The following is a 60948-nucleotide window of genomic DNA, read 5'->3' as shown; positions in this document are numbered from 1 at the left end:
ACAAGGATCTCTTTTTATTTTCTTCTAATGAAGGAGTGCGTAAGCTGATAAATAAATAATCATGTACAGTAAGCAGAGTTTCATCAGAGCCATATACAAACCGCAGCCAGTTTAGCAGTAATGATTACTTTTTATCAGTGCGGGAATACTGTCGCCGCGCTACTCGATCATAACGTCTAGCTAAAGCCATTCATTCTATTTCTTTCATGAACACCTAAAACGTCATATTGAAAGCATACATGCAGTCAATGCTATAATAAAGCACCTTCTAAATAAGAGCATTTCTTTCCAATCTCTTGAGAATTGTATCGAGGTGGTTCCTCACCTGAAGGGGGACGGCATCCGCACGTATACGAACTACGAGCGGCGACATCCGATCGAAGTGCTCGGCCAGAAAATGTTTTGAAGGTCCATTTTGCTGCTTCCTAGTCGCATTGGCCTGGTCTAACGGCCTCAGTCCACTGCCTCCTTCGCTCTGGATCTTTCGGAAACCTGTTTGAAAACAATACTATTCACTGCACTCGGACAAAGAGCCACGAATAAGTCCGGGGCGGTACGAATACCACGTTCACGCCGTGTCGCGCGTTATGTTCTGCGAGCATGCATTTTACTCATTACGCAGTCGATTAAATACGAAAACACAATGCAGTATACTTACGAGTGGAAAGTGACGCCCGGTTCTTGTCCTGGCGTGCGCGACCGACACCCAGGAACGCAGCAGCTGGGCATCGCAGCGTCTTTGTTGTCAATCGGAGCAGAAGCCTCACTTTCCGCCGTGTGTGACAGCTGCCGACAGCCAGGCGCGGCGCGAAATCGTCTGCTCGCGCTGCTCGCGTTGATCTTCGCGGCGCTAGCATGCCATTGGCTGAGACAGTGGCCAAGTGTCATGGCGGAGCCCTCGCTTCCGGCTTCAAAAAATGTGACGTAGCAGCCTCTCCTCTTTTCCTTCTTTCCTCCATGAAATAAATATTGTTTGTTTCAGGTTGTCGCCGTTTGACGGCGGCTTCGTAGCCGGCCGGAGTCACCGGGGAGGAGCGTGCGGTTGGTTGGTGCGGCTGTTGTGGTGGGCTGAGCGTAGGCTTCGTTTGATGTGCTGGCGAGTTGGTCGGCCGTGTGTCCGGCGGGTCGGCGGTACGCGGGCGGACGGATAGCGCCCCGAGGATCGACGGCGCCAGCAGCCCCGGTGCCACTCCTTGTTTACGCCCTCGTGGCGAGCGCCGTGAGTCACCCCCTCTTGCCAATTCAACCCCGGGGCTTTGTCAACGACTGCCGCTCGCAGGATGCGGTGGAGCACGTGCAGAGAGCAAAAATGCTCTTTGTGTGCACGCCCGATCGAGTGTATTTTTAGCGCGTCAGTCGAGCCACGCACTCCGTCGTGTGGTCATGAGTTCGGTGTCGCGTGTTGTGAACTGTCGCCGTTGACCCAGCCCACTGTTCGTGACTGAGGAGCGTCGCCTTTTCGAACGCTCCGTTTATCCGCGGCCGGTGTCTCTTCGGGAGTTTGCCGCCTCGACATTTGGTTCGGAAAAGCGAAACGGGCTGGCTATGAAGGCGAAATTCTAGAGGCCCGTGTGCTGTTAGATGTCAGTGCACGTTAAAAAAACCCAGGTGGTCGAAAGTTCCGGAGCCCTTCACTACGGCGTCCCTTATAGCCTGAGTTACTTTGGGACGTTAAACCCCAATAAACCGAAACGGGCTGGGGAAAGAATGGGCACCAGAGTGAAGCATACTTGACAGAAACCTCACTAACCAGGACGAAGTGTGCATTTGCGAACGTAACGAGCTTGCGTGAAATGAAGCCCTTGAAGGGCATGTTGCTAAACTACTTTTAGAGCAAAAATGCAGCAGGAGACTTTCGGCTGTAGTTCACTGGAAAAAAGGAACAATTCCACTGCCTTCCTGTCATGACCAACAATGTGCATAAGCACTTATGAAAAACAAACCAGAAAAATTAACAAGCCCAACCGAGAAATTCCGTCTCCTTGTCGAATAAATCAATTGCAGCCACACTAAAGAAGCGTAGCTTGTTGGGCCAGTTGGTGCATGGTACGTAGAAAACCAGCGAAAAGGACGCAATTACAAGGAGGAGAAGTACACAGGACAATGCTGGACAGCGTTGTCCTGTGTACTTCTCCTCCTTGTGAACGCGTCCTTTTTGCTGGTTTTCTACGAGCCACACTAAAGCACTTGTGAGGGCTGTATTTTGGTATCTGAAGGTTTGCAGTGTACTCCTGCTAAATGCTTCTCATCATCTGATTCCTTTGAGTGCTCAGAGATGCCAATTCATCTCTTTTGGCGTACGTAAATCGCTCCACAGCTGAGCAGAACCTATTTTTACACTGCCCATAGCTCCAGCGTTATTTACACATGGAGCTTGGGTCATACATCAGCATGTTCTCTCTAGTCAGTGCCATCCGATGAAAATGTACGGTGCCATTGTGAGGGAGCTATGTGACAAAAATGAATTTGAAGATGTACAGCTACTAGCCAGCGTTCAAATTCTTGTCCTGTTTTGTGGAGACTGTGGAGACATTCCGAACCGCATGAAGGATTTTCAAGCAGCACATCGCAGCGAAGTGTTGCCATGAATCCGCCGCAATGCAAGCTCGCGGCAGCTAAGCAAAATGCACATGTGTTCTTTTACTGAACACGACTGAGGTGCGCGCGCGACTTGCATGTTGAGTGTTGTTGCATACAACGTGCATCATGCTGTATGCACGTGTTTACTTTTTAGCTAGCATAACCGGCTTCGAGTGCTTTTTATTAGTCCAAAGGAGAAACGTCGGTGATGGGTCTGTCGAGAGCACTGTGCTCGAGAGATGCAAGGTCGCCGTCCCCACCTGCGTCGTCGCCTTCTCGGATGGCCAATCTCGTTCGATCAGTCTGGCCCGTGTGGCGCACTATTCTCTTCGACCAGTGGAATGATGTATATGTCCGCCATTTATCGCAAAGCGTAAGCCATCGATGCGCAAGCCGTCGTCTGCTTCCGTGGCGGCTGCACCGTTTCAGCACCGACCACTGAGGAAGTGCACAGTTTTCCTGAGCTTTCCTAACAAGACCTGCACAACGTCTGCACCTTTTTTAAACGAACGGCATCGTGCAATCAGCGCCATCTCGCACTGCTCTAATGAATGGTGAAGTGCAGCACCGCGAGAACCAGTTCACGTAATGCAGGCAAATTGAATGGACCTTCAGAAAATTTTGTTGCATAAAATTTTTCTATCTCAGGGCCCCTGATGAGGTAGCGTTAGTAGGATTTGGCCACCCTGGTGTAGTACTTGGCCGCAACCTTCTATGAACAAACTAATACCCTTGTTACATGGGCAGAGTTAACCACGGTTACCAAACTTTACTGTGGTTATCTCAAACCGCAGTTCGCCGTTGTTACACGGCTCGCTACCGTTCTCGGTTTCGGCATCCACCGGCCGGGTGCAACGAACGAAGTGACGCGATGATCGGCAGAGCGAAGCAGCATTTGCAAATACCTTACAACGCAGTGTCTAGAGTGCCGTCCGACGGCGCTGTCCGGTGGCAGCACTGCCGTAGTGCATACATCGGCGCACCTCCTGCAAGCCGTACGCGCCAAGGCAACGCCTTTGCGACAGAGCCCTGGTGCCTGCGTCTGAAAACCATGCTAAGCTTTCATGCTGTCGTAAATAATAACCCCTGAGATAAGGGAATGTCAAAAATGATTCCTCTTTGAGGATTGCTGATCTGTACCGAGTTGACGCTAGGAGTAATAACTGTGATACAAGCTAGGGCGTAGCAGCTGCTGCTGGTGCACCGCTGCTCACCTGATCTCTTGCATGCTAGCTCCGCTGCTAAGCCGTCGCTGAAATTGATCACATATTTTCTTTTAGCATGAGACAATGGGTAGTCAGTAAGGCAGTGCAATGAGTAGACCGTTTACTGTAGCGCTGGTCAATTGAAAAGCGCTGCCCACTGTGGCTTCGATGCGAAACAAGTTAGGCCTAGCGACGACTAGGGAGTAGCACACTGTCAGAGCGCCGTCGTCCGCCGCGCTCGCAGGCGGCACTACCGCAGTCAGCTTGCGAAATCCAGTACGAGCGTTGCGAACTTGTCGCCTACTTTAAAGATGCGACGCAGGGAGCGGTCCTTCTTCAATATTACAGCGCTAGAATGTGCAGCTCGAGCATCATGGGACGGTGTGCAGTACGCTGGTTCTGCGCCGTCGGACGGCACTCTGAGGCTGCACCAAAGCGCCGTCGGACGGCACTCTACGCACTGCCTATTTTAATGTGTTGCTCTTGAAATGTGATTTTGCACGAAAAAAGTATGTTGCTGAAGTTCATCAGCTCATACGCTTTTTGAAACTCGGGCGCCTACGGGCACTACAGACGCCGCCATATTCTCGGTTAACAACGCAAACCGAGGTCGCCAAGCTCGGTTCGCGATAACCGCAGTTAGTCGCGTAACTGCGGTTTGGTCCGCCGTGTAATATATGATAACCACGGTTACGCTTGACCGTGGTTACACTAACCACAGTTAACTCTGCCCGTGTAACAAGGTTATAACTAACCCTCAGTCCCCAGCGGTTGCGTAGCAACTGATCAAGGCAGTGGTCGGACCTGTGACGCAGTGCAGGGTGCTTAGAATCTCTGGCTCCGGACAGGCCGCCATTGGAAACTGAACCCGGCAAGGTTTAAAGAAGTTTGCAGGGATAATACGGTGGCTGCAGCTGGCAAAAGCTGGGGTTAATTGGAGAGACAAGGGAGAGGCCTTTGCCCTGCAGTGGGCGTAGTCAGGCTGATGAAGATGTGCTTGTTTTTAACGAATGAGTCTAAATTGTGGTTTGTTGTGTGAATTCATGACAGTGGGCACTTTGCACCACTTTTGTATCTGTTCATGAAGCTATCCTGGAGCATAGTCTCCGAGAGATTTCAAAGTTTTTACTGAATGTGTGCCACAGGCTAGAAACAGAATATGGTCACAGCTGCTGCCACAAGCTGGGGGAAGGAGGGTCTTCGTGAATAAGTGCCCCCTTATTTGGGAAATGCCTTTTTGAAGGCAACACCACATGCCTGTTTAGCCTTTGGGCATCACAATGTTTCCTCAGGGCTGATTAATCTAGTTAAATGGATTCCTTATGTGTTCCAGGGATAAGAAGAATTGAAATCTGAGCATGAGAAAATCCGAAATGAAACAATCGGACGATAACTTGTTTCACTCAACCAGTGCTGAGATTGGGCACTACCAATGAGAACCATGCCTTGCACAGCAGAAGCGTATCTGCACACTTGCAGTTGCCTGGGGAGCCCCTCTTCCTACACATTGTAGACAGGGGTGACTAACTCATCAACAGATTTCGCTCCTGTCTGGCTTTTCTCTTCACATTTTTAAGAGGCGTGTGTGTCGACCGGATATTGAAGCGAAAAGCTTCACCACCCGCTCCACAGCCGCGCTTCGTGTGGGCCGTCAGAGGCAAGATTTGCCACAGCTGTGCATGCGCGGTTTCGAGTGATGTCACAGGCAGCACAAATCAAAAAATAAAGACAAACAGTGCACCAGGAAACTCTCATATCTTAGTGGACATAAATTTATTTATTTATTTATTGGTTTTAAGGAAAGGAGATGCCTGTCTCTTTCATCTCTCAGCAAAAATAAAACAATAAATAAAACATTAAAAAATAAATAAAAGGCAAACAGTGGAACCCTGCCATAAGGGAAGGAAAATGAAAAGAAAATTGGTTTGAAGGAAAGGATGCCTGTCTCTCATATCTTGGTGTGCACCTGAAAGGAATGCACGCCACAGTACATGGCTCTAAAGCTACCTTCTGAGACAGCACCCTGTTCCCCCTCCTCCTCTGCCTCCATACAGGCAGTGTGTGTCATCCTACACAGCCCTTATCCTGGTGCTCCCAGTGCATTGTGGGCGAACTGCGACAGCCATGCCATCAAACGAAGCACAACTGCAGCTTTTCTCTTGTATACTCAGGCTTAACCAGAGATGAGCCACTGCCTAATTTTTTTTCTTCTTGCTTTCTTCCGGGTATGTTTTGAGCAACAGCATTCGCCTCCGCCACGAAAGTTTGAAGCGAAATGGAATGTGTTGCCTCTTAGGGTTTGTACCCCTGTTAGGCACACTTACCGGAAGTGACACTTTGGGCTACGTGGTGCTGAGCAGGAAGGCAGAGTGCACGCGTGGTAAACAAAATAGTGGTGGCAGAAAATGAGCGAAATTTCTGAAGTGGCCGATGGAGGAAAAGGTCTCCGTATAATTGATTGCTTAATGTGATAGCGCAAATAAAACGATGTTTGACACAATGAAAAAAATGGAAATAAACGAAAAGCCAAGACTATCCAGAATTTCGGCAACAAACAAGATGGCGGCGGGCAGCAATGCTGCATCTGAAGTTGCTCCTGGCAAGGCTACGCACTCAGCCGTCAAAGTGTGTTCAGTGAATGCACTGCGACATGCCCCTGCGCACTGTGGCGAGTGCACTGCACCGTTCAGCTGTGCTCGGGTGATAGTCGCGTACAACTTAAGCCTGCAGTGAAGCTCCGCCCACATTCAGCCTCCGCGCACAGAATTCCTCCACGGCTCAAAAGTAGCCAGCTGCTTAAACGCTTCTTTTTGTCTAAACAAGAAGCTTATCACAAGGAAAAAGAACTATGGGCTCTAGAATTTTGGTACGTGTATTGTTTGATATAGTCGAACATTAAAAAAGCTGATTTCGTTTGCAGTTGCGACTGGCCAGTGGAGTGATACAGGAAGGACGCCACGGCCCAGTGTTGGCAGCTGCTGTTTCTTTTTTTAAGTTGTATGCTACTATAGCAAGTTGCACTCTTCGTAAGTGCAGTTTTATTTTGTGCGCTTTGCAGGGGTATTACTCGTATTACTTTTCGTTAGCTTTCGCTGCTCTTTTCAGTTTTTGGGGCATGCGGAAAGCATACAGCATTCAGAAGCATCATTTTTTTTATCCATTTCCCGAGTTTGAAGTATCTGTGTTCAAAAACTGTACGCGCAACCAATCAGAGAGACCAATCTGGCTGCTGCTACCTCATGTCCATTGCCGAAAATCGCCGCTGCGTTTCTCTACCGTCGGCTCAAAACGGTCATTTCTGGAGAGAATCAAAATATTAAATATTGAGAATAAAAACCTCCTGCTTGGTGGATGTCGCTGGGCCTCTGAAGGGGTGACCACACTCTCGCAGGCTGTTGGCGGCCGTGTGTGGCAGCCATATTGGCTGGCCAGTGCATGTCTGACCTGCACAATGCCAGAGAAGGGCGTGTGGATGAACAGCCCCGGAAATGTGGCATTGCGAAATAACAGGGGAGAAAGCGGCTGCACTACAGCAGAGGTTGCTAAAAATGCTCTAAGAAAAACTGTTCCTGGACTTTCTTTCTTTTATTGATGTCCATTTTTACAAAATGGAGGAGGCCGAGGTAAAAGCTGTGACAGTGCAGCTTGAGAGGCCCTCGACCCCCTGCACATGTGGCAGCGCGGAGAAGCGCAACATACAAAAAACAATCACTCAGATATACATAGAAGATAAGTGGAAGAATTTTTACAACACACTACATAATCGGTCAAAAGCACATGAACTCAAGAAAGGCTTAAAATTTGAGGGACTCATATTTTCAATACTGATACCATTTTCATTAAGGAAATTTAATAGGCGCGGTAAATTGTTCTCAAGCATTTGTTTACTAAAAGTTGTCCTGTGTGTTTTAACCTCCCACTTTTCAGAGTGACGTGTACTGTAAGCGGGCATGTTTAAACTTAGATTACCAATGTCAAGTAATATAGAATTATTTTTCTTTACACCAAAATAGAATTCACGCAGGAGTCGATATGTGTAAATACCTCGAATTTTTTTACGTTACATCTCTCGAAGAGAGGGTCACTATGTTCAGTGTAGGATGCATTGGCAATATTGCATAAAGCGCTTTTCTGCATGGTGAAAATATTCTTTTATTTGTGAATGCAGGCTTTTTCCAGTTGGTCTTTCACGCAACCCGTAGTAGTTGCACAAAATGGGCCAAATTCATGGACTCACCTGCCTGATTTCCCAAATTTTAGCAGTGCTAACAAATTTTTGAACTTGGCTTGTCAATTTGGCCAAGTTAGCTGACAAAATGTAGCATTTTGGATTTTATTTTTTGTTCCTTTGTAATTTGGCCTTAAAGGGTTGGAATACTCGTGGTTGCAATGTTGGGATTATCTTCCGCTTGCCACAGTGCCCTCAGTGTGTGAAATAGTGCTTCTATTTTTCTGCTGACACAGAGGAAGGCAACTTCTACCGTTCTAGGTGGTGTGCCCCACATGTGCGTATTCCTCAGTGCCTATCCAGGCACTCCTTGACTGCGGGCAGTTGGAGTTCATTATGTGCTTCCCCCACTGTCTGGCTGGGTGTTCCACCTCCTGCAATTTTTAAAAACAGGCGTCTTGCGTTACAAGAGTACTCTTTTCGGCATAGCAATATCAGTGGCGTCGCGCATCAAAATGCTATACAGCTAAGATATGCTAACTAGTAACTATAACTGTTGGTGTCCTTGTTTATTGAGAGGTGTGTAGCCCATCATAAGTAATATCCATATCAGTTTCAAAAATGCAGTTACCCCTGGCGCTGTGACCTAATAAATTTTGTCTATATCACGCCAAATTACATGCGCTTTTGAAAAACTTGCAGGCAAAGAAACTCTTCCAGTGCACATAACATGGCACTTAGCAGCAAAGGAACCATTTGTGTAACTTATAAGGTTGTGGGGTTTTAAAATGGGGAGAAATAAACACGTTCTCCCCGCTTAACCACGGCTGACACAGTTCAAAACCTCCGGACCCCACCCCGTGGTCGCGTACGCTACCGAGCGCACACCGACCACGGCAGGCCTTGCTCTGAGGGAACAAAGGAACGACACACTGGCTGACACAAACAAGGCATTTATTGCTACAACAGCAATAACGCCACCTAGCAACAAAATGCGCTAAGGAATCAAGGACGTCCGACTCACCAGCATGGTTACAAGCGAACGTTCGCCCACGCTTGGGCAAGGTAGGAGCTCCGAGGCCAGACGGGATGAGCTGGCGGGATGGCCCACCATGTGGCCTTGCACCGCTGGCGGAGAGTGGCAATGTGTTTAGATTGCCTGAATGTCGGCCCGCGCTGAAATCCTGAGCCGGGGAGAGTGTGCTCTCCCGTGGGTGCGCAGCAGTCATGTCGCTGCGATGCAGGCGCCCTCTCTTGTTCGTTAAGGTAACTAGGGAGGTTCACGAGGCGCACCCTTCCTTGAGACCGGCCATGGGAGGGTGCATTGCGGGAAAGCAGACCAAAGGGGAAGATGCAGAGCAAAGTGCCCACATGTCAAGACACACTTACATGCCTGTTTTTAAAACTCGCAAGTTTTTTCATGAGTTTTAAAAAAGAAACTGCGCTAAAGGTGACATTAGAGAGAACAACTGGAGTCATAATTTTTTGAAATTCTCTGCAGCTTTTGCACAGCAAATTTTGTGCCAATATTAAAGGTACAAAGTTTAGCTGATTTTAGTTTATTTGTTATAAAATAAGGGAATTTCGACGCATTTAAAGAAATTTGCAGAGCTAGCCAAAACGGCTGTTTACAACTCTGCACCACTTTAATATTCATAGAGCGCATTTTAATTTTTTTAAGCCTTGGCATTATCATTTGCTGCTACAGAACACCAGGAATGTGTTCCAAATTGAATTTCTGGCTGCCATAAAGCGTGCTCCAAACCGCTCGTGGCCATTCCCATCACCGGGACTCGGTAAGATTAATCAGTGCAGTCTAGCACACTCAAGAGTTGACAAAATGGGAAGAGGAAAAAGAAACCGCTGGAGGAGAATTTCTCCGGTCAAGAGCAGGTGTATTATAAACAGCCTCCCAAACAACCATCTCCACCATACCACACATAACTGCCTAGAATGAAATAATGGCGATAGCAACTGGTAAGTGACAAGTGATTGGGTTCTAGTGATAGTGGCTTGGTGAAGCTACAAGTAGTGGTTTATGGTCAGGTACAAATCAAGAACGAAGTGGATTTTCAAAGGAGCCCCGGGCCCCTTTCAGCCAGTGGCCAATTCTCGTGACCCTGCTAGCATGACAATGGAGGGAGTGGCAAATGAACGGGGATGCAGACTTCCTGCATTGTTGCCCCGCTCCCTGCACTATTACACTAGCCATGAGAATTGGCTGATGCCATTGGCTGGAAGGGTCCTTTGACAGAGAAAAGCTGCTTTGTTCTTCTGACCATGGTAATAACCATGGTGGTGCAGTTCATGCTCCAAGCTGCATAATGATGCACAGAGGAACAGAAAGTAGAGAATATTGTTCTCACTTTTCCTCCAAATCGATCCATTAGGTCACCCCTCAATTGTTTTTACTGCAGCTGCTCCGTAGACGATTGTTTTGTGTGGTACGCTGGTTTTACTTGTCTACCAACTGTACTCGTCGTGGGAGTACCTCCAGTGATGCATCGCACTTGTCTGGCCCTATGTTGCGCTGCTGCTGCCACCACCAAAGATGCAATTGTGGTCGGCAGTTGCGTTGGTTGGAATTTTGAACACCACAGGGTGTCCCTTAGGTGCGTATTGTGCCCTTAGCATGGGTTTTAAGCCGTCCAAGTCATTTTCTCCAGAAGTTGCTACACAGTTGGGCCATTTTGGTATGTTTTTGGGAATTAGTTTGGCGGTCAGAGGGTTGAAGCCTACATCTGAGGCTCAGCGCTATCGGGGACGAAGCTTCGTCCCCGATAGCGCTGTTTTTAGCCTCACATCATGCACCAACCAGCCCAAATTTCCACCCTTTTGAAGCCTACATGTTTCTAGTAGAGTTCAGCACTGCCATGTGTGCTTGCTTTTTCTCTTGCCCATGTGTCCCGTGTTTTGTTTCTTCCTCCAGCGCAGAGAGGCAAAATATTTTTGTACAATAAATTCCGGTATGATCTTGGGGCTCTGTAGACTATCTACAGGTGCAGACTCTGCAGTGTGAAGTAATGCTGACCATTGGGCTAGTTGGTACTCCATTTTATTGAAGGTGCACTGAAGAGGAATCTGAACTCGTCTTTTTGCCGCGGGAACTCGATCTACACGTTCTGAGCATTCTTAGAAACCTTGATTTATTGCCCTGTGTGGCTGATTTTCCTAATTAAATCAAATTAACGTCCGGCTCCCGCCTTTTTTTTTTTTTAATTCTCCCTCGTACGGTGGGCGGAGTCGACCAACGCGTGGAGTGCCTTGCAGCCAGCTCCGTGGAGGTTTTGCTTTCGCTTTATTTTGTTTTTTAGGTTTCCGTGAATAAATAGTTTCATTCGCAGATAATATTGCTACGTGGCGGCCAGCCGAAGAATGAGGCGTGGTGAACCATGAACAAGAGATGATTTAATGGCCGCTGGCCTAGCGCGAGCGCTCCGTCCCGCGCCACGGCCAGTTTCGTCTTCGTCACACTACCCGGGGCCTCCGAGCGATCGTCCCGATCGGTGACGAACAGACGGCGAAATGGCGATGGTCTTGTGTGGGGGGTCGAACAGTATGTAGAAGATGGTGCAGTGCTGGCCGCCACGATGAGAAAGATGAGAGAATGAGTCCCGGTCCACGAAGCATCCGGGCCGCAGGTCGCCAAGAGCCGACCGCCATGGCCCTAAGACGTGCCGAACGGCTGGGGCAGGGGAACGGTGTCTTCATGTGTATGCAGCGTCTTGGGTCAGTGGGGTCGGTAGGTCGCGTCGGTCAAGGGTCGCTTCCAGTTCGTCGTGTTGGGTGGTCAGGGCGGAGGACGGGGCGGGGGAGCAACAGCGAGGTCTGTTCAGGTCGGAGAGGCTGGGGCAAGCCGGTCGACGCTGGCCAAGGACTCACGGCTGACACAGGACACCGAAGCTCCCGGACCAGGATGTTGATGATTACCCCAGCACCTCACACCAAATGTTACGTGGCGGCCAGCCGAAGAATGAGACGTGGTGAACCATGAACAAGATATGATTTAATGGCCGCTGGCCTAGCGCGAGCGCTCCGTCTCGCGCCACTGCCAGCTTCGTCTTCGTCACAATATAGCCGTAAAATAAGCCCGCAGAAATAAAAATACGCGTGGACTATTTGCTTCTACGGACTACTAAGTATTACTCCGCCGATCGCAGAGCGGCAAGCCGCCGCGGGACTGGCTGAAAGGCACTCCATGCGTTGGTAGACTCCGCCTACCGTATGAGGGAGAATTAAAAAAAAGGCGGGAGCCGGACGTTAATTTGATTTAATTAGGAAAATCAGCCACACAGGGCAATAAATCGAAGTTTCTAAGAATGTTCGGAACGTGTAGATTGAGTTCCCGCGGCAAAAAGACGAGTTCAGATTCCTCTTCAGTGCACCTTTAAGGGGACGGTGTCTTGCACCTGAGCATTTAATTGCCCAACATAGAAATTGTACTCTCTCCAGAAACAACAGAATGGGATCAATCTGTCACCCAGATATGGCACTCCTCTTTCATGCAGGACAACTGGTGGGTTACACGTGTGCTTGTTCTCGAAGGCTGTGCAGAACGTTCTTTCTCAATAGTGCCTAATATAGCATATAGCCCAATGTGATTCTCTGAGTGAAAAAAAAACGTAGTGCCTTCTTAACCATGATGTTAAAAAAGAAAATTTCATAGAATTTAGAAGTATGGCTGGTCCCAAATATTTCAGAGGACCCCCCACCCCGCCCCAAGTATGCCCACCCCACAGAATGGATTAAGGTGGATTAGGAGGTGCAATAAGGTGGATAGTAGGGATTAGTTGGTAGGTTAATATGGATTGTTGGGGGATTAAGGTGGAAGAGTGGCTATGGTTAGTATAATGCCTTATGATAATTCAATGAAAGGTACTGAAACATCCTAGTCCTCAGATTTTCAAATTTGGCGGTGCTGATGGCGTTGTGACCCTCATGGTCAATCAGGGAATGTCGTTTCTGCGAAACCTATGGTTTTTGCAAGGCGACAAACTAAACGCTATTGCTTGAAAATTCTTTTCAGCCAGAATTTAGCCCCGCGGAGTGTGTATCAGGAATTATGGTAGAAAAAAGTCTGTCTGTGTGCTTACCACATCGGTGGTGATGTAATCGTGCAGGGCCTGTTGGGGAGCAGCCATGCAGAAGGTGGGTGGAGGGGGCAGCGTGTCGTCTGGGCGTCCCATCAAGTGCGTGGTGGTGGGTGACGGCACAGTGGGCAAGACCTGCATGCTCATCTCGTACACGACCGACTCGTTCCCGGGCGAGTACGTGCCCACCGTGTTCGACAACTACTCGGCGGCCATGATGTGCGATGGGGTGCCCGTCAGCCTGGGCCTCTGGGACACGGCCGGCCAGGAGGACTACGACCGGCTGCGGCCGCTCTCCTATCCACAGACGGACGTGTTCCTCATCTGCTTCAGTGTGGTGAGCCCCTCCTCTTTCGAGAACGTCACCTCCAAGTGGTTTCCCGAGATCAAGCACCACTGCCCCGACGCCCCCATCATACTCGTGGGTAAGAGCCCGCTGGTCTTCCTCCAAGGGACCGCTGGTTTTTTTGTTGACGCGTGAGCATTAGAAAGAGCTGTGAAAGCGGAAATGGTGACCGCCGTCACGCATGGTGCACGTGTAGTAGCAAACTTAGTAAACTACCTCGGATGTAACGAACCTGGTTAAGGTGGCCACAATTGGCACAGGACAGGGTTAATTGGAAAGAGAGTTTATGCGGGTTTTAACTCTTTCGTTACCACGGGAAAACGACCATTTTTTATATGTCTCAGACAAAAATTTTTTTTAGAAAAAGTGTGATAGATAAAAGTATATAAAATGCATAACAATTATTGAGATAGAATGCGCTTTATAATGAAATTTATTTGAACACATATTCTGCTCGAAATGCTGTGAAAAAAAATCAGTAAACACAACTAAAAATAAAAAAGAACAAAAGTTTTCTGTTTATATGACAATAACTTTTTATTTACAAAATACTGCAGCCCGAGGGCCAAGCAGAGTGGGCAATATAACAACAGCCAAAGATCACACCAAACTTCAAAAAAAAAAAAGAAACAAAACAGACAAACACTACAAAACACCTGTATGATCAACATAAAGGCAGTCAGAGGTAAAAGGTTGCTGTATGAACAACATTGTCAGAAAGAAAAAAAAAACAGGAAGAAATGTTATAAAACACCAGACGTAGGATTCCAAACAGAACTCAGATGAGAGGGGACAAGCGTTCTTCAAAATCATGAACATTACGGGCGGAAAAGACTAGAGCTGGCAAGCTGTTCCACTGAGCGATAGTGCGAACAAAAAGAGTTTTTAAAGAGGTTTGTACGGGCAAAGTACGGCGTAAGGCTGTGGTCTTGAACGTTCCTAGTATGCCGGGTTAAGCGTGGGCGCAGGTAGTCCTTGGAAGAGAAATTAAACTGTTGGTGATAAAGTGAAAAAAGAAATTTTAACCTAGCGAGTGCTCTTCTTTTTTCCAAGGATGGAATATTATTTACAGACATGATGGCGGACGGTGAAGCATTCCTATGATAACTGTTGAAAATGAACCGGATTGCTTTTCTTTGTATCATCTCTAGTGAATGTATATCTTTTTTGAGAAATGGATCCCATGACACACTAGCATATTCAAGTTTAGGTCGAATGTACGTGTTGTATGCTAATAGCTTCACAGACTGTGGGGAAGACTTTAATTTGTGGCGGAGAAAGCCAAGTTTCCTTGCAGCAGCAGCGCAAATTTTGTCGACGTGACTAGTCCAACTAAGGTGCTTATTTAATGTTACGCCGAGGTACTTGTAGTTATCAACTTGCAGTAGGTTTTCGTGGTTCAGTGTGTATGTAAATTGGAAGGGATTCTTCTTTTTCGTGACCCGTAGGAGAACAGTTTTATCAGTATTTACTTCCATTAACCATTCCGCGCACCAATCTGCAACTGCATTAAGGTTTATCTGTAAGCGTGCTTGATCCTGGTTACTATTAATAGACTTAAAGAGAATGCAGTCATCTGCGAATAACCTAATACTTATAGCTGCAGTGTCAATGGCCGAAACGATGTCATTGATGTAGATGAGAAAGAGAACCGGGCCAAGGACGCTACCCTGGGGCACTCCAGAGGACACCGGTAGAATGTGAGAGGAGCAGCCCTTTACCTGAACAAACTGCTGTCGGTTGGAAAGATAAGAACGAATCCAATTAACAAGGTTATCGGGAAGGCCAATGTTTCGAAGCTTAAATATCAGTTTACTATGACAAACGCGGTCGAACGCTTTACTAAAGTCCATGAAAATTGCGTCAATCTGTTCGCCCTTATCTAGTGATGAAGCAAATTCGTGAAGAGTGGTCACGAGCTGCGTGGTAGTTGATAAGCCTCTTCTGAAACCGTGTTGAAAGGGTGAAATAATTTTGTTTTCCTCAAGGTACGAGACGACGTAGTTTGATATATGTTCAATAAGTTTACATGTACTGGAAGTAAGTGAGATAGGTCTGTAGTTACCAATATTTAAACGGTCACCTTTTTTAAAGACCGGAACCACTCGAGCCACACGCCAGTCATTTGGAAGAATGCCTTCGGTGAATGACAAATGGAAAAGGTGGGTTAAAATGTGAGCGAGTGGTTCAGCATAGCGGTGCAAGAACACATTAGGTATGTTGTCCGGGCCGACTGAGGATTTAGTTTTGAGTTTGAGTATCATGTTGAAAACACCTTCATAAGTTATGAAATTGGCTTCAATGTCAGAGGACGAGTTTACATGCATTACATCTGCAACCGGGAGAGAGAAGACAGATTGAAAGTAACGGTTGAAGTGCTCGGCCACGTCAGATACGTCGTCTACAACGGACCCGTTTATTGTTATTTTGTCTACCTCATCACTTGAGTCACTAAGGTAGTGCCAAAATTTATTAGGGTTTCTTTTTAGGAACTGTGGAAGGGAATAACTAAAATACCTTGCCTTAGCTTCAGACAATTTAGATGCAAGCTCACATCTTAAGTGGGCTAGGTTTGAAGGATGTTTACCACTTTTTCTAGCACGTTTAAGTCTTCGACGAATATGTATGATTTCCCTAGTCACCCATCGGTTGTTTTTGTTCACTCTAACGCGCTTATTAGGAACAAGTGAACTAATTTAAAAGCGTACGTTGTTGGGCTAGTCGGTCAATCATGGTGAATATAAGGGGGGTACTGCGCACAAAAAGACAAGGACAAGAAGATAACACAACAAGCGCAGACTCGCGACTAACTTTATTTGAAAACACGACACTCCTTTTATAGTTTCAAAACTGTCACATCACACACATGATGAAACCAAAAACCTGTCTTCATTGTGATACAGTTTGATAGAAGGGTCACTTACGCAATCTTTATCCTTCTGTTTGATGCAAAACGCTTCCGCCAACTCAGGCGCCACCTGGTCACGGCTCCTCCTCAAAACTTTTGTATCTGTCAGCAAAGGCAGGCAAGGGTTATTGCGCGTAGCATCCGGGCATGCGCCACAATGCAGGGGTAAATTCGACCCTGTCCCTGATTTCATGGAAAGCTGGTGTTCTCTTAAGCGCTCATTCAGACATCGGCCTGTCTGACCGATGTATACCCTGCCACAGGTGAGGGGAATCTGGTAAACGACACCCGTCTGGCACCTGACAAAACGAGTGGCATGACGCTTCTCGCAGTCCGCTCTCCTCTTCCCTCCGGACATGACCTGAGGGCACAATGAGGCCAACTTGCATGGGGCGGTAGAAACTACCGGCACGCCGTACCGTTTCGCCACGTTCTTCAAGTTGTGGGAAATTCTGTGAATATACGGTGCAGAACCGCTGGCCTGATTTCCTCAGAACGGCCACTATCCCGGCACGTCCTATTTTTCAGTTTGCGCAGAAGCTTCTCTGCCACTGCAACAATGATTGAAGCAGGAAAACCAGCCTTCGTCATCCTAATTACCTGATTATTGAGGCTCTCGTGCACCAGGTGAGCGCAAGACTTAGACAAGGCGCCCTGCAGGCAATAGGTGCGTCGCGCCAGGTCGATCTTGTGATTGTGGAAGAATTCCACACTGTGATTGTGGAAGAATTTTTATCGATTTTCAGACGACATGGGAAGGGTCTAACCTTTACTCACGAGTTACCGGAACATGACAAGCTACAGTTTTTAGATATTAATCTGGCTTTAACACCAGATCACGTTTGCTGGATGTACTTACCACGTGCACGGAAAGACCTGTTGCCGTTCAGGTCAGCACATTCCAAGAATGTTAAACGGGCTATCGGAACCTATTGCCTGCAGGGCGCCTTGTCTAAGTCTTGCGCTCACCTGGTGCACGAGAGCCTCAATAATCAGGTAATTAGGATGACGAAGGCTGGTTTTCCTGCTTCAATCATTGTTGCAGTGGCAGAGAAGCTTCTGCGCAAACTGAAAAATAGGACGTGCCGGGATAGTGGCCGTTCTGAGGAAATCAGGCCAGCGGTTCTATACCGTATATTCGCAGAATTTCCCACAACTTGAAGAACGTGGCGAAACGGTACGGCGTGCCGGTAGTTTCTACCGCCCCATGCAAGTTGGCCTCATTGTGCCCTCAGGTCATGTCCGGAGGGAAGAGGAGAGCGGACTGCGAGAAGCGTCATGCCACTCGTTTTGTCAGGTGCCAGACGGGTGTCGTTTACCAGATTCCCCTCACCTGTGGCAGGGTATACATCGGTCAGACAGGCCGATGTCTGAATGAGCGCTTAAGAGAACACCAGCTTTCCATGAAATCAGGGACAGGGTCGAATTTACCCCTGCATTGTGGCGCATGCCCGGATGCTACGCGCAATAACCCTTGCCTGCCTTTGCTGACAGATACAAAAGTTTTGAGGAGGAGCCGTGACCAGGTGGCGCCTGAGTTGGCGGAGGCGTTTTGCATCAAACAGAAGGATAAAGATTGCGTAAGTGACCCTTCTATCAAACTGTATCACAATGAAGACAGGTTTTTGGTTTCATCATGTGTGTGATGTGACAGTTTTGAAACTATAAAAGAAGTGCCGTGTTTTCAAATAAAGTTAGTCGCGAGTCTGCGCTTGTTGTGTTATCTTCTTGTCCTTGTCTTTTTGTGCGCAGTACCCCCCTTGTATTCACCAAGTGAACTAATGCAATTATTAATGGTTGATTTCAGCATATTCCAAACTAAGTTGGTGGTTTTCGGAAGGTTGTCGCAAATGAACCAAAGACGGTCAAGAATGGATTGGTCGTCAGCTTTTGAATAATCCTTCACAGATTTGTAATGTTGATCCTTGTGCATTTTGGCGTTTCCGAGAAATAAGGACAGGTGAACGCTCTTGTGATCAGAAATTCCGTCATGAATGGACACAGAATAACAAGACAAACTAGAACTGATGAAGAAAAGGTCAAGTATAGATCGGGTACTGTCCGTGGTTCTGGTGAATTCGGTGACAGTCTGAGTTAAATCACACATTAACATGATATCGCCAAGAGGATTAGAAAGGTCATACACAGAACGTGGATCGCTCCAGTCAACACCAGGAAGATTAAAATCACCAGCCAGAATAATGTTACCATCCTTAAAAGAAAATAAGTGATCGTGTAATTTCAACAAAAAATCAGGAGTAGAAGATGGAGGCCTGTAGACTGCACATAAAGTGAATAAATGGCCCCAGTAGTTGACCTTAACGAACAAGCTTTCGTGTTCATCTAGTTGATTCAAAAGATGACCACTAAGGGGTTCCTTTAAAATGATAGCAACGCCACCACCCCGCGAAGGGCGGTCACGCCGAAATATCTCATAACCTGGAGGAATAAGAACTGAGTTGTTAATACCGTCATGAAGCCAGGTTTCCGTAATAACTGTTATGTGTGGATTATAGGCTAAGAGCAGGTATTCCAGTTTATCGGTTTTATTTACAAGACTCTGAGCATTCACGTTCAGCAGTCTAAGCTCTTTTGGTGCGGTACGCGACTGAACAGAATGTCAAAAAGCACGCGTCGTCCTGGAAGGAAGTGCCACTCATTCATTCTTTGCGTCATCCCATATAAATAATGTATCGTTAACCTTTAGCTTGTCATGAACACTTGTACCAAAAAAATTATAGAAATTACAAAACAATTCAAATTCTTTCTAAAACATTGCATTAAAGTTTAAAATGAACAGTTTTCGAGCTAGAATTTTTTTTCTTTGCCTCTTGAAAAGGCTCATTTGAGAGTGCCCTTGATATGGTAAGCGTGGTTTAAAAAATACAAATCAAAACTTATTTAATTTACGAAAAAAATTAAAAAAAATATAAAACAACAAAGTATAGGTGCGATATAGCGATGTATAGTATGTGATAAGTATAGCTGTGATGTAGCTGCAGAATCGAAATCCGACGTTACAACATCTTCGTCAAAGTCACTGCTGCTCGGAGCATCTTGAAAATCAGCTGCAGAGGCAGAAGAATCACGTGCAGTGGGATTCTTCCGAGTGCGCGAAGTGCCCAAGCTCGATGCCATCCTCACCGCATGTCATGTCGCAACAAACCTCTGCTCCAAGGGCACTTCAAGGATGCACGACTGGCGGGGAAATAACAAACTGGGCCGAAAATGGAACTAACAGTCTGAACAACAAACCAGATGCGCCCGCACAAGCGGACAGGAAAAAGGAAGTGAAACTATCAGGCCAACGTTCCGGGATCGGTTTGCGCAGTTACAGCGTCTGAACCAAAATTCGACAATGCAGCATCGTCACCAGAGACTCTGCTACTCGTAGCATAGATAATAATTGCAGTCGACGCAGTAGAATTGCGCGCAGCAAGGTTTTTCCGAGCGCGCGCCCGACGCCATGCACGGAGCGTCCTCGCCGTACCCTCCGCTTCAAGGGCACTTCAAAAATTCGCGCGTCATGGGAAAACTGCACTCTACGCAGAAACCGAAACTGTAGTCTCCGAAGAACAAGTTAGATGGCGCCACATCACCGTAACGGCTAAAATAAGGAAGTTCGGTTCGCACAAACAGACCGGAACCAGGAATCTGAGCGCATAGGCGAGCGTTCTGGGCTCTCGTTGTGTAGTTTGAGCTTTGAAACAATACCTGACGATACTGCATCGTCGTCAGGGTCCGTGCTAATCGATACTTCAAAAATATGTGGTGCAAACACAGCAGAATTGAATGGAACGGGGTTTTTTCGAGCGAGCGCCATTCCCGATGATGACGGCTTGTTCGGAGTGCCCGATGCCGCACCCCCAACTTCAAGCGCATCTCGAAAATTGCCGCTTTTTGGCAAAAATATAAACCAAACAGGACATTTAAGTTCAATGTGTGAACAACAAACCAAATGACTCAGCAAGTCCGTAACGGCCGCGGTCGCGCTGCCGTAGTGCTTTGAATTTTTTGATTTACGGATGATTGAAGCACAGTGGCGTGGTAACGAAAGAGTTAACATCCCAAAACAACTCAGGCTATGGGGACACCGTAATGAAGAGCTTTGGAAATTTCGACCACCTGGGGTTCTTTAATGTGCACTGACATCGCACAGCACATGGGTGCCTCTTGCGTTTTGCCTCCACCGAAATTCGACCGCCGCGGCCAGGATCGAACGTCTCAGCAGCCGAGCACCATAACCACTGAGCCACCGCGGCGGGTCAATTGGGGTGCGAGTTTGAAGATAACGGCCACATGTTCCGAGAGTTCATCAGACAATGTCAGTGTTTCTAGATGGGATTCAGAGCGGGTGTTAGGTCCAGGGTTGGATTCGATGTCACCACAGCAAAGTAAGAGCACAGACATATGAAAGCACTCGCAAATAATTTCAGAAAGTGCTTGTGGGCTCGGGAGCAGCAACAAGCAAATATCATTGCTTCTCTTAGCATACCAGGAAAAAGGCTTACACACCTGTGAAGTGCAGAAAGGCGGAATGTAGGACATGTTGCGGTTGCTACTCCGGTGCCCACATGACATCATCACGCTTGTACTTGCAAGTTTGGCCTGTGGCGGTGATACCTGTATTTCGGTTCTTGTTCTTTTCCACCTTACAAGAGCTTTGTTGTGAGTAGGAGTGGTGTTTTTGTCATCAGGAGCTGGTAGTCTATCGATACAAGCCAACTTCAATTTCTCCTCAGTGTCCCTTTAATAGCTACATGGCTGGGAGTTTGCTTTCGAACACGGCAAGTGTGTGGCGGGCAGGAAATTCGATGTGGCCGAGAAGTGCGTCCGATGATGGTGCAGCCAAAAGAGAAACAAAAGCTGCAAAAAGCTTGCTTTGTGAGGCAGACCGTGCGAGTTTCCCGAACTGGAAGAAGAGCTGCTCTCTTATGTGATGGAAGTGCGGAACGACGGCTATGCGTTGACAGCAGACATGCGACAGCAGACATGCTTCGCCACTTCTTGTGGGATGAGCTCGGATCCGCGAGTGACAATTGAACATAGAATAAGTGCCGCTCGTTCCCAGATTGGTGAGCTTTTACTTAAGAAAATTTTTTTTTTTTCTCGCATCGCATGTAAGGACTGCACACCCTAAATTGGCCCTTGAATCTGGAAAAAAAGTGCGACCCTCACACGTGTCTATGTGGCATTTGCACAGCCGTCTTGAAAAGAGGCAGTGCATGAAGGTTTTGTGCAGTGATTGTGATAGCATTCACCATGCTTTGCAAACACTTAAAGGCTGCCGGAGATCAAAGCTTTGTGCACTGACATCATTGGCGTCACTCTCACAACACAATTCCTTTTGTGCATTTGGAGCGGTGTGAATGCCTTGTCGTGGCCATGATCCACATATTGGTCGACTCCCAAGTGATTCTGAAAAATGGATCCGCCTGTGCAAGAGTACATGTGGGAAACAGCAAGTGAACTGGCCTCCCAGTGAGAGGAAGACAGTGGCAAAAGATGACATGGTGGTTAGGTGTGCTAGCATTGTTTGGCCGTTATTTTGCATTGTTTTTCGAATTTGTGCCTTGTTGTTTGTGACATTGCAGTGTGGTACAGTGTTCTTTAGAGTGGTTCTATGCATGCATATCAGTCAAATCTGGCATTAGTGTTGTCACGTGACACCGTGGCGGGGTGGCAAACACCTGTCGCCCACCGGAGTGAGCCTCCCCCCCCCCCCCCCCCCCCCCCCACCCACCCTCCCAGGGACCAAGGTGGACCTGAGGGAGGACAAGGAGAGCCTGCAGCAGCTGTCGGAGCAGGGCCTCTCCCCCATCAAGCGGGAGCAGGGGCAGAAGCTGTGCTCCAAGATCCGGGCCATCAAGTACCTCGAGTGCTCGGCACTCACCCAGAGGGGCCTCCGACAGGTGAGTGAGCAGGGTCTCCCCCCCTCCTCTAACCACTGTATTGGCACGATTGTAAGTTGGCTCGAATGTAAGTCAGCCCTCCCCATATCACATGTCAGCAAAATTGCTCGTGGGCACATTCCAACATGAAAATGTAATAAGGGAGTAATTACTCATTGACATCCACCTCAGCGCAGCCATACGGCTACAAAGGAAAGCTATACAGCTTTCTCAGAAACTTTGCAGTTAAAGAAAAAATTCGTCCTGCTCCGGGGTTCGAACCCGGGACCACCGCTTCACCGGAGCAGCCGCTCTACCAATTGAGCTAACCAGGACAGCAAGCTTATGGTAGGGCGAGAGCGAATTGATCAATAGCTCAAAGTGGGAACTGTGTTGGTCAAATGTTTAGGGGAATCCAATAAGGTGGAGTAGATGCCCTACCATAAGCCTGCCGTCCCAGTTAGCTCAATTGGTAGAGTGATTGCTCCGTTGTAGCGGTGGTCCCAGGTTCGAACCCCGGACCAGTACGAATTTTTCTTAACCTTGGAAGTTTCTGAGAAAGCTGTTTAGCTTTCCTTTGTAGCTGTATGCCTGCATTCGGGTGGACGTCAATGAGTAATTACTCCCTCGTTACAAATCTAGTCCACCTTGGGGGATTCCCCTAAACATTTGACCAAGGGGAAAATGTATTAGCTACTACTCGAATACTTGTCCTCACACTGCCATCATTATCGCTGCTGCGGTCTCACAGCATCTAACATCGTCGTCCCTTGAAATCCTGTACTTCACAAACAACCGCACTATGCCATTGTGTTGAAGAGTTGAGAATTTTGCCTCGCTGCAGCTGCCACACCTGTATCGCCCGTTCCAAGACACTGAACCTGTGGCCCAGCACGCATTTGTTTGAATGGCCGCCGTCTTCAATGTAGCCGTGAGCGAGTGCCAGACGCTTACCGGTCCCGGAGCAGAAATGTCGTTTGACTAAGCACAACTGATGAAATGTGCCTGATAGTCATCAAATGCGTGAAACAGAGCCAGAGAGAAACTGTGTGTGAGCAGCATGGGCTTTTCCGTCAGCTACCGACACTTCCCGGAAGCACTGCTGTGGCGAGTGGTGATGCCATCATGATTGGAGCAGCGGCTCTTCCATTGACTGTTGACACTCCCTTGAGCGCTGAGTGTGCATTTGAAAGTAACAAAAAAGAGAAGAAAAATCCTTCCGCACAGTGTGCAGAATAGCCGAGTGCTACTGGGTAGAGCTGCAGAGCAAACATAAAATTGCAACTGAACAGTGGATTCATTAGTGGGTCACGGCGACCAACGCAAGCAGTGGTCAGGTTGTAGCAGGACGGCAGAACCAGGCGAAGGAAGCAGCTACAGCACGAGACTCGCGCCCCAACCACCAGCGATGACGACAAAGTGCGGCACTGCGGAGTCGTCCTCTTCTTCTTCTTACAATGGCCCTGGCGAGAAGGAATAGCCACCCTGGCGACTTGCGGCGAAGAAACGACAGGCGGGTTGTAATACGGTTTGAGGCGGCTAACGTGGACAACCTAGCGACCGCGGTGGCGGTGGTCCGACGAAGGTGTAACTGGCTCAATGAGGTAGTTGACAGGAGACGTGCGTTGAATGACGCGATAAGGGCCATGGTACTTGATGGATGGCGCCAATGTGCGCCATGGTGAGGTAGGCGGCACAACTCTACCAATAGTGCTTGGCGAGCGCATCATGGCCGAAGGATACGCATACGCCGTGGCAGGTGCTGGGCGAGCCACAACTTCGGCATAGGTGCGAGGCGCCGCCACAATGGGGTGCGGCGTGAAGGCGTCAGGATAACTCAGCGGCGCAGCACTGGGGGCAGGTCGAGTTAGGGCAGCCTCAGAAAGCGCCATCCGGGCAGCGACAGGAGCTGGAGGATGGCCGGAAGCAAGAGCTTCCGAGACCTGTCACTGGATTTCATTTCTGAGCGGCGGCGCCAGACAAGATGATGGTTCGGGTAGAGAGGGTAGGAGAGATAGCTGGCGGGCAACCTCTTCGCAGACAAATTTCTTGATTTCGGCGTTGAGGCATGAAGAGTCGGGGCCCGCGGCCAGTCCAGGGAGCGACGCGTCAGCAGGGTGGCGAACCAAAACGCGTTGCTTCCGTAGCTTGTCGAAGCTTTGGCAAAGTTCATATACCGTTGCGATGGTGGTAGGACTCTTAGCCACGAGCATGTTGAAGGCGCCATCATCGATGCCCTTCATGACGTGGCGAATTTTATCATCCTGCGTCATAGACAGGTTGACTCGTTTACATAAATCGACTATGTCCTCAATGTAACTGGTGAAGCTTTCACCTGTCCTCTGTGCTCGCGAACGGAGACCCTGTTCAGCACGAAGTTTGCGAACGGCAGGGCGGCCGAAAACTTTGGCAAATGTAGTTTTGAATGCGGACCAGGTGGTGATGTCCAACTCGTGGCTCCGATACCAGAGGTGGGCGACGTCAGTAAGATAAAATACGATGTTGTTAAGTTGCAGAGCGTCGTCCCACTTGTTATGCCGGCTCACCCGTTCGTAGGCCGACAACCAATCCTCTACGTCTTGGTCGCAGCTGCCACTAAAGATAGCAGGGTCGCGTTGACGTATGAGGCCAGAACAGGTGACAGGTGGAAGCAGGTCGCAGGAAGCAGGGTCGGGGGCTGCTGGCTTGGGTCCTCCATGGGAACGGACACCATGCGACTGTGGAGTTCCAGGGCGACGTTGGGGGTTAGGATCGTTGCACCCTCCACCAAGTGAACAGTGGATTTATTAACGGGTCACGGCGACCAACGAACGCAGTGGTCAGGTCGTAGCAAGACGGCAGAGCCAGCCGAAGGAAGCAGCTCCAGCACGAGACTCGCGCCCGAACCACCAGCGATGACGACAAAGTGCGCCACTGCGGAGTCGTCCTCTTCTTCTTCTCCCCGCCGCGGTGGCTCAGTGGTTAAGGCGCTCGGCTGCTGACCTGAAAGACGTGGGTTCGACCCCGGCCGCGGCGGCTGAATTTCGATGGAGGTGAAATTCTTGAAGCCCGTGTACTGTGCGATGTCAGTGCACTTTAAAGAACCACAGGTGGTCGAAATTTCCGGAGCCCTCCACTACGGCGTCTCTCGTAGCCGTAGTCGCTTTGGGACATTAAACCCCAATAAACCAAAACCATCTTCTTCTTACACAACCGTGCATCTCTGGTGGGTCATTTGTGTTGATTGTAAGTGCCCCCCCCCCCCCCATCCCCACTTTGGGTTTTGAAATGAAAAAAAAAAAATGTTTGCCGACTTACAATTGTGCATATACGGTATTTTTCATACGGTTATTACAATAACAGGACAGGTAGTTCAGAAGGGTGTTATGAAAGTACAGCGAGCATTTCATTTGCTGGTTACGTTAGTGGTTAAAGGGAAGCTGCATAGGCTTTAGAAATGAACGAGCTTAAGATGGTTGAATGTGTGAAACTTGCAGGTAAAGCATGTCAAGTCTTTTTGGGCTAGCACTTTAAATAGTGAAGTAAGCGCCAATTAAAATCCGGATGCCCTTCAAGCTTCTCCGCAGTGCACAACGCCAAGTGGGGGGCACATGATGACATCATCGAAGGTATTGGTACATTTCCAATGCACACACGCGTGCTTGGATGGAAAAAAAACCAACGGCACCGAAGGCGAACCTTGCCGAGAGTTGTTTGGCAGCGTCTAACGAGTCAGGGCAGGGTGTGGCTGACAACAGCGGTCATTTGAAATCATACCTTCCGTGATGTCTCGCTGAGTTTCCCTCAGTCCTCCGGTGCACTGAGGAGAAGCGCAAAGTTCAATTATTGATTATGTCACTACTTTAAATGCTAGTGCAAAAACACTGGGCAGGCTTTACCTACAGCCTACATAGATTTGAATCCTTGAATAGCGAGGAATTCTCAAAAAAGTGGTGCAATTGCCCTTTAAAGTCTGCACGAATGCACTACTGCAGAGAGGCTTACTGCGAAGTGGTGCGTTGCCAGTCAAGGGGCACGGAGGAACACGTTTTGCAATGCATGCCGCTCTGATTCTCGCTCGTACTGCTGCACACCCCTGCCCTGTGACTGACGGGGGGGAGCTCCCTTGCAGGTGTTTGACGAGGCGGTGCGGGCAGTGCTCCGGCCAGAGCCGCTCAAGCGGAGGCAACGGCGCTGCAAGCTGGTGTAGGAGGACCGGTGCAGTGTTCGTGTGTTGTGTGCTGCGATGTGGGTGGCTCACTCCTCGGCCAGCCTTGACTGGGCAGCTCGTTCACTGGGAAAAGAACAAGTGTCCACGTGGGAGCTGGCGATGCTTGATGCCTCCCCCCCGCTCTTCTCTCTGCATGCGTGGCTGCCTTGCCTTGTAGTGGGGCCACACCTGTGTGCAGGGTCAGCAGGGCACTTCTCAGCCTGGAGCACTTGTGGTGGCCAAAATATGTTGCAGCTGTCTGACTGCGGTCAGGTTAGCACGGTGGTCCAGTCCTGACCCAACTGAGCTGCCTCCAGATTTACCGTATTTACTCGCATAATGGGTGCACCCCCAGTTTGGTCTTGCATAATAGGCGCATAATAGGCGCACCCCGAACTTGGCACTTGGATCAGTACTGTGTTTACACGATTGCAAGCCGATGCCCTCCCCCCTACTTCAGGTGAAGAAAACATGCACGCAGATTCCGCAACCCAAGCTCATTTGAACAGAGTTTTTGCTTAACCGAGTACTGGTCCTCACTAGTGCTGCTGCTGCCGTCACAGCTGCTGCGGATCCACAGCACGTACAATGTCATCACGTGGAACAGCCACGCATGCCAATTTCCACACACAGCTTTCAGGGATGCTCAGTTTACACGTCTGTGCGTAATCTCCAGCTGGAAACCTTCCCAACTTAGACTCACAAAGACCTTGGCAATAGGAGTCACACACGAAAATTTTGGCACACCACAGTCACAACTGCCGCACATCTCGGCCACGTTGAATTTCTGGCTTGCTGCACACTTGCCGTGGCCGAGAGCAAACTATTGCTCGTGTAGCTATTAAGGTGCTCGCCCGTCGTGCTAGAACTGCAACACTCGGTGACAGCACACGAAAGCCACAACCACAGTGAGCTAACACACTACCACAACTCCCGTCCCTTTGACAGCCACAAAAAGCTGGAGCTGAGCGGGAGCTTGCGGTGGAGGTAGGGCATCTAGAAGGCTGGCGGAGGAGAAAGTTGCTGATGGCCTTTAGCACTGTGGGTGGCATGTGGAGGCTCCTGTGTGTGTGCGTGGCCTATGCAAAATTACAGCCGGAGCCAATCGCGGAGGCCATGGCGTGTGCATTTCGAAGGCTGTTCCTGCATGGGTTGTTGAAAGTTTGGGTGCGGTCCTTACACGGATCTTTTATTTTTTAATAGTTCCTTCAGGAAAACAGGCTGTGGCCCTTACATGTGTGCGTTTATACGATGTGGCCAGTTTTGCGAGTCGAAAAATTTTCGCAACTTTTACCCTGCATAATAGGCGTGCCATGAACTTTTAGCCAGATTTCCTTAAAAGTGCGCCTATTACACGAGCAAACACTGTATTGTCGCAATGAGAACAGCTTCAGTTGCAGCTCCCGGTGACCTTATCTGGCTGAGCACCGCCCGGCCTGTCTTCAACGGTGCAGAGAACCCTTTCCTCCGAGAGCTGCTGGTGAGGAAATCCCGCTGGCATGGTCTTGTGCAGTGGAGGTGTGCGGGATCTCGTTGGGGGGCACTCTGTCTGCTCTGCCCTTGCAGGGCCTTTTTCTTCTTTGAGTGTTGGAGCTCCATCTGGTAGCTGCCACCTCCCTGAGTGGAATCTGTGCTTGGACTCCTCTTACTGCCTTGATTGCGCAGTGAGGTGCGTTTCTTGCTTCATACTTGCACTAGTAGCGCCACCCAGCAGCCCTGTGCTCACCAGATGCGTGCACACATTTGGGAAAAATGACTCCATCCCCTCTGCACTAGTGGCACACTTCCTGTGGGCATTTCAGCCGGCAGATTCTTGTCCCCGTCTTCTTTTTGTGTGATGCTAGTGCCTCTGAAATTTGTGCTTTTTTTTTATTGCTGCCAAGTGTGCCATTCTGGGCAAAAGTGAAAAAGACCCCCTCCAAGTGGGGAGTACAGCCCGTTGCACCAGTCTCCACACCGGTGGTGGTCTTGTGCAGAGTGCCCACGACAGTACAGACTGCGCACAGCTGTTGGAAGCTCTCTGGTGGCGTGCACTTTGTGTACACCTTTCTCACGAGGGCGTTGTGGTGGTGGCTACTCCTAGTGGACTGCGCACAGCTGTTGGAAGCTCTCTGGTGGCGTGCACTTTGTGTACACCTTTCTCACGAGGGCGTTGTGGTGGTGGCTACTCCTAGTGGTGCAATTGCTGCAAACATGTCATTGTTGGTTTTCATCAAAAGTGGTTCCGGATCTCACTGAACTAAGTGGTCTAGGTGCTTAGTCATGGCCGTGTGAGAAATACTGCTGAACCTCGGTATTTTCAACTAGCTTACTCTAAACACTTTCATCCCTTCAAAATTGTAGGTGCATTAAGACTTATAATTGGGACATGTGAGCAAGGGTGGCGGTTGGCTTGAACAGGCAACCTGCTCTGGATGTGCATCTTGGAGTGCTACCCATGGCAGGCACTTGGCTTGCCATTGTCACCAGGGGCTCGCAATTGCAGTGCCCACGTTGTCCTGTCCCTGGCAGTGTCCACCATTCCTCGCACTTGTGGCCAGCCCGTCAGCATTGGCGAGTGGCATAAAGCAGGGGTGTGTGAATGGCTCGTATCGCATGCCCGTATGCACCATCATTCTCGACTCTGTTTTCATAGATCTGTGGGAGTGTGCCCCGGAAGTTGGCTGTGCAGACTCTCCCTGATCTGGCGTTCATTCAACTGAGTCTAGCCACACTGTCTCTGCCTGTGCAGCTTGGCTGGTGGTGCTGCAGTCGGGTCCACTGCATGGATGCCAAGCAGGAGTGCACAGTGCAGGGCAGTACCTACCAACTGGGTGCACAATGCCAGGACAGCAATGCCTAGCGTACAGAAGCAGCCGTACTGACAGTTTCATAGGGGTGTAATTTTGCAGTGTTCTCGAATGACCCGCAGTATATAAAAAACCGACCCCACTAACAGTTGTGGCTGCTGCAGTGGGGAATTCAGGTGTCCAAGCGTGGTTTCAGAGTATCTAAAAGGGTGATCCATTTGGAGCGTCTCGACGGGGATTGTACACACACAAAATTTGTCTGACTAGGGGGAGCATCTGTGAAAAATAATGAGGTGCAGGAACACCAATGTTGTGCAACACTGGCAGGAGCACAAATCTTGTTGTTGTGGGGTTAATTGGAGAAGATGCCTTTGTGCAGCAGTGCCCTGTTTGCCCGATTGTTGGGCAAGTTTTAGTAGCAAAGGTGAAAAGTCTGAAGATGGGGATGCAGTAGAGAGGGAAATTCCCCTTGTGAAAGCTTGGGGAAGCATGGCGAAAATGCTTGATTGCGACGTCTGTAACTTGATTGTTAATGGACAGCGCCGTTCAGCTGTTTTTCTTTGTCAAAATTGTGTCTCACACTTGGTATGTTCGTGCGACATTACAAGAGAGAAAAGCAGATTTTATAATGTACCCTTAGCAATGCAAGAGTGGGCACTAGTTGGTGCTTCATACTGATCAAATCGCACTGAAAGGCACAGGAAGACGAAAACACAGATGGACAAAGCACGTACTTTCAACTAGTTTACTTCACAAAACGTATTGCTTTTATAGAGAGCACAATGGCATAAATGATCTAAGAACGAAATAATCAATTTGCATCTGAAAAGCTGCCTTCAGTTTCCTGTCTATAATCTGGCCTGATTCCTTATCTCGGAGAGCTATTGACGGTGTGCTGATGCAGTTTTCTGTTCCAATAGTCCTGGTCTTGAAGGCTTCGATGATTTCACGTTCAGTTTTTGTTTTCCCGTGACCTAGTGTGGTGGTGTCATCCAGGTGAGGCTTCCACCCTTCTTCTGGTCAGGTTTTGGCGTGGCCTTGGATGGCTGGGTCATTATGATGAGGGTTCCATTTGCAATGGTGACAGTGGGAAGCCAGATTGCCAGGGTGCGTTATCTGGCCACATTAGTTGGCGTGTTCCCTCAGTCTAGTGTTGATGCACCTATTGGTTTGTCCCATGTATCTCAAAATGCATAATGTACCCCTCACTTGATTCAAACTTCACATCAGGAAGCGCTGCCGTTTCAAAGTCAGTGGTGATGCAGCACAGCCTTTGGAGGAAAAATGCGTCCATGTCACCGCACTTGAGAAATTGGCTGGTGGTTTTGTTTTTGGTCATTTCTAGTTCACAAAAGTGGTCTTATAATGCTGCAGTCTGTCGATGCAGGCAAACTTCAGTTTATCTTCACGTGAGGCATGGCCTGCCACACGGTTGAGTGACTGTCTTTACGACGAGGCCTTAAGCTCACAGTAACAAACTTCTGTAGGACTGAGCGAGTTGGTTTTCAATTGCAGCAGCCATAACTGGCACAGCGCCAAAGACAGACGCAAGGGAAGGCGGGACAACACGGTGCTGTTGTTCCGCTGTTGTCACGAGGAGCATGTGACACCTTTGCGCGGTATCAGCAGCCATACATTGTCTAGCCTTGCTTTGCCGTTCCAAGAAGACTAGCCACAGGAAAGCCTTTTTTCTTTTTTTTAAGGCGAAAGCCTTAGTTGCCCCATTCAGCGAAAAACTGTGTGTGCGTGTAACACTCGGTGGTGCCCATAAAAGGTGGCGTCCATCCAGGTTGCTTGGTGGCTCCAGGTTTCTTGGCAAGGGCAACCTTGACCACCACACAGGTTCCACCAACGGCAGCACCCTGCCATCGCAGGGCAGTGGTGCACCAGGAGTGGCCCGAGGACTGCCAGGGATGTCGACGGTTGTTAAGCAGAGAATGGCCACTGCTGCATTAGCTGTCACGTCATGCCCTTGTGGTGGGAGGGAGAGGCACAGTTGCCAGCTGCGTAGCATCTGCGTTCACAGCGTGAGTGGGCGGGCTTTCACCTGCTCACACGTGTGCAGCCTTAAGTGTGTCTGCCCACTTTCTTTAAAAAAGATACTTGTGTTCACAAACTTCTTGGCTAACTTACCTTATGCTCATTACATTTGTGCACTTTTGTCATGACTGCGTCATGACCGCAGTGCCTTGTCAGTAATTTCAAATGCAGGCTCAGTACATGCCCACACTGATTGATGGGCCAACAGTTGCAAAGAAACTGACTCAAACAGGTTGCAACAGGTGCTGCAATAATTGTGAAATTGAATGCTCTCACATTCTATCTCAAGGTTACTTAATCGTCCCCATAATAATTTTTTGCCGCCCCCTCCCCCTGCCTTGTAATACCTACCTCGGAGCTCTGGACGGACAATAAAAATGATGTGTAAGTCTAAATGCCTTTTCGCGCCGCACGCATGCACAGTCTGGCTTCTGCTTATCGCGCGGCACATACGCCTCTGAAGTGTCGGGGCTTGCGAGGTGGAGGGGTGCATCATTTTTAATTGGCAGTATCTTCGGTGTTAAAGGGACACTGAGGAGAGCTCTATTAATATTTTTTTTACACCAAAATCCGATAGTTTGGCATTTCATGGCTTTGTTGCCACTTGGCCGGCAGCGAAAGATGCATTTATTTCTAAGAAATTTGGATTCGAAGTTGACAAAGTTTTTCCCGCCGCTCTGATTTAAACTTGGGATTCTCCTATGACGACACAGGACTAAGTGACGTGAAACATGACGTGCACATGACGTAACGCAGACTCCGTGATTTCTGACGGCCAGCAGTGCGGCCCAGCAGCAGCCGAAAAGAAAGCTACCGCCGCCGCACGTTGAAGGCATCTATCGGCTATTGCGGCCGTCGCTTCGTTTACGTTTGCACCGGCGTTTTGCCAGCGTTACAATGGATCCCTTTTTCGTAGTCGTCAACGAAGTTCTCGCAAATAGACACCGTTAGCATACCGTGTACCTTGTTACCGTTAGCGGAATACCGGAAACCCCCATACCGCTGTGAGCAGGCGCTGATTAACCCGGCGCTGCAGGAGCGCGCGTAGCTGTCAGGTATGTGGCGCCATCTGGCGATGTCAAGGAGATTTGCGCATGCATTTGCTGCGCTTCAGTGATTCGTGGCTCCTCGTGTCCTAGTGTTGCTAGAACTATTGGTTCTAGCAACACTGTTTTGTCCTATGACGTCATGAAGCTTGTACTTCCGAGTTTGGCCTGTGGCGGCGATACCTGTATTTTGGTTCTTGCTCTTTTCTACGTTACAAGAGCTTTGTTGTCAGTATGAATGGCGTTTTTGTAATCAGGAGCTGGTATTCTGTCGATGCAAGTCAACTTCAATTTCTCATCAGTGTCCCTTTAATGGAGCTAACTAAAAATTCTTGAGGTTGTGGCATACATATGGCTCGCCCACTTTTCTTAACCTCGGTAAATATCGTTTCATGGTCCGCTTAAGTCTAAGCAACCCAAAGACTCATCTTTAACCTTTATTCATGTCATTTTATTGTTTTACCTGCCTGTTCCAGTCATGTGTTTCGTGTGAGACTTTGCGCTTGTTTATGTTTACTGTAGCGAGTTTTGGTTTTAACTGATGCATAATAAGTGTTTGCAACGTTTGTTTGCATTTTTTGTGGATGGAGGTGCGTTGTTCCGACCTTTTTGGCTTGCACTGGCATATGAGCTGGGAGGAAAAATGTGGAGAGTTGTTTTTGTTCGCCGATTTGTCTGGTGCTACATAAGTTCGATGTAAAAATTTTGCGGGAGGATGACGGGTGGGTCATTATATGCCAGTTTCTCGATTTTGTTACTGTCGGTATGCACCATTGCAGGGACCCTTTAAGGCCATCAACTCATTTTCCTTAGTGCTTCTTTTGGGGCACACAGTGGCAATGACTGTGTGGATGGTCCACACAGGATTATATTTTGTGCGCCTGTCTTCCCAGTAGTCTCAGCACATCTTTTTGTGTGTGTGTGTGTGTGTGTGTGTGTGCAGTGTGGACTTGTCATGCTATGTTGTGGCCGAAAGTTTCCTAATGTGTTACACTTTGCAACAAATGCCCCGCATTATGCACTGCTGTGTACTTGACAATTGCGTGCTTGAGTGGTCTCATTGTAAACCATGGAAAATGGTCGGATATGTCGCATCTGGCCTTGCGTGTGCTGCGAATTCCCGCTCACAACAGTCTGCCCAGGGTTGGTCTGGATGGGGGCATTCTTCGTGTGTGGAAAGTGATTGGCTCATGGTTCAGCCATGATGCCTCCCGAACATTTGTGAGCGAGCGTATGAGGAGTGCTGAAGGGAAGGACAGTGAGAATAAAACATTCTACAAGCTCACGTGCAAGGTGCATACTTGCTCAGCATTGAAGCAGCTCTGGAAGTGGGCAGTTTTCATCTTCCAGGGTTCATCACAGAGTGCTGTGCGGTTTCTACACGTGGCCTCTGACTCCACTTGACACCATCCATTTTTGCGACTTTGAGCCATCCTGACACTGTCGTTGTGGAATTCCCGCAACCAGTTCGCACCATAGACAGTGTTGTCTATGACTACCAGGTGACAAAAATGACTGAGTAGCCATACTAGGGTGACTGGCCGACAATGACGAGGAAGAGGTTGAGAGAGAGAAAACTTTTATTTAGCCAAAAGAATTGGCAGGATCTGGGTGGTAACTGCTTTTAGCCGATGGCTCCGCTTGCGGGCTATGCACCATTTTCCGTCACACCCAGTTCGTGGTTAGCAATGCAAGAGCGGGGGCTAGTTGGTGCTTCATACTGATCAATTCGCGCTACAAGGGACAGACACACGGAAACACAAACGGACGAAGCGCATACTTTCAAACTTGACAGAAACGTGTCGCTTTTATACAGAGTTGGATGGCACAAATGATCTACACACCAGATAATCAATTTTGCATCTGAACCGCAACCTTCACCTTCCTGTCTACAATCTGGCCAGTGACCTTAACCAGTCTAATTCTTTATCTTCGAGAGTTATTGATGGTGTGCTGACGCAGTTTTCTGTTCCACAAGTCCTGATATTGAAGGCTTCAATTATTTCACGTTCAGTTTTTGTTTTCCCGTGACCAAGTATGGTGGTGTCATCCAGGTGAGGCTTGCATCCTTCTTCTTGTTTGGTATTGGCGTGGCTTTGGATGGCTGCGTCAATGGGATGAGGGTTCCATTTGCAATGGAACGCACCCTGGCAATCTGGCTTCCCACTGTCACCATTGCAAATGGAAGCCTCATCACAATGACGCAGCCATCCAAGGCCACGCCAATACCAAACAAGAAGGATGCAAGCCTCACCTGGATGACACCACCATACTTGGTCACGGGAAAACAAAAACTGAACGTGAAATAATTGAAGCCTTCAATATCAGGACTTGTGGAACAGAAAACTGCGTCAGCACACCATCAATAGCTCTCGAAGATAAAGAATTAGACTGGTTAAGGTCACTGGCCAGATTGTAGACAGGAAGGTGAAGGTTGCGGTTCAGATGCAAAATTGATTATCTGGTGTGTAGATCATTTGTGCCATCCAACTCTGTATAAAAGCGACACGTTTCTGTCAAGTAAACTAGTTGAAAGTATGCGCTTCGTCCGTTTGTGTTTCCATGTGTATGTCCCTTGTAGCGCGAATTGATCAGTACCAGTTCGTGGCTTTCCTCCTCTCTGGCCCGAGCGATCGGTGGTGCCTGTGCCTTGTTTTCAGTGTGCTAGCTTGGCACATTTTTGTCGTATTTGTGCTCTTTCGTGGATTTAGCGCTATGAAAACAAACTCCATTGCGTCATCGTTTCACCGAAAGTGCAAAAAAACATGCGAAGCTCATGGCTAGCCGCATTGATTTCCTGTGGACAAAGCGGCGGCGGCTTTCGTTGCAGACAGAAAAGACTTCTCGCTTTCTTTGTCGTCTGGAAAAGTGACAGACAAACACAATGTTAATTTTTTATCCTGGGTACGAAAGAAAGAAGAATAACTGTTTCAATTATGTTTGAGCTATTTGTTTTTAAGCAGAAAACTATACCTTGAAATCCACTTTTACTCGGGTGAAAGTCGAACGGCAACGCATCCACAGGGAAGCTTATGTGTGGACAAAAAGACTAAAGGCATGTCAGGCCGGTCTACGACCGCTTGCCTGTGCTTCGATAACACCCCAGCTGCATGGGAGGGCATAACTGCAGGACAGGGTACAAAAACCGCCTGTGTTGTCGCGTGCCTCTTTTTAGAGCGATAGCTCTGCTGCGTCGGTGTGGTCCTTGACCTTGATAAGCATTAAAGGGGTTGAGACATCAAATCTTGAGCGTATAAAAAGCTCGTTATGGGCTTTCTAGGTCACCCGCAGCCAAGTATTAGACGCAACAAACGCTTAAAATATATTTTAATCCCGCTCCAAAAAAAAAAAGTCCCTAAATGCTCTTTCCCATGATCGAGATGTGACCTAAAGCCGTGGGAACGATATCGGTGAACAGTGACAGCACAGCAACGTGACGTGCTATGAACGACGACGCGCGACATTGGCGAGACACTGCGTTGGCGACTCGGGTGTGCTTGTATGTGGCAAGTATGCCGTTGCTGACACCAGCTGGCACCAGCATCGGTGGCCGAAACCGTTGCGCCGAAATGAGCGACTACATTACATAAGTTTAGAAGTACTTTTTGTTGGGCTAGATGGTGCATGTTGTAAGAAAAAGAACAGTAGCGCAACCAAGACGAACACAAGAGAGGACCACACAGGACTAGCGCTAGTCCTGTGTGGTCCTCTCTTGTGTTCGTCTTGGTTGCGCTACTGTTCTTTTATTACATATGTTCACCCCTTGACACGCCAGCGGTATGAATAGGCCTAGTGAGTCGACGGGGTTCGTATAGGCACCATGCAGGAACCCAGAGGGCAGCACTCACGGTGAACAGGCAGTGCCGCCAGTGGATGCCGGGGCAGTGCGTTGGGAGAGCCATGGCTTCCTGGGTCGGACGCGCTCCCGGTTGGGGCGGACATGGGAAAGTTTGGGTAGTTGGAGTGACAGAGCAATGGATAAACAGTGCAGCAATATCAAGACACAAGATAGACACGGACGAGCCCTGATTGTATGCTGGGCGTCTATATCCAAGTACCAAAGCGCCCCGCCGCGGTGGCTCAGTGGTTACGGCACTCGGCTGCTGACCCGAAAGACGCGGGTTCGACCCCGGCCGCGGCGGCCGAATTTCGATGGGGGCGAAATTCTAGAGGCCCGTGTACTGCGCGATGTCAGTGCACGTTAAAAAACCCCAGGTGGTCGGAATTTCTGGATCCCTCAACTACGGCGTCTCTCGTAGCCTGAGTCGCTTCGGGACGTTAAACCCCAATAAACCAACCAAGTACCAAAGCACGAGAGACAGAGCAATTGACGACTCGGGGAGAAGGGCGCCCTACAACAAGAAGCAAACCACAACAACGAACTGAAGAGGAGGGGACAAGGAAATACGGTGACAAAAGAAGTACAAAAATACAAAAGATTTGTGGTGAGTGCCCCCCTTCACGGGTGGTACAACGCGACACAAAGCCATTCACGAGCTCGTGGACCGAACGGGACTGCCTGAGAAAGTTGTGAGTGGGGGGGACGTACTTAGGCAAATGCTTGGAGGTGGCGGTTGAGGAGGAAGGAAAATATGCGGAAGAGGAGTAATGAACGGAGATCCATAACTACAGCGCAAACGACAGGACAGAGATGAAGAAGGGACACCACACAGCGCTGACTCACAACTAAAGTTTTATTGGATGCCAGCAGGTATAAATACCTCCCTGGCGGCCAGAAAAGAATGCAGTCCACACTTACATGCGTGACTGACATACTCGTATACCAGTCACGTGCCACCAAGCAAATCACATGCGCGAGAATACAGTATAATTAGTAAGCAAGCACTTGTCAATATTCGCAATCAAGGTATCGTCTTCTTTTTCTGACAACGCGACAGATGAAGCACTGATGCATTCTGCAGGCGTTGATGTCGTCTTTTCGGCGCCCAAACGACTGTCTAGCCTGCTGATTAAGAATGTAAATTCAGAGATTAAAGAATCGCGCAGGTGCCCGATAAAGCACGCAAAACAGTTTGTGCCTTGCCAGGAAGGGTGGTATATTCGCTGCCACTGTCTTGTGGTAAGCGATACATCGGCCAAACCGGCCGATGTTTAAACGAAAGACTCAAAGAGCATGAGTATAATGTCTCCCGTGTCGCTATCTCTGGCCACGTGGCGAAACATTGCAGGCACTGCAAAGGCAATGAAGATGACGATGATACCTACGTCTGTGCGCCAAACTATCAGGAAAGTGCAGTGTTAGAAAAGAATCGTGACTCGTTAGCAAGGGAGATTATTGAAGCTCACTTAATAGGTAGGCTCTCGGAAGAATGCATCAGTGCTTCATCTGTCGCGTTGTCAGAAAAAGAAAGACGATACCTTGATTGCGAATATTGACAAGTGCTTCTCGCGCATGTGATTTGCTTGGTGGCACGTGACTGGTATACGAGTATGTCAGTCACGCATGTAAGTGTGGACTGCATTCTTTCTGGCCGCCAGGGAGGTATTTATAACTGCTGGCATCCAATAAAACTTTAGTTGTGAGTCAGCGCTGTGTGGTGTCCCTTAATTCTTCATCTCTGTCCTGTCGTTTGCGCTGTAGTTATGGATCATCGAAAACACCAACTCGCCCAACAAATACTTTTGTCGAATGAACGGAGAGGGAGCTAAAAAAAGAGAAGTGAAAAGGAAATGCGAGAAGCTGACGAAATGCCTGAAAACTCGCACACGGCGGCTGGCTTGTTTCGTAGAAAGTGACATTCCTTTCTGTGAGAATGATTGACGTACCTGTGACCTATAGTAGGCTTAGGCAGAATTAACTTGAAATGCTTCACTTATCTCTAGCGACGCAGTTTCCACTTTTCCTGATGACTGAAGAGTTTTTAAAGAACAGCATGTAGCGGTGGTCTCTGCTGTAAACTTCAATAAGATGCACATTGATCACTCTCTCCACACTGTGCTGGTGCTCGCACAGTCGCTGGCCCAGCATCCTAACTTGACCCTGTATTTGGCAATGTAAAATTGGAATATATGAAATTTAAATTTTTGAGTGCGAAAGCATTACTAGTGCCATTGAGAGAAAGGCCAGCGGCGTGTGTGCGTTCTCCCAGATGGTACGAGTCCTGACAAGGAAAATAGCCCCAAGGCGCACACAGCAAGCTGAGCACCACCACTCCAGACAATCTTTTACATGTCGTTCGTCAATGCATATATTCGCCACTGGCCGACGTCCATGTGGCGTTGGTTTTACCGACGACATTCGTTCAATTGTCACTCTGGAGGGGCAGTTGTCAGCACCGAACGCCAAGCTGGCACCTGGTCACCTACACGGTACCGTAATTGTCCACGCATGCTATCACAGGTACAGTGAGCCGTTTGGCAAATTGGCCGAGCTACATTTTAATAAGGATTACGGAATAAGCGGAGCGCGGCCGCTTTCGGCGGCTCCCGGTGCACGCGCTTTCCTTCCACCGAGCAGGCTTTTCCACGCTTTCCTTCCACCGAGATAATAAAGTTGAAATTACATGGGAGGGATAAAAGGCACCACAACTGTGGGGGTACACAAGGGATTAAGGCAAGGTTGTCCTCTATCACCGCTGCTGTTCATGCTTTAAGTGATAAATATGGAAGGAAGGCTACAGGAAAGTAATCTAGGATATAATCTGTCGTATAGATTAGGCGGAAGTGTAGTGAGCAGTGGCTCCCGGGTTTAATGTATGCGGACGATATTGTACTGTTAGCAGATAGCCAGAAAGATTTGCAAACATTGGTTAATTATTGTGGAGACGAAGGAGACGCTCTAGGTTTCAGTTTTAGCGCAACTAAGTCAGGTGTGACGATTTTCAACGATACAACTGAGCACGTGCTTGCAATGCAAGGCCACAAAATGCCCAGAGTGGCCGAATACAAATACCTCGGGATATGGCTAAACGAAGGGCAGATATACACGGAAGAGCATGAACAGTCTCTTAGGGCAAAATAGCAAAGAGACGCCGGGGTAATGAAACAGGGCATTATGGGGGTACAACAAATACGAAGTACTGAGAGGTATTTGGAAGGGAATAATGGTGCCGGGGCTTACTTTCGGGAATGCGGTCCTGTGCTTAAGGGCAGAAGTTCAGTCGAGATTATATGTACATCAGAGAGCTGTTGGAAGATTAGCACTAGGTGCTCACGGCAAACCACAAACGAGCCAGTACAAGGGGATATCGGCTGGGCATCGTTCGAAGCACGGGAAGCTCAGAGTAAAATACTCTATGAAGAACGCCTAGGGAAATTGGACGATAAGACCAGATTTTTTTACCCTCGCACGCAGGCTGCGGACGCGCGCCTACTCTCGACGCCAGTCGCCATCTGTCGGCGCGCGCGGCCCGAGGGACTGCGGGTCGCGCCGGCGCCGCGCATAGAACGCATGTTTACGTGTTCGCTTCTGCCGTTTTGTGCTCCATCAGCTGACGTATGAGGGTGTGTGCTGTGCGTCACTACTCACATTTGCCCTCTTCCAGACAGTGCTGCGGTTATCTTGTGCGCAGTTACTCGTTAACGTGACATCCGAGTGTAGTCGACCAAGTAGTGTACGGACTGGAAACCGGCACTTCTAAGCAGATTTCTACGCTGTCGTGTCGTTTGTCGTCGCCTTTTACGTGCGATATCACCTATGATAATTTTATGCATCAGAATGTAGATCTATTGATTTGACTCAGTGGAGTAGTAACTGGATAGGCGAGCTGCAGACTGAAGGTTGTCCCGACGGAGCGCGTGTTTTCGATCACCATGTACGTGTTCGGCACCCTTGCGCTGAGCTTGCTCTTGTTCCCATTAAACACATTTCATGCAGAGGATTGTAAGCACGACCGCTACCGATTTCAGCTGCTTTTTCCGCACGCATGTTAGAGGTATCTGGGGAAAGGTTTATCTATAGTATCTTTCTGCTGTTGGTATCTACCTTAGCTTGGTTTGGTTTATTAAGGTTTTACGTCCCAAAGCGACTCAGGCTATGAGGGACGCCGTAGTGAAGGGCTCCGGAAATTTCGACCACCTGGGGTTCTTTAACGTGCACTGACATCGCACAGTACACGGGCCTCTAGAATTTCGCCTCCTTCGAAATTCGGCCGCCGCGGCCGGGATCGAACCCGCGTCTTTTGGGCCAGAGCAGAGAGCCGTAACCACTGAGCCACCGCAGCGGTGCGGTATCTACATTATTCATAGGAAAATATGCGCGATTTCATTACATTTTCCACACTTAGCCAAACGCCTACGCAACGCTCTCACACGCGGCGAGAGCTCCTGAATAAAAGAACGCGACTTCGGACCTCAGAATTAGTGAAAGCTGGATTAGCTGCTCATATCTATTCAAGCTTTTATAAATTAAGCGGAAGTACGTTTTTATGCACCAGGTTGCATAAACCATGACAAAATTTGTTTTCTGTTGGCGCTGCGACTCAGTTGAGCTCACAGCGGTAATTTGTTGATAAACTGGCGCGGCGACAAGAAAGCCGTTTGTGGAAGGGGGGGGGGGGGGGGGGGGCTTTATGGCCGGCAGGAAGGAATAAGAGTGCATGGGAATTGGAACTGCATACTAGCCGCACACCTAATTCTTGATATTGAATAAAAAGTTTCTTTGCGGTGGAGCACCAAGACGGAATTCGATTAAGCACGAGCGCGTTCTAAGCGCCGGCACAATTAACTTGAATGTCAAACTAAATGTCATTAAAACGCGTCAATGTTATCGCTTTGATAACGTAAATACTTCCTGCAACACAGCCACGCAGCGGAAGTATGCTCGACAATGTTTTTTTAGCGCCCGAAGCGCGGCTATATGCAGGCGCGGCCGCGGAACTGCCGCAGCCCCGCAGTCCCCAACGAAACGCCCGCACCGCGGCGCGCCAGTCGGTGCAAAATGGCCGCGCCCAGGAGAGGCTCAAAAATCTGGTCTATACAGAAAGAGCGTTGACTCACAGTGGCGGGAAAGAACTAGGAAACTAACCATGCCGGACACGAGGACGGAGAGCATTAAACGACAGGAGAAAAACGCGGAAGGTAAAAATTGGATTAATTGAATGAAAAAGAAGCATAGTGCAGAACTATATCAATACTGGAAAAGGCAGATCAGGCGGACGACTGCCGAGGCCACGACCCCACGATCTTGCCCTCTGCTAAAGGGCGAGGATCGCGGCTGTCCAAGCAAAGTGCAGTGTGCGCCTTTCAGTCGCCAAAGCAGGGCAGTCACACAGGAGATGTTCGTCTCTTGGCAGCCAAACGCGAGGCTGTCGGCCATCGCAATCCGGAGCAACACCGAGCCGAAGATGGCAAAGGAATGTTGCTTCACGGTGCGGCATGTCCTGGCTCCAATAGTCGACGGGTGGCCATGTGTTCCATGTAGAAAGCACCCGCGTAGCTCAAGCGCTGCTTCGACTCTTGACGTCACTGTGGGCAGATCGTTGCCGACGCAGCCTGGTGCTCCGACTACGCCGCCGTTGCTAGCGCAGCGATGTCGACTCTGACCCAGGAAAAGTACGAGAGTGCGCAGGCGGACCAGCTCGTGGCTGGAAAAGGGAAGAGTCGTACTAAAAGGATGCAGCAGACTGGAGAGCTGCATGTTCGTGCTGAAAAACTCGCAAGGGACAAACGCAACCATCACAAGTGACACCGCGCAAACTGTTGGGAATGTTAAAGGTCGTACATTAAGTTGATTAAAATTGAAAGGAAGGACTTAAATTTATTACAAATGTATACTGTGCACTGTCGCGGGTTCGGTGATTACGCGAGGCCATCACCGAGTCATGACAATCAGGGGGTGGCCGTTAGATGCCCGGTGTAACCGATAAGCAAACGTAGTGAATGATCGACAGAGGCGTGTTAAGAGGTAACAACAACTAAACAACGTTTATATGTTCGATAAGAAGAATACGACCTTTCACAGAGGCGTTATGTACATCCTACAAAACAAATGTGGGAAAACACAACGAATTAAATGCACACTGAATTAAGTTATACAAATGGAATAAAATTAGCTGTCGCTTAGCTCTGGTTAAGCCTGAGTGATTGTGAAAGCAATAGCTCCCTGGCTGCGCTTGGCATATTTCTTCTTTTAGCAAGCCGTTCTTCTCTCCAGTCCGGTGGCTCTTCTACACGGCACTTTCTTCTGTGGATAGACGATTCTTCGGCATTCAGAGAGTCCATGAAACTACTCTCGCTGACTGAACTTGTAGAACGCCGCCGGGCTCGCCGTTCTGCGGCATAGGCGCGTTGCTTAGCCAACCGCTTTTGCCTTTCTTCATCTGTCGCCTCGGCACGGCGCCGGCGTATGCGCGCAGCACGTCGCTCCAGCGACGCCTTGTACAACTCCTCAGACATGACTATTTATAAGCGGAGCGCGCCTGCGGCGCCCCGTTTATCCTCTCCTAGCGAGCGCCCTCACGCGGCGGGCCGAGGAGGCCGTCACGTGGTAGCCGCCGCGCCGAGCGAAGGAACGACTACGGCCGAAGAGACGAGTTGGGGCCCCTGCTCTCCTCTGGTCGTGACGTCACGCTGTCACGTGGCCGTGCGCCGGAGCGAAGGAACGACCTCCACCGACGGCAGAAAAGTGCTAGCAGTATTGCTTTCGCAATAAAACACTAGACTACACAGGCCAGAACAAAAGCGAGAGTCCAATTAGCTACAGTAGATGAAATTTCAGAAGGGGAACAAACATAGAGCCAACCGGGGAGCGCGGCTGCAGTCCATCCACAAACACGCAGTCAGTGCGGCGCCCGAAGGCGGCGGTCCTTCCTGAGCAGCCCGGGGTTTCGAGAATGCGGTGCGGCGGCAGCGTCTCCACCAACGAGCGGAATGACGTTCGTGCCCATACGGTCTCCTTTTAAAGTCCACGGGCGCTGGCGGGCGAGGCACTCGCGGCGCACATAGAGTCGGTGTCGCAAAAGCAAACACCAAAAAGCGCAGCAAGTAGTTCACACACAAAAAGCGGCAGCACGCAGGCGCCTACACTTTGACATTGCATGACCGCCATCTTGGAGAAAGAAAAATTTACGGATAGCTAAAAAGAAGCCCTAGGCTTCGACTCTAGATTCGGTGACCTTGGAACAGCAAAAAGTAAAACACAACCAAAAAGGAAGTCACGTATGCCCACAACTTCTTTCCTGCTAATGGTCACCCTGCAGGCGAGAAAAAATCACGAATACACAAAAGCAGCTCAAGACTTCGGCAGTATCGGGGGCGACCTTGAGCCGGGAAAAAGTAAGAGATACACAAAACAAGCAGCACGTACGCCTCCGCTTGCTCGATGCGAGGGGGGTTGTGTAACTAATTGAAACAGCGTGCATGTATTCTTCCCGAGACACGTATGTGTCTCGTGGAACGCGGTCACACTGTTAAAGAAACGCTGACGCATCAGTTCTATATAAACAAAAGTAATTTACAGGCTGCCGCCACTTCTGTGACATGCACCTACTGAGAGGTAGTCCAACGTGCGCTCTTTTTCTTCTGCAGGCGGTGTTAGGCTTTTCCAGCCTAGCTCTGGGTGACCTAACACCACTGTAGACGCTCTCTCTGTGCGGAATTTTTCTTTTCTTGCTATCTTGCTTTTGCAAAAAAGTGTCTGTGTAATAACAAGTAAAAATCAACTATTTGGGCTGTAAATTGTGGGGACTGTGCTCCGCGTCTTCCCCTTTGGTTGGCTTCCCCGTGATGCATCCTCCTCAGGAAGGGTGCCGGTGTCGCAGCTACAGGAGCGCCGCAGATGGCGTGATTGTTGTGCGGGGCTAGACGGCTCTCTGCGACTCTGGATTTTGTCGCGTACGGACGTGTTCGCGCGGCACTCCGCTTTTCGCCGGCGGGGCGAATGGCGAATACTCGTGGTGGGGAACGTTCTCCCACATCTCGTCCCGTCCGGCCGCGGAGTATCCCTAGCGTGGGCGAACATTAGCTCGTAAACTTGCTAGTGAGTCGAACGTCCTCGATTCCGTAGCGTATTTTGTTATTGTTGTAACAATAAACGCCTTGTTTGTGTCAGCCAGTGTGTCGTTCCTTTGTTCCCTGGGAGCAAGGCCCGCCGTGGTCGGCGTGCGCTCGGTAGCCTACGCGATCCCATCAAAATTCATGTAGTGTCTCAGGCAGTCGATCTAAAAATGATGCTCGCTACTCTTGGAGTCAAACACCCTCTCCTTTAAGTGTCATTGAAAATGTACTTTCCGAAGATCAGGCTTCGGTTCTAAAAGCGGCATCAAAGTAATTTGACCTTGCGAGGTCTTTCATTTCTGTGGAAGTCACAGAAATTTTCGTATTAACCTCGAGATAAGTGCTCTCCAAATAATTTTGTGCCACAACTCTCTTAACCTGACTGAAATTTACTGGTTGCGTGCTGCTAAACTTCGACCACCCTCTTCAGCTTTTTAAAGGTAAACGACAGATGAGAGGATTGATCGGAAATCGCGCCAGAATGGCTTTCTTCAACAGTGCGGATGCATCCTTGTTTATCTCCGCGACGTCACCGTTGATGGTGTCTCTACGCTTCGAGGCTAAGTAATGGTTTGAAACTCAGTCGCACACATTGCCTCTTCTCTCGAGTAATCTGACAATGTAGGGATTGTCCTGTTTCTCACTTTTATTGCGAAAGCAATACTACGCTCATGAACGGCCTTTCGCGCAGCGGTGGCCGGTAGCCACGTTTGGCCTTTAGAATGACCTCTGACGTCATACCAGGGTGTGAGATGGGCTACCAAGTCGAGTCGTCGCGCAGCGGCGGCCGGTAGCCACGCGTGACCTGTAGACGCGGCGCGCCTCGTTCCTTCCGTTAGAGGCGCTGCGCTCGCTTTCGCAACCTACCAGGCTTAACCAAAGCTAAGCCCCCGCCAATTTTTTGAGGATGAGAGGGTCACGTATAAAGCAAGTAGCATCTATTCGTACACCCTCAGCCGCTGGTGCAACCGCGCATGAAGCATGTAGTCATACTTGTTGAATTTCAACTCATCGTGGAAGATAAAGCAGTGCCACACAGCTTAAATGCTCAGAAGTTCCGAAGTGATAATAATACTTCCTGGTAGGGAGCGGCTGCGAATGCATGAGCAGCAGTGGTTAACCGTGCCATTTATGCCACTTTCAAACTTCTACTTTAAACGGCGAACATATCTAACAATTGTGGACAAAAGCATTTTTCCACAGAAGGTAACATTTCACTATAACAATCAATGTATCCAGAGGTCACTCGATGGCATCCTTGGATTTTTTTTTCTATTAACGTTGTTGCTGTCTTCAAGAGCGTTTCATATTGGCTTTCTATGAGAGTCTTAACTTTTCGATGCGATCGATGGAAACACTTCGAAAGAAATACTTTGCTAAATATCAAAAGAATGGACCATTATCTTCAATCTAGCAGAACTTTTTGCTGGGCTAGTTGGTCCATTCTGACATTAGTGAAAACAGCGCGAAAGAAGAAGCCCGAAGGCGAAACGAGGAAGTGACAGGAAAGAGCGCTGTCAGTTTTTATTCTTTCCACAATTCCATTTCGTCAGTTTTTATCGGTTTTACCCTTGTTACCTGCTATGGATGTTTTATCGGTTTTTATGGCTCTTTACACGTTGTGACATTAACTGTTTAAGTCATCATGTATTTTTTTGTTACCATCCCTTTGAGATTCTGCTGACTTTTAGCCTTTTCACCCTGTTATGTTTTTATCGCTTTTATGGCTCTTTACACCATGTGACATTAACTGTGTATAGTCATTGAGTGTAGTTTTCATTTTGTTACCATCCCTTTTGAGATTCAGTTCACTGGTAGCTTTATCACCCTGTTTTGTTTTTATCGCTTTATGGCTCTTTGCACCATGTGACGTTGACTACGTCTGACTATCTTTGCCACGGCCTTCCTATATATTGCGCGAGTTTCGCTCATTAAATTCAGTTGTCAGTCAGCGCTCTTTCCTGTGACTTCCTCGTTTCGCCTTCGGGCTTCTTCTTTCGCGCTGTTTTCACTAATGTCATTATCTTCAATGTTTCCACAAAAGTATCTTCCAGTTTTTAAATTTTTTGTCCGAAATTGCTGGACATGCGAGAACGACTAGACATTATAAAGCCATGAATAGAATGACGTGCGAAGCAAAGAATGGTGCAGTTCAACTACTGTTGAACCTGGTTACAGAGCGAAAGCTATGTCGCATCGGGCAACTGTACGCGGCTTGGCGTCTGTAACGCTGAGTGCGTTCCGGACACTGGACAGGCAGCGCACCTACCCTGCTGCACTGGCAGGTGGCAGTTGATTGATCGCGAGAGTTTGCTCACCTAATTGACGCTGCGGCCAGCAGAGCCGCTTGTCTGCCACAACGTTGTCAGCGCTAACGCATGCAGCCCACACCTCTCTCTCATCGCCCCACGTTTACCTCAAAGCGCGATTCAGGCGTCCACTGATCCAGGGAGCCAGTTATGCGCTCTTCCTCTACTTGAAATCATCGCAGTGTAAAATTTCAACGCCAATGAACGCCGACGGCCTATGGCTTCAGTGCCGTGTTTCTGCCACAACGGTGTCAATTCCAACGCATGCAGCGCACATCTGTCACTACCGCCACGTTGCTTAAAGCACGACTGAGGTGTCCACTGTACCTATGCACCTTTCCTTGCTTTCCAAGCTCCACCTCCATTGGTTTCGTAGCTTAGAGCGCGACTAAGGGGTCGAGTGTACCAGGGGGCCAGTGATGCGCCTTTCCCCTGCTTGCGAAGCTCAAGGTCATTTGAAGGTCAAATTTACACAGTCCGCGATTGAAGTCCAAGGTCCCCCAGCATAGGTCGGCACACTCACTCATGAGTGCACTCATATCGCCTCACTCACACTCACGTCTGTGAGTGTGAGTGAGTGGTCGTGAGTAGAGATGTAAAATTTCAAGAAATTTTGAATGGCATGAAAAAAAAACGTTTTTTCAAGTTTTTTTCATGAAAAATTTGAAATTTTGCAAAACGTGAGAAAACGGATTTATTTGAAACAGCACAACGATCAATAATAATGTTCCGAAGTTCAGTCGCATATGCAGTTATAGATGTCATATTGTGAAACGAGCTTTTTGTTCTATTGCACCGAGAAGATAAATAATGATTGGCACTTCAGGCGAATATGGAGATATAAATATCATATTTGTGGAACGAACTTCTTGTTCTATTGCACTGAGAAGGGGAACATGAAAACTGATCTATAAGTCACTCCACGTTTCTCCACGTAAGTCACTCCACATTTTGTTAGATGGCAGTGCGAGTCCATCACGCTTGATCTCGTTTAGTAATACCAGAGTTCCAGGTGTTATTGTGTAGCCGTCCTACCCTGTCTCTGTCGCCAAGAAGCTGGGCGTATTTGGCTAAAACCGCTTAGGTGCACAGCAGCCTATGTTATTTATGCTGTGTGTGTCGCGCTGTAGAATTTGCAGTCATTTTGTTATACTTCAGCCATGAGTTCAAGTATTAGTGTGTTTTTAAGTCATGTCCGGGTCTTATATGTGACCTGGCCTTCAAGCCTCTTGCTCGCAGCCCGAACATTTTAAAAGCACTACCTGGCACCGGCGATGACAACTGCTCTCCAATCATTCAACGATGCATGCTATATTGGTTTTCAAAGCAAAAACAAAAACCCAAACTGAAAGCAAGCAATCCTAAAACCTTGAAATTGCATTGTGAAATTTTCGATGTTTTTTTCCATTTTTTCTCGTCTGAAAAAAACGAAAAAAAAAACCGTTTTTTTTCCAAAATTGCAGTGTTTTTTTCAGGCCTTCACATCTCTAGGACTCGTGAGTGCGAGTGGACGTGAGTGTGAGTGCGAGTGAGTGGATATGAGTGTCGGTAATCATGAGTGTGAGTGCGAGTGAGTGGATGTGAGTGTGGGTGGTCTGAGTGTGAGTGCGAGTGAGTGGTCGTGAGTGCGAGTGGACGTGAGTGTGAGTGCGAGTGAGTGGATATGAGTGTGGGTTGTCATGAGTGTGAGTGTGAGTGAATGGTCGTGAGTGTGAGTGCGAGTGAGTTGATGTGAGTGGGGGTGGTCATAAGTGTGATGAGTGTAAGTGGACGTGAGTGTGAGTGGACATGAGTGCGAATGCGATTGAGTGGATGTGAGCGTGAGTAGAGGTTAGTGGGTATGATTGATGAGTGGATGTGAGTGGGCATGAGTGGCAATGAGTGGTTGTGAGTGGATATGAGTGGATATGAGTGACAATGAGTGGTTGTGAGTGGCAATGAGTGGATGTGAGTGGTGGGTGGAAGCGACAGCGAAGTCGGTCGCCCATGTTTCGTGACGCTGATACCCGCTTAGCTATTTTCATGTTGTTGACAGCTGCGGGAAGCAAATATTCACTACTGAAAGCGCTCGAGGCAGCATAAGGCATCATGCCGGTGTCTTTGGACAACCGAAGGAAAGGATTCCGCTGGCACGGGAACGGCAATCTTTCGTTGCTTTTGTAGTTCACCGTTGGCACGGGCGCAGGCCCTTCGCGGATGCAGTGAGCCGCTACAAGCTTTTTGAGGCCCTTTATCGAATTTCGCATTGCCAGTCCTGAAAATATAGATGTATGTCTCTTGCCACGCTCCCCGCATGGCTCGATCTCGTATACATATGAGTTACAATGCTTACTGCTGAAACAACGACTGTCCGCTGCTCGGCAATAACTACCGTAAGTTGGGACCTCGGGTGCTGCAGTGGACTTAGGTTTTCTTCTTTGCCCAGGTGTGCGCATTGCAGAGCTCTCCTCTGGTCGTAATTTGTTCATAGGCTCTGACCCATGCGGTAACCCGACCTCCTTTATCCCAGGTCTTGAACTGCACAAACCCGGCTCAAGCCCGGAAACGACGCGAAAACCAAGTGCGCTTTTCGGTAACGCCAGAGGATTCTTGTTTCTATCATGTACTTTAAAGAGCCCAGCGTCGGAAATCAAGCATGTGGCTTTTATAATTTATTTTTTTTTTGTATGCATAGCATCAGGCATGGTAATGTCTTTGACGCACAAGGAGATATCCAAAACGGCAATATTTTATGTTTTAATTTGCGCCAGAAATGATTTCAAGAAATGCTTCGGCGCGGCAGACAAGGACAAAACGTAGAATAACACCACAGAGCGCCATTTTTTGGAACCCCGCACCTATTTAATAGGCTACAGTCTCGTTCGTTATCGGAATTAACCAGACAAATCGCTCCACCAACTAAGAACAGCCATGCACCACCATCCACCGAATCAAGAAAGAGCTCTCAATCTGTCAATCCTCCCAGCTCTTGCGTACTCCTTGCGTAGCGCGGCCTTAACGTCAAGTGCAACTGGCTGGACAGGTCTATCAGTCGTCTCATACCTCGCAGGAGGTTTTGTCGGCCTTGACATACGAGGTTCCTTCAAGTCTAGGCGCGCTGCTGCTGTGCTCGTGTGCGGCCACAGCTTCTCAAAAGCAGTTTCAGAACGCAACTGGGAGATCGCCTCGCAGAGAGCCTCTGCTGCCTTTTTTGCACCTGCGGCGCAATATGTTAAGCTCTTGAGAGCCCTTGCTAGTTCTTCTTCACAAGGGCCAAAGAAGTCTACGGAAATGTGGATACCTAACAAGGTTTCAAATAAAAGCCGATCGTAACCTCTAGAAATAGCCTTGCTGCTTTCGGTCATGCACCTGGTGTCTGCAAGAGCTCCTTGAGTGTCTCTTGTACTCTGGCGTAATTCTAAACTAATCTTTGCATCGACTTGACTCTAACGGTTCATCGCGTCGGGCAAAGTGGCAGTAAGTTATTTGGCGTTGATCCACTCTCCACAGCTGACTCGCGTCCTGTAGGAAGTACTTGCCGCCGCGGTGGCTCAGCGGTTATGGTGCTCGGCTGCTGACCCGAAAGACGCGGGTTCGATCCCGGCCGCGGCGGATGGAATTTCTTTGGAGGAGAAATTCTAGAGGCCCGTGTGCTGTGCGATGTCAGTGCACGTTAAAGAACCCCAGGTGGTCGAAATTTCCGGAGCCCTCCACTACGGCGTCTCTCATAGCCTTAGTCGCTTTGGGACGTTAAACCCCATAAACCAAACCAACCAAACCATAAACCAAACCCTAGGAAGTACTATGTTAGTAAAGCGGAAAGTTGGGAAAGTTGGATAACGTTCATGATGTAAAAAATAGCGCACAGGGAACTCAAGGGACGGAAAGTAAACGACGCAGACAAGCGCTAACTCGCAACTGAGGTTTATTGCTGACGCGCGCAATATAAGGTAGTCACTTTAAAAACATAAAACAAAAACAACCACAAACAGTCCGTTCTCGAAAGACCAAGTCAGAGGAAAAAATTGAAATTGAAGCATCAGGCGCCACTCATCGCTGTGGAAGATCAGTTAAAAAACCGTTATCAAAAAAGGAATTCAATGCAACGCTGAGGCTAAAAAATCGATTTCACAGTCTGCCAAGTTAACAGAGGGCTCACTGATACACGGATTCCGACATTTCCTAATATGGTATGCCTCCATTATCTCGCGTACACGCTGATATCGATGTCTGAAAAGTATGACGGTACTAGAAAAAATAGGTTTGCAAATTTTCCCCTTCTACTCTTCTTTTTTGCTACATTGCCGGCAATGCTCAGGAAGATTGCCATAATGATCTTTTAGGGAGTTGCGAGTTAGCGCTTGTCTGCGTCGTTTACTTTCCGTCCCTTATGTTCCCTGTGCGCTATTTTTTACATCATGTACTATGTTAGCGTAAACAGTTTTGCGCTTCTTGGAGTCGAGAACTGCGCTGGAAACATCCTTAACAGTGCTAAGAGCGTCTCCAATTATATCGCAAATCCTGCTGGCCTCTTGCGGTACCAGATCTGAACAGTGATTACTGCAATGGACATAACATGACCGTGGCTCACAGTCACTAAGTCTTTTTCTGCACACCCGAAAAACGACCGGACATATTACACAACGACCGGACATATTAAGCAGTGGCCAAGTACACAGTGAAAATCTAGATCGAGGCGCAAAATCATGTCCTTGATGGCCGAGTGCAGGGTCTCAGATATACTGTCAGGCGCGTTATACAGGCCGAGGTACTCTTCGCGAACTTCGAGATTATCGCTCTGCACCCACCGCACGCAAAAGGTGAACTGCTCGTCACCATTTGCATCGGCTGTTCCATCTGCAATGATACCGAAAAAGTGGACTAGACTTCACGTCCTCTACAATTTATCGTTGGGCACTATGGGCCATAATTTCTATAAGCTCAATCTGCATGTCACCGCTCACCCATTTATTTCTCTTAGTCATCCACGTCTTAAGGACCGGGCATCCTCCGACCTCTCGTCGAACAAATCGAGCAAATTTCCATCACATTTACCTCGTCCTCAAAGATCCTGACGCGATGCGGCAGAGGCAGCGCACAGAGCTAACTGCGACACGAAGTGCTGCCCTCGCCTCCTCCCGCTGTTTGTTGTATTGCTGCGAAAGGAAACGCAAAAGAGGAATGCTTGCTTGGCATGGCAGGTTTCGGCCCACGGAGGCCAAGTGCAATTTGCTCTTTTCATGTGTCTGGAACTTCTCGATAGCTTTTTTCCAATTGTTTATTTATTTATTTACTCATAATACCTTACAGGGCCCAGAAGGGCATTGAGTAAAGGGGGCAAAGAACGACAAAATGTGCAAAAGAAACTAATTAAACAATATGAAATACAAAAGATTAAGTAAAAAGAAACTAATGTTCAAGGCAAAACTTAAAGGCGAAAATATACGTAGGATACAAGGTACTTATTAGTAACATAAAAGCCGTACATACGGGCAAAATAAAACGCGATGGAAACGAAGAAACAAAAGTATACTGCGACATAGAAAATCAAAGATGGGAGAAAAAGTGATGTCATGAGAGTTATTTACGTAGCTGATCCTGGAATTAAGAAGAACTTCTTGTTGGGCGAGTTGGTGCATACTGTTGTAGGTACGAATTGCGCACAAAAGACACACAGGAAAACACACGAGAGAGACTGAAAGAGCGCAAACTATCAACTGGTGTTCATTCGATTCAGTGCCGCTTTATAGGCAGTGTGCACACGTGCCTACAAAGAGGGGAAGGAGAGGATAAGGAGGCAAATCAAACCCTGCGCGACAATCCATTAAAAACGTTCAAAAAAAATTCTTTTCCGCGTTGTACAGTGAAACGGATGTGTCACTCACACAGTTATCACCTCTTGCCTTGATGTGATAGGCCTCTAGAAGTTCACGGGAAACTTTGTCATTGCTCCTGCCCAGAATTCTGATACTTTTTAGCAGTGGCTCACAACCGTTGCATGCAATGCAATGAGCAGGCAAATTTGCTCCTTCTTTGTTCCTAATTGAACGTTGATGCTCCCCTGCGCGTTCATTCACGCAGCGTCCTGTCTGGCCACTGGAAGGAGTAGAAGCCCTTACAAGAGCAGTGAACACTAAGCACACCAAACACCCAACCAGAAGTGTTGTCTCGTTCTTCAGGGAAAACAACTTATGGTTGCTACAGGCTGATAAGACTGGAGGATTCGTGGTTTTACGGCAAGATGATTTCAACGAAAAGGCTGGCCAAGCGATCGCTAAGAATTTTGTACGCGTGAAGCCCAGTGCAAGAAGAATCAAGAGCAAGGCTGCGGCTCTGTGGAGTGATCTTGGTTTAACTAAGCTGGCAAGATCGATAACTGATTGTAGAAAGAGAGCGCTATCGGTTTTCTTCACCGCAAAGACCCACAAGGACTCAGTGCCGTTCAGAACAATTGTTAGTGAGAAGGGTTCGTGGCCGTTCCTAATTAGCCAGTATTTGCAGAAGCATCTGAGTGGGTTACAAGTTGAGGACCCATTCGCCACAAAGACCTCCGGTGATGTTGTGAGTTTCTTGAAATCCAACGCTCCTATTGGCTACCCATTCTCTGTAGATGTGGAGGATTTGTTTTATTCCGTGCCTCATGATGAATTGTTTGTTGCCGTCAGAGAATGTATTGAAAGGAATGGTGAAGTAAGTTTTCGGAACTCAGCCGGTGTGCCAGCAGACAGCTTCATTTCCTTGCTAGAATTTTATTTGCAAGCCACTTTTATTTCTTTTAACGATGACTTTTACATTCAACGACAAGGCATTTGCATTGGATCCTGCGTCGCACCGACCCTTTGCAATATATTTTTAGCCGCTATTGACCGATCCCTGAATCATGAGTTTACTAACCAGGGTGTTCTTAAGGCTTTTAGATATGTTGACGATTTTCTAATTGTTTTATCTAAACAAGAAACTTTGACCCCCACTCATTCAGTGGATAGCATTTTAACTCTTTGTAAACGGCCGCCGCGGTGGCTCAGCGGTTATGGTGCTCGGCTGCTGACCCAAAAGACGCGGGTTCGATCCCGGCCGCGGCGGCTAGAATTTCTTTGGAGGAGAAATTCTAGAGGCCCGTGTACTGTGCGATGTCAGTGCACGTTAAAGAACCCCAGGTGGTCGAAATTTCCGGAGCCCTCCACTACGGCGTCTCTCATAGCCTTAGTCGCTTTGGGACGTTAAACCCCATAAACCATAAACCATCTTTTTAAACGCTATGGGAAGGGTTTGAGTTTTACGCACGAACTTCCGAGCCATGGTTCGCTGCAATTTTTAGATATCAACTTAGAGCTAGGTTTGCATCACGTCTGCTGGCACTACGCACCGCGAGCGCAGAAAGGGCTTCTTCCCTATGACTCTGCCCATTCGAAGATAGTCAAGAGAGCTATTGTTAGCTCGTGCCTGGGATCTTCTCTGACGAAGTCATGCCCGCATGCAATGCACACTAGCTTCCATAATCAGATAAAAAGGCTGCTTTCAGCCGGCTTCCCCTGCGAGGTCATCTCAGCTGTGGCCGAGAACCTTCTTCGGAAGCTAAAAAAAGGAAACCGCGCCAACAACGAGGAGCGATTGTCACGAAGAAAGCCTACGGTCGTCCCGTATATACACAAGGTGGCCCACAACATAAAAAAAGTGGCAAATAGGCATGACGTCCCTGTGGTGTTTTCGGCGCCACGCAAGCTCGCCGGGTTGTGCCCAAGGATCAGCGCGGAAGGCGCTCGACGAAGAGCATGCGAGATAAAGCATGCGGCACAATTTGTGAAATGCGCCACGGGCGTTGTGTATCTCATCCCGCTCAAGTGTGGTCGCGTGTATGTGGGCCAGACAGGACGCTGCGTGAATGAACGCGCAGGGGAGCATCAGCGTTCAATTAGGAACAAAGAAGGAGCAAATTTGCCTGCTCATTGCATTGCATGCAACGGTTGTGAGCCACTGCTAAAAAGTATCAGAATTCTGGGCAGGAGCAAGGACAAAGTTTCCCGTGAACTTCTAGAGGCATATCACATCAAGGCAAGAGGTGATAACTGTGTGAGTGACACATCCGTTTCACTGTACAACGCGGAAAAGAATTTTTTGTAGCGTTTCTGATGGTTTGTCGCGCAGGGTTTGATTTGCCTCCTTATCCTCTCTTTCCCCTCTTTGTAGGCACGTGTGCACACTGCCTATAAAGCGGCACTGAATCTAATAAACACCAGTTGATAGTTTGCGCTCTTTCAGTCTCTCTCGCGTGTTTTCCTGTGTGTGTCTTTTGTGCGCAATTCGTACCTACAACTGATCCTGAAATGGTTGATAGTTGCCGATGCATGCGATACTGTCAGGAAGATCATTCCAAAGAGCGATGGCACGTGGAAATGCAGGTGAATTAAAAGCGAGAGTTCTTCCGTAAATGCGTTTTATGCTGTTCTGGTTATGTAGGCGGCGTGAAATGCGTGTAGGCGTTTCAAGAGGTAATGGAGATGGCCTTGTGCTTTAAAGATATTTAAGAAATAAGCACAAAAGCGCAATTGAACGGCGAGTGTATAAAGGCTCGAGGCCGATATCAAGTTTTATCACTGTTCAATTCAAAATTTTCAATTCAAAACTTTATTTCCAACGACTCGTTGGGGGTCATGAGGCAAAAAAGCTACCATTGGCAGCTTGAGGGTGCCTGATGCCCGTACAAGGCAGCAGCATATAGCCAACACAAAATTTTTAACACTTTCACATAAATTGACTCATCGAAACACATTCCAAACACATCAAAACACAGCACAAGAAAGTATACAGTACGAAAAACATAAAGGCAATGAAAATACATTGAATACGATTAGCTGCACAAAAACTGGGATGAGAAAAAAATTTCACGTGTCTGTTTTCTATTACATGCGCTTAAGTCAAAATTTGCAGACAGTAATTTGTTAAGCAAGCATGGCAAGTTGTGCGTGAGCGACCGTAGCATATAATTTGTACGTCTTAGTGGTATCAGCCATGTCTCAGATCCACGGGTGCGACAATCACTTTTCTGTTTCTGCAAATGCGAAAGGAATTTTATGAGGTGCTTAAACTTTTCATCGGAAAATAAGTATGAGTACAGTAGACGGAACTCGTAAATTTTTTCGACGCTTATTATGTTATACCGTGTGAACAATGGTGCAGATGAATGTAAATAGGACACATTTGCAATGCAACGAAGTGCTTTCTTTTGAAGAAGGAGCAGTGTTTGAATATTTGTTTGTGTGGTTGTGGCCCAAACCAGTGTACAGTAATTTATGTGAGAGGAAAACAGTGCATGATAAATTTGAAGTTTTGCTCTATCTGGAAGAAAATGACGGCACCGTGCTAGTGCGCCGACTGACGTAGATAGTGTCCTTGATAATGATTGAATGTGATGATTCCACGACATGTCAGCAGCAAAGGTCACGCCAATAATTTTATGTTATGCTGTTATGCTGTAGTGACGGCTGTATTTGCGTGTAATGAAGCGAGCGGCTCTGCTCTGGATGGATTATAACATGCTGATTAAGTATTTTTGATATGGAGACCATGTAGGGGATGCAAATTCAAGTTGCGGCCGTACGGTTGTGAGATATGCCAGTTTTCTTACGCTGTTAGGGGAGGTTAGCAAATTCCGACGCAGGTACCCTAGTGACCTGCTGGCTTTGGCACAGACGGCTTGAATGTGTGTGGCCCATGAAAGATTATGCATTACATGAATACCTAAATACTTGTACGATAATGCCCGAGACACTGCTGTGCTATCTATGATGTACGGAAAGCTAGAGTTTGCATGTTTGCGGCTGAAAGAGATAATCTTGCATTTTGTCGAGTTAAGCGACATTTGACATTTTGTTATAGCGGGACAATCTTTAGGGCCAAGCAACCCTGAGCTACCATGTGTCACGTGTTGGCGGCTTTCCCGCCAGTCTGTACCCTGCCACCAGCAATAAAGGACGTAACATATAATTGGCGACGAGGTAAAAATGGCAACTGCGCTGGGCACGATTGAGGAATTCGTTCCAACAGAGGCGACGTCTTGGCCCTTGTATTTGGAGCGCCTCGAATTTTTCTTTCAAGCAAACGACATCGACGGTAACGAGAAGAAGCGAGCAACGCTCTGCTGCGTTTGCGGCCCAGCAACGTATGCCATCGTTCGCTCCCTTTGTTCTCCGGATGCGCCGTCGGCCGTGGCCTACGATGAGATCGTCAGGCGTCTCTCAAACCACTTCTCGCCGCGACCGTCGGTGACAGTACAGCGTTTCAAGTTTGGCACACGTCAACAGCAGCCCGGTGAGTCAATTGCCGACTACATCGCAGAATTGCGACGTCTCTCGGAACACTGCGATTTCGGTGCGTCGCTCGATGACATGTTGCGCGACCGGCTAGTGTGCGGGGTGCGAAGCGAGACCCTTCAGCGTCGGTTGCTGGCGGAGCCGGAGCTTACGTTTGCTACAGCTCGGGAGAAAGCCATTGCAATGGAATCTGCGCAGCGACAGACCGAGCAAATTCGCGGCAGTGCCGCATCGTGTGAAGTTGGCAGCGTGAGCGGGCAGCGTTTCGACCCGTGTGTTGCGAAGGTCTCTGCGCCAGTGACAGCCAAGGAGGGTACCCATAAGCAGGCTGGTTCGCCTGGAAGCACAAGCGTATGTTTCCGCTGCAAGGGTGCGCATTCGCCAAGCAGTTGCCCATTCATGAATATGCAGTGCCACTTCTGCAAGCAACGAGGGCACATAGTGAGAGCATGCAGGAGGAAGGCGGCAGCTCGCGCTTCGGCTGAACCCAACTCTCAGAACAAAAAACGGGCCAGTGGAGGCCGTCACAAGAATGCTGCGTCGGACGTTTACGACGTGTTCGTGCTGTCTGGTGAAGAGCCAGCCGTGAGAGTGGAAGTGCGCGTCAACGGAAGTCCCCTAGAGATGGAGGTGGACTCTGGTGCAGTGTGTTCAGTCATCAACGACCGGACTATGCAGAAGCTGCGAATATCGAAGAGGGCGTTGCGCCCAAGTAATCTTCATCTCCGAGCTTACAATAACAAGGAACTACGAGTGTTGGGTGAACTGACCGTGAAGGTGGAATTCAAGGGGCAGGAACATCGCCTGCGATTGGTGGTGGTTAAGGGTGCTAGTATCGGACTTCTCGGTCGGGACTGGTTCAAGTCTTTGGGAATAAGTCTGAGTGGTGTTCACAGTGTGTACGAGCCGAGTCGAACTGGCAGTAGGGGAACAACAGCCTTGCTCAAGAAGTATTCTTCAGTCTTTGAGCCTGGACTTGGGACAAGTAAAGGGCCTCCTGTACGCATAGAGGTGAACCCGGCAGCTCCGCCGCGATTTCTGAAGCCACGACAAGTACCGTTTGCATTGAGACCGAAGGTGGACGAAGCACTGGACAAGTTGGTGAGCCAAGGCATTTTCCAGCCTGTGCGGCACTCGAAGTGGGCAACACCTGTCGTTCCAGTTGTCAAAAAAGATGGATCGATAAGGATCTGTGGGGACTACAAGAGCACAGTCAATCGTGTAGTGCAGTGGGAGACGTATCCCCTGCCGACACCGGAGCAGCTGTTTGCCAGGCTGGCAGGTTGCTCGAAGTTTTCAAGGCTAGACCTCGGACAGGCGTATCAACAGAAGACTGTTGATGAAGAAACAGCTGACTTGTTGACGGTTACAACACATCGGGGACTGTTCCGCGTAACCCGTCTTCAATTTGGCGTGGCAGTGGCAGTGGCTATCTTTCAGAGGTACATGGAAGAACTGTTGCATGGAATTGATGGTGTTCTTGTGTTCTTGGATGACATCTTGATCGGTGGAAAGGATGAGGTGCAGCACAATGCTCGTTTACAAGAAGTGCTCAAAAGAATTCATGAAGACGGTCTGCGACTAAGGTTTGACAAATGTCAATTTGGTGTTGAGGAAGTGTGTTACTTGGGATTCCGTGTGAACTCTGCAGGTGTGCAGCCGACAGAAGACAAGGTGCGTGCTATTCACAAGGCCCCAGAGCCGACATGCAAAAAGGAACTTCAAGCCTTTTTAGGAGCTCTGAACTTTTACAACAAGTTTCTTAAAGGAGCAGCTCATGCCTTGGAGCCACTGTACCGGCTGTTGGACAAGGGTCGCGAGTGGCGTTGGATGGAAGCTGAGGCGGAAGCATTTCGCCAGGCGAAAGATCTGCTGCAGTCATCACATGTTCTGGTGCACTATGATGTCAACAAACCCCTAGTGCTGGCCTGTGACGCATCCCCGTACGGACTGGGTGCTGTGTTGAGTCATGTGTGCGAAGATGGCAGCGAGAGACCGGTTGCATATGCGTCGAGAACTGTGAGTGCGGCAGAACGGAATTATGCCCAGACAGACCGAGAAGCGCTCGCCATCGGCTTTGGCATAAAGAAGTATCATCAGTTTCTATATGGGAGACATTTCAAAATTGTGACAGACCACAAACCCCTCTTAGGACTGTTGCACCATGCCAAGCCCATTCCCCAGGTGCTATCACCACGGATGCTGCGTTGGACCCTCATGTTATCGGCTTATGACTATGAAATTGAGTATCGACCAGCGGAGAAGCTTTCCAATGCTGATGCATTCAGTCGTTTACCACTGAGAGCCAGTAGGGCAGAGGAAGAGGAGCAGCGTCTTTGGGAAGTAGGGATGCTGGAAATGGCGCCGGAAGTAGCATGGAACTCTAGGAAGGTGGCAAGATTCACGTCAAGGGATAAGCTGTTGGCTAGAGTCTGCAATTGGGTGCAGCATGGGTGGCCAGAGGGTAAGCTGCCAGAAGAGTTTGCAGCGTTTGTGAGCCGCAAGCATGAACTGTCGGTGTACCAAGGTTGTTTGCTGTGGGGCAGTCGTGTGGTCATTCCAGAGCCAGCTCGACCGTATGTCATGGACATTCTTCACACAGCTCATCCAGGAATTGTCAAGATGAAGGGGCTTGCCAGAGGAGCCGTGTGGTGGCCAGGAATCGACAGAGATGTTGAGCAGAAGGTGAGAGACTGTGCACGTTGTCAGGAATCCAGGTCTGCGCCAGCAGCTGCAAAGATTCACCCTTGGGAATTCACCAAGCGTCCTTGGACAAGACTACACATCGATTTTGCTGGGCCCTTCCAAGGCAAAGTTTTCCTCATTGTGGTGGACTCTCACTCAAAGTGGTTGGAAGTGTGCCGGATGAATTCCATGTCGACAGCTACAGTTTGTGCGAAGCTTCGTTTCCTTTTTGCTACCCATGGCATTCCAGAAACTGTTGTTTCTGATAATGGCACTGCCTTTTGTTCGGAGGAGTTCAGAGACTTCATGTGCCGGAATCAAATCCGACATGTGACCGTTGCCCCATATCACCCTTCTTCGAATGGTCAAGCAGAACGCATGGTGCGCGAAACCAAGGGAGTACTCAAGCGAATGGTTGGAGGCGATATCGACACACGTCTGGCTAGGTTTTTAATGACCCAGCATATCCTGCCTCATGCTACAACAGGCAAGAGCCCGGCCGAATTGCTAATGGGCAGGAAACTTTCAACTGTGTTAGAGCGTCTGCATCCTGACCTGCAGTCCAGTGTGCAGCAGAAACAAGAGCAGGTGATGCAGCGCCGTAGCCAGGCAGTGCGACTGTTTGATGTGGGGGATCGAGTGTTTGTGCGCAACTATCTCTATGGGCCCAAGTGGTTGCCGGGCATTGTGGATGCTGTCACAGGACCAGTGTCGTACTTGGTCGTCACCAAGGACGGTCGTCGATGGAGACGTCATGTTGACCAACTCAGAAGTCGTTCTGCCAGCTACGCATTGGACAGTTTCGCTTCTGGGATGTGTGAAGAGGAGGAACCGCTGGTTGCTTCCCCGGCAGGGTGTTCCGGGCTTGGCATTCCTGCAAGCCTAGAGGACCCTGGAAGACGGGACCAAGGAGAAAGACTGGAGGAGGCTGCAGCGCCCAGTACCGAATCTGCTTCCTGTGGTGAGGACCGTGAAGCGAGTGCTTCCCTTCAAGTCCAGCGACCACAGCGCCAACGCAGCCGCCCTGCGTATCTGAAGGACTTCGTGACGTAGGGGGGAGGAGTGTTATAGCGGGACAATCTTTAGGGCCAAGCAACCCTGAGCTACCATGTGTCACGTGTTGGCGGCTTTCCCGCCAGTCTGTACCCTGCCACCAGCAATAAAGGACGTAACACATTTGGTACACCAGTCCGAGATGAGGTTCAGGTCACATTGGAGAGTGAAGTGATCATTCATGGAATTGATAGGACGGTAAATGATGCAGTCATCCGCAAAAAGTCGCAGGGAAGAAGATATGCCAGCGGGTAGATCGTTAATGTATATTATAAACAATAAAGGACCAAGAACACCGCCTTGAGGCACACCAGATGCTGCGTCACAGAGTGAGGAGGAGAAATTGTTAACTCTTGTGAACTGGTGACGAAAAGAAAGAAAGTTGCGAAGCCATGTCAGTGTTAA

The 60948-nt window shown here is 48.6% G+C and overlaps 1 protein-coding gene across 2 annotated transcripts; it reads left to right on the top strand.

Annotated features, from left to right (window-relative positions):
• Positions 1-986: 986 nt before the first annotated feature.
• Mtl (Rac family small GTPase Mtl) lies at positions 987-33537 on the top strand. Of its 2 annotated transcripts, XM_089546584.1 has the most exons (5): positions 987-1219; positions 8250-8290; positions 13074-13468; positions 22049-22209; positions 26300-33537. In XM_089546584.1, coding segments are annotated over exons 2-5 (636 nt in total). In that variant the 5' UTR covers positions 987-1219; positions 8250-8288; the 3' UTR covers positions 26378-33537. The 2 variants fall into 2 exon arrangements, with proteins under 2 accessions (XP_089402710.1, XP_089402711.1); XM_089546585.1 differs by lacking the exon at positions 8250-8290 and having other exon boundaries at positions 989-1219.
• Positions 33538-60948: the final 27411 nt, after the last annotated feature.

Source organism: Amblyomma mixtum, chromosome 5 (assembly GCF_055824585.1).
Source record: "Amblyomma mixtum isolate Tamu chromosome 5, ASM5582458v1, whole genome shotgun sequence".
NCBI classification, from domain to species: Eukaryota; Metazoa; Arthropoda; class Arachnida; order Ixodida; family Ixodidae; genus Amblyomma; species Amblyomma mixtum.
The sequence above is the reverse complement of the archived record's forward strand: the minus strand, read 5'-3'. Positions and strand labels throughout refer to the sequence as shown.

Coding starts and splice junctions, on each gene's coding strand:
- Mtl (XM_089546584.1), top strand. Junction 13,469..22,048: donor CGCCCCCATCATACTCGTGG/GTAAGAGCCCGC, acceptor CCACCCTCCCAG/GGACCAAGGTGGACCTGAGG. Junction 22,210..26,299: donor CCCAGAGGGGCCTCCGACAG/GTGAGTGAGCAG, acceptor GCTCCCTTGCAG/GTGTTTGACGAGGCGGTGCG.